This window comes from Triticum urartu, chromosome 3A (assembly GCF_056163025.1).
Source record: "Triticum urartu cultivar PI428250 chromosome 3A, HENAU_Tu73, whole genome shotgun sequence".
Taxonomy (NCBI): Eukaryota; Viridiplantae; Streptophyta; class Magnoliopsida; order Poales; family Poaceae; genus Triticum; species Triticum urartu.
In genome coordinates this window covers 611,180,166-611,252,254 of record NC_141875.1, presented here as the reverse complement: position 1 = coordinate 611,252,254, position 72,089 = coordinate 611,180,166, and the positions used below count along the sequence as shown (strand labels likewise).

The 72,089-nt window shown below is 45.1% G+C and overlaps 2 protein-coding genes across 5 annotated transcripts; one reads left to right on the top strand and one right to left on the bottom strand.

Annotated features, from left to right (window-relative positions):
- Positions 1–30,998: 30,998 nt before the first annotated feature.
- LOC125545393 (ion channel protein) lies at positions 30,999–36,014 on the top strand. 4 transcript variants are annotated; one of them, XM_087513571.1, is made up of 13 exons: positions 30,999–31,726; positions 31,816–31,884; positions 31,982–32,593; positions 33,024–33,206; positions 33,317–33,376; positions 33,469–33,672; positions 33,821–34,069; positions 34,210–34,308; positions 34,389–34,583; positions 34,760–34,852; positions 34,944–35,207; positions 35,414–35,624; positions 35,718–36,014. In XM_087513571.1, exons 1-13 carry the CDS (start codon positions 31,148–31,150, stop codon positions 35,750–35,752), a joined length of 2,853 nt encoding a protein of 950 aa, XP_087369697.1. In that variant the 5' UTR covers positions 30,999–31,147; the 3' UTR covers positions 35,753–36,014. The 4 variants fall into 4 exon arrangements, with proteins under 4 accessions (XP_087369697.1, XP_048565271.1, XP_087369698.1 ...); XM_048709314.2 differs by having other exon boundaries at positions 35,414–36,014; XM_087513572.1 differs by lacking the exons at positions 33,317–33,376; positions 33,469–33,672.
- Positions 36,015–36,676: 662 nt separating this feature from the next.
- Positions 36,677–41,175, bottom strand: LOC125545395 (serine/threonine-protein kinase SAPK4). Its single transcript, XM_048709316.2, has 9 exons — positions 40,746–41,175; positions 40,529–40,603; positions 39,942–40,043; positions 39,806–39,859; positions 39,485–39,577; positions 39,306–39,398; positions 37,558–37,662; positions 37,356–37,454; positions 36,677–37,252 (listed from the first exon to the last, which is right to left on the bottom strand). Exons 1-9 carry the CDS (start codon positions 40,863–40,865, stop codon positions 36,902–36,904), a joined length of 1,092 nt encoding a protein of 363 aa, XP_048565273.1. The 5' UTR covers positions 40,866–41,175; the 3' UTR covers positions 36,677–36,901.
- Positions 41,176–72,089: the final 30,914 nt, after the last annotated feature.

Here is a 72,089-nt window from a genome sequence, read left to right as displayed (position 1 = left end):
AAAGCACTTTTAATGTCCATTTGGTACAAGGTGATATTATGGTGATTAACATAGGCAAGTAAGATGCGAATGGACTCAAGTCTAGCAACGGGAGCATACGTCTCACCATAGTCCATACCTTCGACTTGTGTGTACCCTTGGGCGACGAGACGTGCTTTGTTGCGAACCACTTGTCCATCTTCATCTTGCTTGTTGCGAAACACCCATTTGGTACCAATGATGTTGTGGTTGTTGTCGGGCTTCTCGACCAATGTCCAAACTTGGTTTCTCTCAAAATTATGTAGCTCTTCGTGCATAGCGTTTATCCAATCCGGATCTTCCAATGCTTCTTCAACCTTCATAGGTTCAATGCTAGAGATGAATGAATAGTTTTCACAAAAGTTAGCTAAACGAGTTTTTGAGCGAGTGATTCTCCCAGTTTGTATATCATTGAGGATTTGCTCGACGGGATGATCTTTGGCAATTCTTGCTCGAACTCATGAGAGCTTTTGCTTGGGTCTTCGTTGAACATCTTCTTCATCTTGTTCTTCTTCTTGGCCTTCTTCATTGTTGACGTCGTCGTTCTCTTGTCGTGGTGGAGAAGGAGGTTGTTGATGTTCGTCTTGACGTATTTCCTCGTTTTCTTCATCTTGGTGTGTCCCACTTGTGGATGCTTCCGTGTCGATTCTTGGTTCACCTTGTCATGAAGTAGAAGCTTCCACTTGGACGGATGAAGTACTCTCCTTCACCTCCGTTGGACGAATTTTGCCAATGGACAAGTCTTGAATTGCTTCTGAAGGGTCTTTGTCTCCTACATCAATTGGCAATTGCTCTACTTGCGAGCCATTAGATTCATCAAACTTCACATCTACCGTCTCTTCAACATTTCGGGTGAAATTGTTGTAGACACGGTAAGTGTGAGAGTTTGAGCCATAACCAAGTAGAAAACCTTCATGAGATTTAGGAGCAAACTTTGAATGACGATGCTTATCAAGAATGTAGCACTTTGAGCCGAATACTCGAAAGTATCCAACTTGGGGTTTGTTACCGGTGAGAAGCTCGTATGCCGTCTTGCCGAGTAGCTTGTGAAGATATAAGTGATTTGTTGCGTGACAAGCTGTCTCAACCGCTTCTGCCCAAAAGTGCTTTGGCGTCTTGTATTCATCAAGCATCGTTCTTGCCATTTCGATGAGCGTCCGGTTCTTCCTCTCAACAACTCCATTTTGTTGAGGTGTGTACGTAGTTGAGAACTCGTGTGAAATCCCTTCTTCATCAAGAAAGGTGTCCACATTTGCGTTCTTGAACTCCGTTCCATTGTCACTCCGAACCTTCTTGATCTTCACATCAAACTGATTTTGGGCCTTCCTAGCGAAGTTTCTGAAGATCTTCTGGACCTGCGACTTGTCATTAAGAAAGAACACCCACGTAAATCTTGAAAAATCATCAACTATAACTAGACCAAAAGAATTTCCACTGAGACTCTTGTAGGCGTTGGGACCAAAAAGATCCATGTGAAGTAGCTCGAGTGGCCTCCTTGTGGTCATGATGTTCTTCACGGGATGTCTTCCTCCAACCTGTTTACCTGCTTGACAAGCACTGCAAAGTCTATCCTTATCAAATATGACATCGTTGACTCCAAGGATATGATTTCCTTTAATAAGCTTGTCAAGGTTTCTCATGCCAACGTGACCTAGTCGTCTATGCCACAACCAACCTTTTGAGGATTTAGCAACAAAGCAAGTTTTAGGTTGTGCCTTTTTAGAGAAATCGACAATGTAAAGATCACCTCTACGCATACCGGTAAAGACCATTTTATGATTGTCTCGACGAAATACTTGGCAATCTACCTCAGTAAATAGGACATTCAAACCGAAATCAGCAAGTCTAGATACTGAAAGTAAGTTGTAGCCAAGAGATTCAACAAGCATGACATTTTGAATGGAACTATCATGTGAGATGGCCACCTTACCAAGGCCAACCACTTTACCCTTTGAATTATCACCAAAGGTGACATATTTTCGAGGGCCGTCATTTTCAGCAAGCTCACGAAACATCTCTTCATCTCCGGTCATATGATCAGTACATCCACTATCAAGAACCCATTCCTTTCCTCCTGATTCATATCCCCGAAGATTTGCCATAAGACCAAGATGTCTCATTGCATTATCAAGATCGAAGTCACTATCATAATCATCATAATATTCATGTTCATCATGATCTTGTGACTCATCATTTCCTAGAGAGGGTAATTCATTAGATAAATGATCATCAAAGTGGTCACTTTTATGAATTCTTATAGCTTTGAATATGATATCATTAATGATTCCAACATCTCCTTTAGCATGCTTAAGATTGGTAAGTTCAAATAGACATTTACCAAAACTAGGATCACTAGAGTTCATCTTACTCAAGGCAATAGATTTATGGAGAATTTCATCCAAAGTTTTCAAGGAATGATCGGGAAATCGTTCCTCAAGAAATTTCCATATAGTATAGGCACAATTTTGAGTAGGCAAACTAGCAATCAAGTTTTTGGGCAATCCTCTAATGATGAGCTCAATAGTTCTAAGATTGCGAATCATGTCAATATCTTCATCTAGGGTAGGATGCAAAGGATCGATATGAGATGTACAAGGGCTAGCAATATACTTGTGCAAATGATATTGATTGAAGATTACAAGCATCTCATTTTTCCACTCATGAAAATACTCTCCATCAAGAATAGGCACTCTATGTCTAAGACTCCCTAATGTAGACACATCCATCTTCCTCCAATGGTGATTAAACCAAGGCAATGGAGACCAAAGCTCTGATACCACTTGTAGGATCTAGAAGTAGATGTGTCTAGAGGGGGGTGATTAGACACTTAATGCTAAAGTTCCAATTTTTAAGCTTTTTCGGTTTAAGTGGAGTTTAGGCACAATTTCAACACACACGATACATATCAAGCAAGCATGCAAAGAGTATATGAGCAGCGGAATGTAAAGCATGCAACTTGCAAGAATGTAAAGGGAAGGGTTTGGAGAAATCAAACGCAATGGGAGACACGGATGTTTTTCCCGTGGTTCGGATAGGTGGTGCTATCCTACATCCACGTTGATGGAGACTTCAACCCACAAAGGGTAACGGTTGCGAGAGTCCACACAGGGCTCCACCCACAAAGGGTAACGGTTGCGCGAGTCCACACAGGGCTCCACCCACGAAGGGTCCACGAAGAAGCAACCACCCACAAAGGGTCCACGAAGAAGCAACCTTGTCTATCCCACCATGGCCATCGCCCACACAGGACTTGCCTCACTAGCGGTAGACCTTCACGAAGTAGGCGATCTCCTTGCCCTTACAAACTCCTTGGTTCAACTCCACAATCTTGTCGGAGGCTCCCAAGTGACACCTAGCCAATCTAGGAGACACCACTCTCCAAGAAGTAACAAATGGTGTGTAGGTAATGAACTCCTTGCTCTTGTGCTTCAAATGATAGTCTCCCCAACACTCAACTCTCTCTCATAGGATTTGGATTTTATGGAAAGAAGATTTGAGTGGAAAGTAACTTGGAGAGGCTAGAGATCAAGATTCATATGGTAGGAATGGAATATCTTGGTCTCAACACATGAGTAGGTGGTTCTCTCTCAGAACATATGAGTTGGAATGGTGTATGTGTTCTGATGGCTCTCTCTTCGAATGAAGAGGAGGTGGAGGGGTATATATAGCCTCCACACAAAATCCAACCGTTACACACAGTTTTCCAATCTCGGTGGGACCGAATCAACAAACTCGGTCGGACCGAAAAGGTAAACCTAGTGACCCTTAGAGATTTCGGTGGGACCGACTGGATCAACTCGGTGGGACCGATGTGCTAGGGTTAGGGTAAATCCAAAACTCGGTTTGACCGATTACTCAAACTCGGTGGGACCGATTTGGGTAATAAGTGAAACTGAGATTTGGCCAAGCAAACTCGGTGGAACCGATTGCATATCTCGGTGGGACCGAGAATATTGCAATGGGTAACAGAGAGTTTGCAAGCCCATCTCGGTGAGACCGAGATCCCTATCGGTAGAACCGAATTGCTAGGGTTTGGCAGTGGCTTATGACAAGTGAAACTCGGTGGCGCCGGATAGGAAGAATCGGTAGGACCGAGTTTGGCTTAGGGTTTAGGTCATATGTGGAAGTGGGAAAGTAGCTGAGGGTTTTGGAGCATATCACTAAGCACATGAAGCAAGAGGCTCATTAAGCAACACCTCATCCCTCCTTGATAGTATTGGCTTTTCCTAAAGACTCAATGTGATCTTGGATCACTAAAATGTAAAATGAGGAGTCTTGAGCTTGAAGCTTTAGCCAATCCTTTGTCCTTAGCATCTTGAAGGAGTTCCCACAACCTTTAGTCCATGCCACTCCATTGTTGAACTTATCTGAAACATGCTAGATCGAAATGTTAGTCCAACAAGAGATATGTTGTCATCAATTATCAAAACCACCTAGGGAGCACTTGTGCTTTCAGGGGCGACGCACTTTCGCGCGTGCGTCCGCGGTGTCCTCCTGCGGCAGCGGTCGACCCAGTATCAGTCGGCTCCAGCAGTTTTCCCCCTCCCTGCGGCCCGCCGGAGCAAACGTTCCGGTCGGTCGAGGCTTCAGCGGTGGGTGAGGCATGAGGTGGCCCGCTAGTCGGCCACCCCTCAAGTCGCGGCGATCGAGCCCAACGAAACTCTCTACGGCCTATTCGATCTATCGACTGGCTTCGTAGAGACCGCATCCGAGTGCGACAGCAGCGACCCAGTGGCTGAAGTTCTGATGGTCAATGGACCACGCAGCCCTCCTGGCTTCACCTGTGAAGACGGAAGCGACGGGAACGGCGATCCATCGCGCGTTCATGAAGAGTACCGCACCAAACCCCTCTCTTCGCAGTAGAGGGAGGAACTTCGCCACCGAAACATGGATGCACTGCATACTCCTATAGTTGGAGAAACCCCTGAGGCCCAGGCCTTGGAGCAGGCGCGCTTCGCCAACTTGGCTGAGCGCACTCGACTGGAGAACCTCCAGCGCGCACTCGACGATCACGCTCGGCAGCGTGCTCCCGAATCCAGTCGACGCCAACTTTTTCCTCCTCCGACTCAGGTATACCGAACCCCGGTCCAGAATCTAGCAGCTGCTGCCCGGATAGCGGAGTCGATCCAACCTTCCCAGTCAGAAGCTGGCCGAGGTCTGGTACAGATCCGAGACTTGCTCCGGGCGGCGGGAGAACGGAATACAGTTGTATCCCAGTCACGGAATAGGATCCATAACAGATCCATGGTTGCAGACACAGTTCAGTCGGCTCATAGCCCAAGATCACCCCCGAGGCGTGAGGGACGTGGAGACCGACTAGATCAGTACAGAAACCATGAGCAGTATGATCACCGAGCCGATCGTGATGATCATCGTCGAGTGCCCACGCCTCCCCCAAGGAGTGGGTCGTATGTGCCTCGGCAACATGAAGACAGACGCCCTCACAGTGTTGGCGAGGTATTCCAGTCGACCCCAGGGAGTCAGGCTTTGATGCGAGATCTATTCTCATTCAACGCTTGGTCGACAGAAACAGACCTCACCGAGAGGGCCATGACAGGGATCTGCAAACCAGCAATAGGGTGCATGTCTCAGGTCCAGAGTGCTTCAGCAGAGCTATCAGAGCTGCAGTGATTCCCCCCAACTTCAGGTTGGCGACTGGAGTCAGTAAGTTCACTGGTGAGTCCAAGCCTGACACTTGGCTTGAAGACTACCGAGTGGCTGTCCAGATTGGTGGCGGCAATGATGAAGTGGCCATGAAACACCTTCCTCTGATGTTGGAGGGCTCGGCTAGAGCATGGCTGAATCAGTTGGCGCCTGGCAGTATTTATACTTGGGAAGATCTCGCCCGAGTGTTTGTCAGAACATTCGAGGGCACATGCAAACGACCGACAGGTTTGACAGAATTACAGTGTTGTGTTCAGAAACCGAATGAAACTTTGAGGGATTATATCCAAAGATGGATCACCCTGCACCACACGGTAGAGGATGTGTCTGATCATCAAGCAATTTGTGCCTTTAAGGAAGGTGTCAGGTATCGGGAGTTGAATCTGAAATTCGGCCGGACAGGAAATATGACTCTGACTCGGATGATGGAGATTGTCACCAAGTACGCCAATGGTGAAGAAGAAGAGCGACTCCGGAGTGGCAAGCATAAAGCAGTCGCCCATGAAGCCGGAGGAGGAAACTCCAGTCAGAAACAGAAGCGCAAGGCCGAGCCAGCTGCTCCTGGTGAAGCCTTGACTGTGGTTCAAGGAAAGTTCAAGGGGAATCCCAAAGGGCCGTGGAACCCCAAGAAAGTAAAAGATCAAGATGGAAATGACGTGTTGGATCTGCCGTGCCACATCCACACCAAAAAAGATGAAGAGGGTAATTTCATTTACCCGAAGCACACCACTCGGCAGTGTCGGCTCCTAATCTAGCAATTCCGAGAGAAACAGCCCATGGAAAAGGAGAAGGAAGCAAACAAGGCTGAGGATGAGGAAGGGGATGATGATGGTTATCCCCACGTGAATTCCACTCTGATGATTTTTGCTGACATTGAGAGCAAAAGTCGATTGAATGTCATCAACAGAGAAGTGGACATGGTCGCTCCGGTGACACCCAGTTACTTGAAGTGGTCACAGACTGCCATTACATTCGACCAGTCTGATTATCCAGCGCACATAGCCACCCCTGGGAGGCAAGCACTGGTGGTCGACCTGGTGGTCGAAGGCACTCGACTGACAAAGGTCTTTATGGACGGTGGCAGTGGCCTGAACATACTATATGCAGAGACGTTGAAGGGAATGGGCATTCCGATGTCCAGACTCAGTGAAAGCAATATGAGTTTCCATGGGGTCATTCCAGGCAAGAAGGCTGCATCCCTCGGTCAGATTGCTCTCGACGTGGTTTTCGGTGATTCCAAAAATTACCGCAAAGAAAAGTTGACATTTGAAGTTGTGAATTTCCAGAGTGCCTATCATGCCATTCTGGGCAGGCCAGTTTATGCACGTTTTATGGCTCGACCATGTTACGTGTACCTCAAATTGAAGATGCCTAGTCCCAAAGGGGTGATCACTATCTCTGGTAATCGGAAGAAGGTAGAAGAGTGCTTCCAGAAGGGCTCAAAGATCGCCGATGCTCAGATGGCCGTGGTAGAATTGCAAGAATACCAGAAAAATGCAGATCCGAGTGATTTATTGCGTGCCAAGAAGCCGGCCACAGATTCAGCATTCCAGTCGTCTGGTGAAACGAAGTCGATTCACATTCACTCGACAGACCCCAATGCTGCTCCGACTCACATTTCAACCACACTCGAGTCCAAATAGGAAGAAGCGCTCATCCAGCTCCTCCGTGAGAACTGGGACATCTTTGCATGGAAGCCTTCTGACATGCCGGGTGTTCCCAGGGGACTGGCTGAGCATCGTTTGCGAGTCGACCCAAAAGTGAAACCAGTCAAAGAACATCTTCGACGGTCCGCCGTACAGAAGAGAAAGGCAATCGGTGAAGAGGTGGCTCGGCTTTTGGCAGCTGAGTTTATCCGAGAGATTTACCACTCCGAGTGGTTAGCCAATGTTGTCATGGTCCCAAAGAAGGATGACTCACTTCGCATGTGCATTGATTTCAAGCATATCAATCGGGCCTGCCCGAAAGATCACTTTCCTCTCGACCAGATAGTCGACTCGACTGCGGGGTGCGAGCATTTGTCCTTTTTGGACGCCTACTCCGGGTACCACCAGATCCGTCTGTACGGACCCGACGAGATAAAGACGGCTTTCATCACCCCGTTTAGGTGCTTCTGTTATGTCACAATGCCATTCGGTTTGAAGAACGCTAGCCACATTCATGTGGATGATTCAGAAGTGCCTGCTCACTCAGATCAGTCGGAATGTGGAAGCATACATGGACGGCATTGTGGTCAAGTCACGTAAAGGTTCCGACCTACTGACTGACCCTGCTGAAACCTTTGCCAGCCTCAGAAGGTATGATATCAAGCTCAATCCATCAAAGTGCACGTTTGGAGTTCCGGGCGGAAAATTACTCGGTTTCCTCGTTTCCGAACGAGGGATCGATGCTAACCCAGAGAAAGTGGGCGCTATACTCCGAATGAAATGCCCTGTGCGTGTGCATGATGTCCAGAAGCTTACTGGTTGCTTGGCCGCCTTAAGTCGATTCATTTCTCGCCTCGGTGAAAAGGCGCTGCCTCTTTACCGACTGATGAAGAAATCAGATAAGTTCGAGTGGACTCCAGAAGCTGAAGCAGCATTTGCAGAGCTAAAAGCCCTGCTTTCCACCCAGCCGGTGCTTGCTGCTCCAATCAGCAAAGAGCCTTTACTGCTTTATATAGCAGCCATGGGACAAGTCGTTAGTACAGTACTTACGGTCAAGCGGGAAGAGGAAGGAAAAGCCTATAAAGTTCAGCGCCCAGTTTATTATATTTCTGAAGTCCTGACTCCGTCAAAGCAGAGATATCCGCACTATCAGAAGCTCATCTATGGGATTTACATGACCACGAAGAAGGTTGCACACTATTTCTCTGATCACTCTGTTACAGTCGTCAGCGACGCTCCATTGTCAGAGATTCTGCACAACAGAGATGCAACTGGTCGAGTGGCAAAATGGGCGATTGAACTCCTTCCCTTAGATATCAAGTTTGAGGCAAAGAAAGCTATCAAGTCCCAAGCAATAGCAGATTTCCTCGCCGAGTGGGTCGAACAGCAACTGCCGACTCAAGTTCACTCGGAGCACTGGACCATGTTCTTTGATGGATCCAAAATGCTGAATGGTTCTGGTGCTGGGGTAGTACTGGTATCCCCCCGAGGAGACAGGCTCAGATATGTCCTCCAGATTCACTTTGATTCCTCCAACAATGAAGCAGAATATGAAGTACTCCTGTATGGGTTGCGCATGGCCATCTCACTCGGCGTCCGCCGCCTCATGGTCTACGGTGACTCAGATTTGGTAGTCAATCAAGTGATGAAGGAGTGGGATGTCAGAAGCCCAGCCATGACTGGTTACTGCAACGCGGTGAGGAAGCTGGAAAAGAAGTTTGAGGGGTTAGAGCTCCATCACATACCCCGACTGAAAAATCAAGCAGCCGATGACTTGGCAAAGATAGGTTCCAAGAGAGAAGCCATTCCCAGCAATGTGTTTTTGGAGCATGTTCACACGCCGATAGTTCAGGAAGATCCTTTTACTGAAGAGCCCCCACAGCCTAAGAGCGCCATAGACCCGACTGAAGTCGAGGTCCCAGCCGTGGTCGACCTGATCATGGAGGTTCTGGCCATTACTCCCGACTAGACAGTGTCGTACATTGCGTACATCCTCAGGAAAGAACTCCCAGAGGATGAGGAAGAGGCTCGACAGATCGTCCGTCGATCCAAGACCTTTACTGTGATAAGAGGGCAACTGTTTAGGGAAAGCGTGACTGGAGTCGGTCAGAAATGCATAACACCAGAAGAAGGTCGAATGATCCTCAATGACATCCACTCGGGGACCTGTGGTCACCATGCATCCTCTCGGGCCATCGTGGCTAAAGCATACCGAGCTGGATTCTATTGGCCACGAGCAAATGAAATGGCGAAAGATATAGTCGACAGATGTGAAGGCTGCCAGTTTTACTCCGACATGTCTCACAAGCCAGCGTCAGCCCTGAAGACCATCCCCCTCATCTGGCCCTTTGCTATTTGGGGACTGGATATGGTTGGACCACTGAGAACTGGCAGGAGCGGCTTCACTCATGTGCTCGTTGCAGTCGACAAGTTTACCAAATGGATCGAAGCTAAACCTATCAAGAACCTTGAGGCCAGCACCGCTGTCAGTTTTATCAGAGAATTGACATTCAGATATGGAGTTCCACACAGCATCACCACGGACAACGGGTCAAACTTCGATTCTGATGAGTTTAGTGTTGGAAATATGCCCTAGAGGCAATAATAAAAGCATTATTATTATATTTCCTTGTTCATGATAATTGTCTTTATTCATGCTATAATTGTGTTATCCGGAAATCGTAATACATGTGTGAATAACAGACACCAACATGTCCCTAGTAAGCCTCTAGTTGACTAGCTCGTTGATCAACAGATAGTCATGGTTTCCTGACTATGGACATTGGATGTCATTGATAACGAGATCACATCATTAGGAGAATGATGTGATGGACAAGACCCAATCCTAAACATAGCACAAGATCGTATAGTTCGTTTGCTAGAGTTTTCCAATGTCAAGTATCTTTTCCTTAGACCATGAGATCGTGTAACTCCCGGATACCGTAGGAGTGCTTTGGGTATACCAAACGTCACAACGTAACTGGGTGACTATAAAGGTAGACTACGGGTATCTCTGAAAGTGTCTGTTGGGTTGACATGGATCAAGACTGGGATTTGTCACTCCGTATGACGGGGAGGTATCACTGGGCCCACTCGGTAATGCATCATCATAATGAGCTCAAAGTGACCAAGTGTCTGGTCACGGGATCATGCATTACGGTACGAGTAAAGTGACTTGCCGGTAACGAGATTGAACGAGGTATTGGGATACCGACGATCGAATCTCGGGCAAGTAAGATATTGATTGACAAAGGGAATTGCGTACGGGGTTGATTGAATCCTCGACATCGTGGTTCATCCGATGAGATCATCGTGGAGCATGTGGGAGCCAACATGGGTATCCAGATCCCGCTGTTGGTTATTGACCGGAGAGTCGTCTCGGTCATGTCTGCTTGTCTCCCGAACCCGTAGGGTCTACACACTTAAGGTTCGGTGACGCTAGGGTTGTGAAGATATGTATATGCAGTAACCCGAATGTTGTTGGAGTCCCGGATGAGATCCCGGACTTCACGAGGAGTTCCGGAATGGTCCGGAGGTAAAGAATTATATATAGGAAGTGCTGTTTCGGCCATCGGGACAAGTTTCGGGGTCACCGGTATTGTATCAGGACCATCGGAAGGGTCCCGGGGGTCCACTGGGTGGGGCCACCTATCCCGGAGGGCCCCATGGGCTGATGTGGGAGGGAACCCAGCCCATAGTGGGCTGGGGCGCCACCCCCCTAGGGCCCATGCGGCTAGGGTTGAGGGGAAACCCTAAGGGGGGCGCCCCCTTGCTTGGGGGGCAAGCCCCCCACCCTAGGCCGCCACCCCCCTAGTAGATTCCATCTACTAGGGCCGGCGCCCCCCCTAGCACCCCTATATATAGTGGGGGAGAGGAGGGACTTGATACCCCAGCCCCTGGCGCCTCCCCCTCTCCCCGTTACGTCTCTCTCTCGTAGTATAGGCGAAGCCCTGCTACTGTGACGCCCTGCATCCACCACCACGCCGTCGTGCTGCTGGATCTTCGTCAACCTCTCCTTCCCCCTTGCTGGATCAAGAAGGAGGAGACGTCTCCCGTCCCGTACGTGTGTTGAACGCGGAGGTGCCGTCCGTTCGGCGCTTGGTCATCGGTGATTTGGATCACGTCGTGTACGACTACATCATCACCGTTCTTTGAACGCTTCCGCACGCGATCTACAAAGGTATGTAGATGCATCCGATGGCTCGTTGCTAGTTGAACTCCTAGATGGATCTTGGTGAAACGAGTAGGAAAATTTTTGTTTTCTGCAACGTTCCCCAACAGTGGCATCATGAGCTAGGTCTATGCGTAGTTCTTCTTGCGCGAGTAGAACACAATTTGTTGTGGGCGTAGATTTGTCGACTTTCTTGCCGCTACTAGTCTTATCTTGCTTCAGCGGTATTGTGGGATGAAGCGGCCCGGACCAACCTTACACGTACGCTTATGTGAGACCGGTTCCACCGACTAACATGCACTAGTTGCATAAGGTGGCTGGCGGGTGTCTGTCTCTCCCACTTTAGTTGGAGCGGATTCGATGAACAGGGTCCTTATGAAGGGTAAATAGAAGTTGACAAATCACGTTGTGGCTTTAACGTAGGTAAGAAGACGTTCTTGCTAGAACCCTAATTCAGCCACGTAAAACTTGCAACAACAATTAGAGGACGTCTAACTTGTTTTTGCAGCAAGTGGTTTGTGATATGATATGGCCAAAGTTGTGATGAATGATGAATGATCTATATGTGATGTATGAGATGTTCATGTTATTGTAATAGGAATCACGACTTGCATGTCGATGAGTATGACAACCGGCAGGAGCCATAGGAGTTGTCTTTATTCTTTTATATGACCTGCGTGTCATTGAGAAACGCCATGTAAATTACTTTACTTTATTGCTAAACGCGTTAGCCATAGTAGTAGAAGTAATAGTTGGCGAGCAACTTCATGGAGACACGATGATGGAGATCATGATGATGGAGATCATGGTGTCAAGCCGGTGACAAGATGATCATGGAGCCCCAAGATGGAGATCAAAGGAGCTATGTGATATTGGCCATATCATGTCACGTTTATTATTTGATTGCATGTGATGTTTATCATGTTTTGCATCTTGTTTACTTAGAACGACGGTAGTAAATAAGATGATCCCTCATAACAATTTCAAGAAGTGTTCTCCCCTAACTGTGCACCGTTGCTAAAGTTCGTCGTTTCGAAGCACGCCGTGATGATCGGGTGTGATAGATCCTTACGTTCACATACAACGGGTGTAAGACAGTTTTACACATGCAAAACACTTAGGGTTAACTTGACGAGCCTAGCATGTACAGACATGGCCTCGGAACACAAAAGACCGAAAGGTCGAGCATGAATCATATAGAAGATACGATCAACATGAAGATGTTCACCGACGTTGACTAGTCCGTCTCACGTGATGATCGGACACGGTCTAGTTAACTCGGATCATGTAATACTTAGATGACTAGAGGGATGTCTAATCTAAGTGGGAGTTCATTAATTTGATTAGATGAACTTAATTATCATGAACTTAGTCTAAAATCTTTGCAATATGTCTTGTAGATCAAATGGCCAACGTAGTCCTCAATTTCAACGCGTTCCTAGAGAAAACCAAGCTGAAAGACGATGGCAGCAACTATACGGACTGGGTCCGGAACCTGAGGATCATCCTCATAGCTGCCAAGAAAGATTATGTCCTGCAAGCACCGCTAGGTGAAGCTCCCGAACCAAGACGTTATGAACGCTTGGCAGACACGTGTTGACGACTACTCCCTCGTTCAGTGCGGCATGCTTTACAGCTTAGAGCCGGGGCTCCAAAAACGTTTTGAGAGACATGGAGCATACGAGATGTTCGAAGAGCTAAAAATGGTTTTTCAAGCTCATGCCCAGATCGAGAGATATGAAGTCTCCGATAAGTTCTTCAGCTGTAAGATGGAGGAAAATAGTTCTGTCAGTGAGCACATACTCACTATGTCTGGGTTACATAACCGCTTGTCTCAGCTGGGAGTTAATCTCCCGGATGATGCGGTCATTGACAGAATCCTCCAGTCGCTTCCACCAAGCTACAAGAGCTTTGTGATGAACTTCAACATGCAGGGGATGCAAAAGACCATTCCTGAGTTGTTCTCAATGCTGAAATCAGCGGAGGTAGAAGTCAAGAAGGAACATCAAGTGTTGATGGTCAATAAAACCACTAAGTTCAAGAAAGGCAAGGGTAAAAAGAACTTCAAGAAGGACGGCAAGGAGGTTGCCGCGCCCGGCAAGCAAGCTGCCGGGAAGAAGCCAAAGAATGGACCCAAGCCCGAGACTGAGTGCTTTTATTGCAAGGGAAGCGGTCACTGGAAGCGGAACTGCCCGAAATACTTAGCAGACAAGAAGGCCGGCAAAACAAAAGGTATATTTGATATACATGTAATTGATGTGTACCTTACCAGTACTCGTAGTGACTCCTGGGTATTTGATACCGGTGCCGTTGCTCATATTTGTAACTCACAGCAGGAGCCGTGGAATAAACGGAGACTGGCGAAGGACGAGGTGACGATGCGCGTCAGGAATGGTTCCAAGGTCGATGTGATCGCCGTCGGCACGCTACCTCTACATTTACCTACGGGATTAGTTTTAAACCTCAATAATTGTTATTTAGTGCCAGCTTTGAGCATGAACATTGTATCGGGATCTCGTTTAATTCGAGATGGCTACTCATTTAAATCTGAGAATAATGGTTGTTCCATTTATATGAGAGATATGTTTTATGGTCATGCTCCTATGGTAAATGGTTTATTCTTAATGAATCTCGAGCGTATTACTACATATATTCATAGTGTGAGTACCAAAAGATTTAAGGTTGATAATGATAGTCCCACATACTTGTGGCACTGCCGCCTTGGTCACATAGGTGTCAAACGCATGAAGAAGCTCCATGCAGATGGACTTTTAGAGTCTCTTGATTATGAATCATTTGACACGTGCGAACCATGCCTCATGGGTAAAATGACCAAGACTCCGTTCTCAGGAACAATGGAGCGAGCAACCAACTTATTGGAAATCATACATACTGATGTGTGCGGTCCAATGAGTGTTGAGGCTCGCGGTGGCTATCGTTATGTTCTCACCCTCACTGATGACTTGAGTAGATATGGGTATGTCTACTTAATGAAACACAAGTCTGAAACCTTTGAAAAGTTCAAGGAATTTCAGAGTGAGGTTGAGAATCAACGTGACAGGAAAATCAAGTTCCTACGATTAGATCGAGGAGGAGAATACTTGAGTCACGAGTTTGGCACACACTTAAGAAAATGTGGAATAGTTTCACAACTCACGCCGCCTGGAACACCTCAGCGTAACGGTGTGTCCGAACGTCGTAATCGCACTCTATTGGATATGGTGCGGTCTATGATGTCTCTTACTGATTTACCGCTATCTTTTTGGGGCTATGCTTTAGAGACTGCCGCATTCACTTTAAATAGGGCTCCATCGAAATCCGTTGAGATGACACCGTATGAATTATGGTTTGGGAAGAAACCTAAGCTGTCGTTTCTAAAAGTTTGGGGATGCGATGCTTATGTCAAGAAACTTCAACCTGAAAAGCTCGAACCCAAGTCGGAAAAATGCGTCTTCATAGGATACCCAAAAGAAACTATTGGGTACACCTTCTACCTCAGATCCGAAGGCAAGATCTTTGTTGCCAAGAATGGGTCCTTTCTAGAGAAAGAGTTTCTCTTGAAAGAAGTGAGTGGGAGGAAAGTAGAGCTTGATGAAGTATTACCTCTTGAACCGGAAACTGGCACAACTCAAGAAAATGTTCCTGAGGTGCCTGCACCGACTAGAGAGGAAGTTAATGATAATGATCAAGATACTTCTGATCAAGCTCCTACTGAAATTCGAAGGTCCACAAGGACACGTTCCGCACCAGAGTGGTACGGCAACCCTGTCTTGGAAATCATGTTGTTAGACAACGGTGAACCTTCGAACTATGAAGAAGCGATGGCGGGCCCGGATTCTGACAAATGGCTAGAAGCCATGAAATCCGAGATAGGATCCATGTATGAAAACGAAGTATGGACTTTGACTGACTTGCCCGTTGAACGGCGAGCCATAGAAAATAAATGGATCTTTAAGAAGAAGACAGACGCGGATGGTAATGTGACCATCTATAAAGCTCGGCTTGTCGCTAAGGGTTATCGACAAGTTCAAGGGGTTGTCTACGATGAGACTTTCTCACCAGTAGCGAAGCTAAAGTCCGTCCGAATCATGTTAGCAATTGCCGCATTCTACGATTATGAGATATGGCAAATGGACGTCAAAACGGCATTCCTTAATGGTTTCCTTAAGGAAGAATTGTATATGATGCAGCCGGAAGGTTTTGTCGATCCTAAGAATGCTGACAAGGTATGCAAGCTCCAACGCTCGATTTATGGGCTGGTGCAAGCATCTCGGAGTTGGAACATTCGCTTTGATGAGATGATCAAAGCGTTTGGGTTTACGCAGACTTATGGAGAAGCCTGCGTTTACAAGAAAGTGAGTGGGAGCTCTGTAGCATTTCTCATATTATATGTAGATGACATACTTTTGATGGGAAATGATATAGAACTCTTGGACAGCATTAAGGCCTACTTGAATAAAAGTTTTTCAATGAAGGACCTTGGAGAAGCTGCTTATATATTAGGCATCAAAATCTATAGAGATAGATCGAGACGCCTCATAGGTCTTTCACAAGGCACATACCTTGATAAGATATTGAAGAAGTTCAATATGGATCAATCTAAGAAGGGGTTCTTGCCTGTGTTACAAGGTATGAAATTGAGCTCAGCTCAATGTCCGACCACGGCAGAAGATATAGATGAGCGTCATCCCCTATGCATCAGCCATAGGTTCTATTATGTATGCCATGCTGTGTACCAGACCTGATGTAAACCTTGCCGTAAGTTTGGTAGGATGGTACCAAAGTAATCCCGGCAAGGAACACTGGACAGCGGTCAAGAATATCCTGAAGTACCTGAAAAGGACTAAGGAAATGTTTCTCGTTTATGGAGGTGACGAAGAGCTCATCGTAAAGGGTTACGTCGACGCTAGCTTCGACACAGATCTGGATGACTCTAAGTCACAGAACGGATACGTGTATATTTTGAATGGTGGGGCAGTAAGCTGGTGCAGTTGCAAGCAGAGCGTCGTGGCGGGATCTACATGTGAAGCGGAGTACATGGCAGCCTCGGAGGCAGCACATGAAGCAATATGGGTGAAGGAGTTCATCACCGACCTAGGCGTCATACCCAATGCATCGGGGCCGATCAAGCTCTTCTGTGACAACACTGGAGCTATTGCTCTTGCCAAGGAGCCCAGGTTTCACAAGAAGACAAGGCACATCAAGCGTCGCTTCAACTCCATTCATGAAAATGTTCAAGATGGAGACATAGAGATTTGTAAAGTGCACACGGACCTGAATGTAGCAGATCCGTTGACTAAACCTCTCCCTAGGGCAAAACATGATCAACACCAGAATTCCATGGGTGTTCGATTCATCACGATGTAACTAGATTATTGACTCTAGTGCAAGTGGGAGACTGTTGGAAATATGCCCTAGAGGCAATAATAAAAGCATTATTATTATATTTCCTTGTTCATGATAATTGTCTTTATTCATGCTATAATTGTGTTATCCGGAAATCGTAATACATGTGTGAATAACAGACACCAACATGTCCCTAGTAAGCCTCTAGTTGACTAGCTCGTTGATCAACAGATAGTCATGGTTTCCTGACTATGGACATTGGATGTCATTGATAACGAGATCACATCATTAGGAGAATGATGTGATGGACAAGACCCAATCCTAAACATAGCACAAGATCGTATAGTTCGTTTGCTAGAGTTTTCCAATGTCAAGTATCTTTTCCTTAGACCATGAGATCGTGTAACTCCCGGATACCGTAGGAGTGCTTTGGGTATACCAAACGTCACAACGTAACTGGGTGACTATAAAGGTAGACTACGGGTATCTCCGAAAGTGTCTGTTGGGTTGACATGGATCAAGACTGGGATTTGTCACTCCGTATGACGGAGAGGTATCACTGGGCCCACTCGGTAATGCATCATCATAATGAGCTCAAAGTGACCAAGTGTCTGGTCACGGGATCATGCATTACGGTACGAGTAAAGTGACTTGCCGGTAACGAGATTGAACGAGGTATTGGGATACCGACGATCGAATCTCGAGCAAGTAACATATCGATTGACAAAGGGAATTGCGTACGGGGTTGATTGAATCCTCGACATCATGGTTCATCCGATGAGATCATCGTGGAGCATGTGGGAGCCAACATGGGTTTCCAGATCCCGCTGTTGGTTATTGACCGGAGAGTCGTCTCGGTCATGTCTGCTTGTCTCCCGAACCCGTAGGGTCTACACACTTAAGGTTCGGTGACGCTAGGGTTGTGAAGATATGTATATGCAGTAACCCGAATGTTGTTCGGAGTCCCGGATGAGATCCCGGATGTCACGAGGAGTTCCGAAATGGTCCGGAGGTAAAGAATTATATATAGGAAGTGCTGTTTCGGCCATCGGGACAAGTTTCGGGGTCACCGGTATTGTACCGGGACCACCGGAAGGGTCTCGGGGGTCCACCGGGTGGGGCCACCTATCTCAGAGGGCCCCATGGGCTGAAGTGGGAGGGAACCCAGCCCATAGTGGGCTGGGGCGCCACCCCCTAGGGCCCATGCGGCTAGGGTTGAGGGGAAACCCTAAGGGGGGCGCCCCCTTGCTTGGGGGACAAGCCCCCCACCCTAGGCCGCCGCCCCCCTAGTAGATTCCATCTACTAGGGCCGGTGCCCCCCTAGCACCCCTATATATAGTGGGGGAGAGGAGGGACTTGATACCCCAGCCCCTGGCGCCTCCCTCTCTCCCCGTTATGTCTCTCTCTCGTAGTATAGGCGAAGCCCTGCTACTGTGACGCCCTGCATCCACCACCACGCCGTCGTGCTGCTGGATCTTCTTCAACCTCTCCTTCCCCCTTGCTGGATCAAGAAGGAGGAGACATCTCCCGTCCCGTACGTGTGTTGAACGCGGAGGTGCCGTCCGTTCGGCGCTTGGTCATCGGTGATTTGGATCACGTCGTGTACGACTACATCATCACCGTTCTTTGAACGCTTCCGCACGCGATCTACAAAGGTATGTAGATGCATCCGATGGCTCGTTGCTAGTTGAACTCCTAGATGGATCTTGGTGAAACGAGTAGGAAATTTTTTGTTTTCTGCAACGTTCCCCAACATTTAGAGGTTTCTGCGCTTCTCAAGGCACACGAGTCGACTATGCTTCAGTCGCTCACCCACAGTCGAACGGACAAGCAGAAAGAGCCAATGGCCTAATTCTCAAAGGACTGAAACCCCGACTGATGGGTGATCTCAAACACGCAGCAGGCCCTTGGGTTGATGAACTTCCGTCAGTTCTGTGGGGTTTAAGGACAACTCCTAATCGGTCGACCGGACGAACTCTTTTCTTCTTAGTCTATGGAGCCGAAGCTGTTCTGCCAAGTGACCTGCTCCACAACGCACCCCGAGTCGAGCTCTTCTCCGAAGAGGAAGCAGAGCAGGCCCGGCAAGATTCAGTCGATCTCTTAGAGGAGGAAAGAGAGATGGCCTTGATCCAGTCGACCATTTATCAGCAAGACTTGCGTCGATTCCACGCTAGAAATGTGAGGGGTCGAGCCTTTCAAGAAGGAGACCTGGTTCTTCAAGTGGATCAACAGAAACCGCACAAGCTTGCCCCGGCTTGTTAAGGCCCCTTCATCATCACCAAAGTTCTTCACAACGGAGCATACCATCTTTACAGTGTTGAGCATTAGAAAGACGAGCCACGGGCTTGGAACGCGGAGCTGCTCCGCCCCTTTTATACTTAAGCACTCGTTCGAATAAAATGTAATAAGAAACACCTTTGTAATTTGTTTATGAAAGACAAGAGCTTACGGTCCTCTCGTATGATTGTTGTTGTTCTTATTTACTTCTGAAATCCCCCAGTGGGGGGGGCTTAGTCGCGAATCCGTTTCGCCTAAGTTCGAAAGAAAATCCTACCGAGTGGAGAGCAATCCTCCCACTTGGGGGCTTAGCTGCAGTCCAGTACTCGCCTAAGTTCTCTCACTCGGAGACTTAGCTGCAGTCCGATACTCGCCTAAGTTTGAAAAAATCCTACCAAGTGGAGAGCAATCCTCCCACTTGGGGGCTTAGCTGCAGTCCAGTACTCGCCTAAGTTCTCTGACTCGGAGACTTAGCTGCAGTCTGGTACTCGCCTAAGTTTGAAAAAATCCTACCGAGTGGAGAGCAATCCTCCCACTCGAGGGCTTAGCGGCAGTCCGGTACTCGCTTAGTTTGAAAAAATCCTACCGAGTGGAGAGCAATCCTCCCACTCGGGGGCTTAGCTGCACTCCAGTACTCGCCTAAGTTCTCTCACTCGGAGACTTAGCTGCAGTCCGGTACTCGCCTAAGTTTGAAAAAATCGTACCGAGTGGAGAGCAATCCTCCCACTCGGGGGCTTAGCTGCAGTCCAGTACTCGCCTAAGTTCCCTCACTCGGAGACTTAGCTGCAGTCCGGTACTCGCCTAAGTTTGAAAAAATCCTACCAAGTGGAGAGCAATCCTCCCACTTGGGGGCTTAGCTGCAGTCCAGTACTCGCCTAAGTTCTCTGACTCGGAGACTTAGCTGCAGTCCGGTACTCGCCTAAGTTTGAAAAAATCCTACCGAGTGGAGAGAAATCCTCCCACTCGGGGGCTTAGCGGCAGTCCGGTACTCGCTTAGTTTGAAAAAATCCTACCGAGTGGAGAGCAATCCTCCCACTCGGGGGCTTAGCTGCAGTCTAGTACTCGCCTAAGTTCTCTCACTCGGAGGCTTAGCTGCAGTCCAGTACTCGCCTAAGTTTGAAAAAATCCTACCGAGTGGAGAGCAATCTTCCCACTCGGGGGCTTAGCCGCGGTCCAGTACTCGCCTAAGTTCTCTCACTCGGAGGCTTAGCTGCAGTCCAGTACTCGCCTAAGTTTGAAAAAATCCTACCGAGTGGAGAGCATTCCTCCCACTCGAGGGCTTAGTTGCAGTCCAGCACTCGCCTAAGTTTGAAAAAATCCTACCGAGTGGAGAGCAATCCTCCCACTCGGGGCTTAGCTGCAGTCTAGTACTCGCCTAAGTTCGAAACATGTCCCTATCCGCAAGGACAACGAGGTGCAGGTCGACTGCAACCTTCTCCTTCGGAGCTATGGCACAAGTACAACGTGCGCTCCATCCCTATCCGCAAGGACGACGAGGTGCAGGTCGACTACAACCTTCTCCTTCGGAGCTACGACACAAGTACAATGTGCGCTCCATCCCTATCTGCAAGGACGATGAGGTGCAGGTCGACTGCAACCTTCTCCTTCGGAGCTACGGCACAAGTACAACGTGCGCTCCATCCCTATCCGCAAAGACGACGAAGCGCAAGTCGACTGGAGCCACCACTTTAGAGCTGCATCTCCAGCGCAAAGACTATACCTAGCAGTGAACAAGGTCCATTCTAAGGCAAAACGCAAGCATATTCGGAGATAAACCAAATTCGGATGAATCCTAAAGTTCCAAGTAGCAAATCAAAAGTATTCGAGCATCAAGCCCGAAGGAGTTTAACGGTTACAACAATCACTCAACATTCCGAGGCAAATTTAAAGCAGATTCAAGTCTCATAAGTTTGTTCACTCGGCAGGAGGAGGGCTGGCAGGCGCGACGAATTCGTCCAGGTCGATCCCATCCGCGATCCGAGTAGCAGCATCGATGAAAGTTTCCATGAAGGACTGGAAGTCATGCTTTTTGGTGTTAGCGACTTTGATCGCAGCCAGCTTGTCTTCACAAGCCTCCTTGCAATGGACTCGCACCAAGGACAACGCCACGTCAGCACCACACCAGGCGGAGAACTTCTTCTATTCTTGCACTCGGTCAGGGATCTCGTTCAGTCGAGCCATCAGGGATTCCAAGTCATTTTGAAGCGTCACCCTTGGCCAAACCGATGAGTCGATTCGGGGGACTACCTCCTTCAGGCGCACGAGATAGCTTGTGGCGCTGGCGATACGGGACTCCAGTCGGAGCACGTTCATTGCAGTTTCGTCGCAAACTGGAGAAGCGATAGGGTCCAGACCCGTCTCGACCTTTCCAGTTTCCTCATCGAAGTCTTGGCAGAATTCTGCAGCCAAAAATTAGTGAGTCGACCGAGCAGGATCCGTTCGCAAGCATCAACACAGTCGGTTTAAAAGAAATACCTTCCAGCGTGAGATAGAGCTTCTTGGCAAGAGTCCTCAGATAAGCTTCCATGTCATTCCTCTTGCGGATCGCGGACTCCAGCTTTTCATTCAGGGCAACCTTGTCCTTCTTCGGACTAGTCACTTCACGGTTAGATTCATTGAGGCAGGATTTCAGCCTGTTCACCTCCCCTTCCAGCGTTCCGACTGAAGCCAGCTTCTGGTCTGCGAGAGTAGTTTTATCTTGGGCTGCTTTTTGCGCGGCGGCGAGGTCCAAGTCCTCCTTCTCCAGAGCCAACTTCATTTTCTCTGCAAAAGAAGCAATCGAATCAAACAAGAGATCAAAGAAATATATTGAAAGACAATCGACAGGCAGTTACCTTCCATACCAGCAACTTCGTCTTGAGCTTTCTTCAGATTCTGCTGGGCCAATTCCAAGCCGAGGTTGAGTTGCCTCTGCTTCTCCTCAAGTTCAGCAAACTTGGAAATAAGAGTACAAGACTTCTGCAGAAGGCAAAAGACGGGTAAGTTAACAAGATCAAAGGTTGTTTACTTTCGAGTGAATAAAACCTAAAGAAGTTCGCTTAGACCCCAGCCGACTGCACGCAGTCGACCGCAGTCTCGGGGGCTACACCCAGCGGGTGCACTTGGTGTGCCCCCGCTGATTAAGACCCAACTCGACCGGTCCGCCTGGGACAAGTAAAAAAAAAGAAGGCTGTTCAGACCCCAGCCGACTGCCAGCAGTCGACTGCGGTCTCGGAGACTACACCCAGTGGGTGCACTTGGCGTGCCCCCACCGGTTCAGATCCTACTCGACCGGTCCGCCCGAGTCGAGTAGAAGAAAAGAAAGGAAGGTAGAACTCAGACCCCAGTCGACTGCCAGCAGTCGACCGCGGTCTCGGAGACTACACCCAGTGGGTGCACTTAGCATGCCCCCACCGATTCAGATCCTACTCGCCCAGACTGAGTGGAAGAACACAACTACCAAAGACAATAAAACACCCAGTGGATGCACTGATTCGACGCAAACAACAGGAGATTGTGTAGAAGAAATTTTTTCGGGTAGCATATCCTGATAGAACAAGAGCAGTCGAAAAGTCTACTTACCTGGACATTGGCCCGGAGAGCAGCGCTGGCATTGTAGGCAGCCTGGCTATTCTCATGCACCGTCTTCATCCGCTCCATCATCATGTCAGCCTATCGGATGGCTTCCGCAACCGCTTCCGACTGGTTATCCGGGACGGGGTAGCTGGTGAAGAAGAGAGCAGACGACCCAGGTGTGGCAGCTTGGAGCTCCGTGGCGTGGAGTTGGACGACTGAAGGAATCACCGGTGCAGTCGACGGCGCGGGGTGCTCACTCGACAAGGGAGTAGCAAAGGTTACAGAGGCCCTGCCCGCGTCTTCAGGTTGACGGACGGGTGGTGGTGTTGTTGGCCCTTGCCGAGACATCTTGCCAGCTGCTACCTTCTTGCTCTTCCTGGGTTTAAGAGCCACATCTTCATCTTCATCTGGAAGATCGATGACGTTGGGTGGAGCTGCAAGACAGATCATTCGACCCCAAGTGAACCGCTAGAATGCAATCGACCAAGGAATCAAGAACAAGATCATAAGAGTTTCTACCTGGGTTAGAGGTAACCGCGTCTTCCATCTCCTCGTCTCGATACTGGAGGGAAGAGGTCCCCGATGTAGCAGCTCTGCAAGTGTCCGTACTCAGTCGGTTACGTTCTGTTGCTCGAGTCGACAAAAAGAACAAGTCAGATGATTAACCGGAGATGGTAGGGACGGTCACTTTGATCCTGGGCAAAGCCTTGGGCAGTTTGGAGGAGGTGGCCTTCGGTGCTTTTGGAGCTGGAGGCAGCACAACCTTGGGCTACTTTGGGGCCTTCTCAATCGGCGCTGGAGAAGACGTCCGGGGGCGCTTCGAAGACTGCCCAGTCGGCGCGGTCGCCAGGTCCGGGGTGCTCGCCGGGTCGTGTGCGTGCTTGGATCTCCTTTCTCTGCGAGGAGGCGAGTCGACTTCTTCGTCATCGCTCGATTCGTCGCTCTCCTCGTCCTTCTCTGCATCCGAGTGCCACTCGCCGCCCTCGCCCTCGCTCGCTCCCTCCTCGGCGTCTTGCTCCTGCACTCCGTTGGGCATCGAGTACATGTCAATGAGAGCCTGAAAGAACAACGAGCAAAAGGAGTACAGTCGACCGTCAATAAGGTGTCACACAGTGAATCGGAAAGATACTTGATAAAACAAAGTCATACCTGCTCCAGTTGACGCGAGTGGTCGAATGGAATCACCCTCCTAGACCCCCGAGGGTTGTCTTTGTTGATGGTGATTCCCATCAACCACTTCTCCAAGGTGTCCTCGCTGACGTCCTCTGGGTGGATCCGAGTGGAGTCCTCGAGCCCAGAGTACATCCACATCGGATGATCACGTGCCTGAAGCGGTTGGATGCGTCGACCGAGAAAGACCTCCAGCAGGTCCATCCCAGTCACCCCGTCGCGGACGAGTTGGACGACCCTATCGACCAGCACCTTGACTTGCGCCTTCTCTTCTAGGACCACCTTCAGGGGGAGGGCTTCTCCACTCGAGCCAAAGAAAAGGGAGGAAGTCCAGTCGACTGACCCGGGGTCGGCTGGTCCTTACAGTAAAACCAAGTCGACTGCCAACCCTGGACCAAGTCGAGAAGGATCATTGCTGGGAAGGTGCTCTTGTTCCTCATCTAGATCCCCAGGCCCCCGCACATCTGGATCACGTGCGTCCTCTCATCACTCGGATTGGCCTTTTTGACCGACTGGGAGCGACAGGTGAAGATGTGTTTGAAAAGACCCCAGTGCGGTCGACAGCCCAAGAATTTTTCACACATTGACACGAAAGCAGCCAGATAGACTATGGTGTTTGGAGTAGAATGGTGGAGCTGAGCCCCAAAGAAGTTCAAAAAGGCCCAGAAGAAAGGATGGGGAGGCAGTGAGAATCCGCGATCTACGTGGGTGGCGAGGAGAACACACTCACCCTCCCTTGGCTGCGGCTCGGTCTCGTTCCCCGGGAGCCGTGCCGACTTGTGGGGGATCGGTCCCCCCCCACCAGGTCGTCGAGGTCGTCCTGGCTGATCATCGAGCGGATCCAGTCGCCCTGGATCCAGCCCGGCGGCAGGCCGGATCTCGACGAGGATCCGCCCCGGCTGGTCCGCTTGCCCTTCGCCTTGGCGGTCGCCTTCTTCGCGCGCTCCAGCGCCACCATCTTCTCTTTCCCCATGGCGACGGATTGAGTTCGAGTGAGGGTCCGGCGACGAGAGCAGAAGCGAGCGTGGCGGAGAGGTCGGAGGAAGAAGAAAAGAGAATGGGAGCGCACGGGGCAGAGGCCTGGCCCGATGCCTTTTATAAGGTCGTTCCCCGAGTGACTGACTGGTGGACCCACATGATCTAAACAAATCCCGCAACAGTCACGCGCGCAGTACGTGGCGAAAAAGGTGGCACGGAGATCGAGGAGACTTGCCTAATCCTTCCCGATTACCACGGTCTCGCCCCGTCTGGCGTGCCTCCCAAAATTCGAATCCTACGAAATCCGCGGAGAGCAGAGCAACTTGTCAGACTGAGAACGCCCTCTACATTATCATTCGGAATCCTACCGTGAAAATTCACTCGACAAAAACCAAGAATGGACCAAGGCGACTGAAAAAGGAGTCGACGTTGTCTCCTCAGTTCATTGTTCCAGAACAAGGTATACTCATAGCACAAAGAATGAGTCGGAAGTGTTCCCAACTCCTTCCTCACTCAAACCCTGATCCATTCGGGGGCTAATGATGAAGCTATGTACCTAGGGTAGGGTCATGGATCTGTCCAACATACCCTCCCCAAGGACATCTCTACAAAGAACCATAAGCAGTCAAAGAGAAATTATCACCCACTCGACCATGAAGCTATGCTCACTCGACAGCCTTGAAGACACTCGACCATACGAACAACCACTCGACCACCAGAAGATGTGAAGCCCTTCACTCCGCAACAGTCGGGGTTTAAGTCATAGCTTTATGGACATTTATAGCACTTTACTCCGGACATTACCAGTAACGCTCCTCCTTTATGGACATTGAACCCTGTGTAACGGAGGGGAGCTGGGGTCCTGGCGCACTCTATATAAGCCACCCCCTCCTCTGGGACAAGGGTTCGCACCCTCTGTAATTCACACGCATATATCCAGTCGACCGCCTCCGGGCTCCGAGACGTAGGGCTATTACTTCCTCCGAGAAGGGCCTGAACTCGTAAAACTCGCATGTACAACTCCTCCATAGCTAGGATCTTTCCTCTACATTCCTACCCCCCCTATTCTATTGTCAGTCTTAGAACCACGACACCTAGCATATAAGGATTATTAAGCAATTTACCATGCTATTTAAGACTCTCAAAATAATCTAAGTGAATCATGAGAGATCAATAGTTTCTATAAAACAAATCCACCACCGTGCTCTAAAAGATATAAGTGAAGTACTAGAGCAAAACTATATAACTCAAATGATATAAGCGAAGCACATATAGTATTCTAACAAATTCCAAATCATGTATGGCTCTCTCAAAAGGTGTGTACAGCAAGGATGATTGTGGTAAACTAGCAAATAAAGACTCCAATCATACAAGACACTCCAAGCAAAACACATATCATGTGGTGAATAAAAATATAGCTCCAAGTAAAGTTACCGATAGAATTAGGCGAAAGAGGGGATGCCTTCCAGGGCATCCCCAAGCTTTGGCTTTTAGGTGTCCTTAGATTATCTTGGGGGTGCCATGGGCATCCCCAAGCTTAGGCTCTTGCCACTCCTTGTTCCATAATCCATCAAATCTTTACCCAAAACTTGAAAACTTCACAATACAAAACTCAAAGTAGAAAATCTCGTGAACTCCGTTAGCGAAAGAAAACAAAAGACCACTTCAAGGTACTGTAATGAACTTATTATTTATTTATATTGGTGTTAAAATTACTGTATTCCAACTTCTCTATGGTTTATAAACTATTTTACTAGCCATAGATTCATAAAAAAAAGCAAACAACACACGAAAAACAGAATCTGTCAAAAGCAGAACAGTCTAGTAATCTGTAGCTAGCGCAAGATCTGGAACCCCAAAAATTCTGAAATAAATTTCTGGACGTGAGGAATTTATATATTAATCATATGCAAAAATAATTAACTAAATAGCACTTTCCAAATAAAAATGGAAGCAGTTCTCGTGAGCGCTAAAGTTTCTGTTTTTTACAGTGAGATATTAAGACTTTCCCCAAGTCTTCCCAACGGTTCTACTTGGCACAAACACTAATTAAACACAAAAAACACAACCAAAGCAGAGGCTAGGTAAATTATTTATTACTAAACATGAGCAAAAAGCAAGGAATACAAATAAAATTGGGTTGCCTCCCAACAAGCGCTATCGTTTAACGCCCTTAGCTAGGCATAAAAGGCAAGGATAGATCTAGGTATTGCCATCTTTGGTAGGCAATTCTTCAATGAGGCATCTACCATCCTTAGGAATTTCTTTCTTTTTAGTTATTATCAAACTTTTAGGCACAAGATCGAAAAATGCATTTGTAACAAATGGTTTCTTAATGATAGTAACAAGATTGGGATGAATACTTATAGATTTGAGGTCCGCAGTTTCCTTACTAGAGGATTCACCCTTATTTTTAGGAACATACATAAGCTTGGCAATTTTAGTATGGGGACTTGGAGTATTCTTTACGGAAGAAAAAGCGGTTCCCAAGTTGGTAATAATACCCTCAAGTTTATCAATTCTAGTGGAATCCTGATTTATTTTCTCATTAACTATGGGTTCCTTCTCTTTAATATTTTTCAAAGTGACTCCTACTTTAGATCCATATTGAGAGATTCGGTTGTGGATCTTTTTATCCAAATTTTCCATTGACTCTACGGTAGCAACCTTATTTTCAATAATTTCGAGCCTTTGCATTACATGCTCCAAAGTTAATACAGTTCCATTAACCAAAAGAGGTGGTGAGCCAAATAAATCTATCATAGCATTATAAGAATCAAAAGTGTGGCTACCCAAGAAATTCCCTCCGGTAATGGTGTCAAGGACATATCTGTACCAAGGAGCAACGCCTACATAAAAATTGCGAAGAAGAGCGGAAGTAGATTGCTTCATGGTAGATCTATTTTGAGTATTGCAAATTCTATACCAGGCGTCTTTTAGATTTTCTCCCTCCCTTTGCTTAAAATTTAGAACTTCATTCTCGGGAGACAACGGAGAAGATAGAGGACTCGCCATAACGACAAGTAAATGGAAAAGAGGCAAATAGAGAAAGAGAGGGAGGATAGAGAGAGAGGGCGAATAAAACGGTAAGGGTGAAGTGGGGGAGAGGAAAACGAGAGGCAAATGGCAAATAATGTAATGCGGGAGATAAGGGTTGTGATGGGTACTTGGTATATTGACTTTTGCGTAGACTCCCCGGCAACGGCGCCAGAAATGGCTCGTTGTCGGGAGTTAGATCTTGACTTGCGCGAACCTCCCCGACAACGGCGCCAGAAATTGTTCTTGCTACCTCTTGAGCACTGCGTTGGATTTCCCCGAAGAGGAAAGGATGATGCAGCAAAGTAGCGTAAGTATTTCCCTCAGTTTTTGAGAACCAAGGTATCAATCCAGTAGGAGGTTGCGCGCGCGCCCCTAGTACCTGCACAAAACAAATAACTCCCCGCAACCAACGCGATAAGGGGTTGTCAATCCCTTCACGGTCACTTACGAGAGTGAGATCTGATAGATATGATAAGATAATATTTTTGGTATTTTTGTGGTAAAGATGCAAAGTAAAATAAAAGCAAAGTAAAAAAGCAAAGGAAATAACTAAGTATTGGAAGATTAATATGATGAAGATAGACCTGGGGGCCATATGTTTCACTAGTGGCTTCTCTCAAGAGCATAAGTATTTTACGGTGGGTGAACGAATTACTGTTGAGCAATTGACAGAATTGAGCATAGTTATGAGAATATGTAGGTATGATCATGTATATAGGCATCACGTCCGAGACAAGTAGACCGACTCCTGCTTGCATCTACTACTATTACTCCACTCATCGACCGCTATTCAGCATGCATCTAGAGTATTAAGTTCATGAAAACAGAGTAACGCCTTAAGCAAGATGACATGATGTAGAGGGATAAATTCATGCAATATGATGAAAACCCCATCTTGTTATCCTCGATGACAACAATACAATACGTGCCTTGCTGCCCATACTGTCACTGGGAAAGGAAACCGCAAGATTGAACCCAAAGCTAAGCACTTCTCCCAATGCAAGAACGATCAATCTAGTAGGCCAAACCAAACTGATAATTCGAAGAGACTTGCAAAGATAACCAATTATACATAAAAGAATTCAGAGAAGATTCAAATATTGTTCATAGATAATCTTGATCATAAACCCACAATTCATCGGTCTCAACAAACACACCGCAAAAAGAAGATTACATCGAATAGATCTCCACAAGAGAGGGGGAGAACATTGTATTAAGATCCAAAAAGAGATAAGAAGCCATCTAGCTAATAACTATGGACCCGAAGGTCTGAGGTAAACTACTCACACTTCATCGGAGAGGCTATGGTGTTGATGTAGAAGCCCTCCGTGATGGATACCCCCTCTGGCGGAGCTCCGAAACAGGCCCCAAGATGGGATCTCGTGGATACAGGAAGTTACAGCGGTGGAATTATGGTTTTGGCTCCGTATCTGATCGTTTGGGGGTACGTAGGTATATAGAGTAGGAAGGAGTACGTCGGTGGAGCAACAGGGGGCCCACGAGGGTGGAGGGCGCGCCTGGGGGAGGTAGGCGCGCCCCCTACCTCGTGGCCTCCTCCTTTGTTTCTTGACGTAGGGTCCAAGTCTCCTGGATCATGTTCGGTGAGAAAATCACGTTCCCGAAGATTTCATTCCGTTTGGACTCCGTTTGATATTCCTTTTCTTCGAAACCCTAAAATAGGCAAAAAAAAACAACAATTCTAGACTGGTCCTCCGGTTAATAAGTTAATCCAAAAATAATATAAAAATGGATAATAAAGCTCAATAATGTCCAAAACAGTAAATAATATAGTATGAAGCAATCAAAAATTATAGATACGTTGAAGACGTATCATCCACCCACATGCCGTATAAAGCCTCCTGAAGGCGATTCAGGCCGGTGTAGGTTCTATGTACAAAAATGTGGTAGTTTGGATCTCACTTTATCTTTTTCTCAAAAGAAGGGTCACACTGTATTCGCTTGTATCTCGTTGTTGAGTAGTTTCTACTATTACTAGTAGACTAGCTCATTGTTCGTGCATTACTACCACAAAAAATGATTCAAATTGCATTGTAGTTGTATACAAGAAGCAATGCATCATTTAATACTAAGGAAAAGAAATTCAATTAAGTAGCCAACGCTGCACTTGCGTAAGTGTGGCAGCGATGAGAGCACCATTGCAAGATGTGATTTTATTTTTCTCTCATCAAATTGGAGGGTCTGGTGGGTTCTATATGGATGAGGAAGATTGGGGTGGCGCGGGGGAGAGAACTCACCACCAACACCGCCGACAACTCCAATTTATAAGATACTAGAGACATGTTGTTGTTTTTTTTTGGAAAAACTAGTAATTACTCTCTCCGTCACATCACAGATTGCCAAACGGTATTCTCTAAAGGGGAAAATGGACGATTGAAGGAAAAATAACTCTTTTAGGGCGAACTAAAAAGGAAAAAAAAACTTGTGTGCTCCTTGGATGCTCGCTAGGCTAGCAAGAAAGCAAGCAAACCTGAAAGAAACACGAGGACATGTGCCCTGTTGCCGTGCCATACGTGCCGCTGCAATAAACAAACGAATTACTGCTCCAATCAGGGATGGAAAGTTCTGTCCTGAAATTAACAACGCACGAGCACATGCTCTCATGCCAACACAAATTACACCGCCAGCTGAAGCAGTTAACTAAACTTCCTTTTTTCCCCCTACAATAACATGGGCCGGCAAAGTTTCGTCCGGCCCGGCGATTCGCCGACGGACGGCCGCGATCCGGCGCCCTCGCCGCCAAGTGGAGAGGCGGACGGACCGGATCACCCGAGCCCCACTGGGTCCACATGACCCAGGCCCGGTCCGGCGGTTTACGCGCGGGAATGAAAAGGAGGAGAGATCAGATCACGGCACGGGACGGGGAATCCGTCGCTGTTGGTGTTGTGCTCCGGCCTCCGGCTGCCTTTGCGGCTGCCCACGCGCGCCGCACGTGCGCTGCCTCCGCCACGGCGCCACGATCGCCGCCCCCTTCCTCTCCCGCGGTTACTGTTGCGCTGTTTATGTTTACCACCTCCGCCGAGCTAGCTACGACATGCCGCCGCTGCCCCGCCCACTCCGCAGTCACGGTCAACTAACCGCTCACGGCGGCTGACAGGTGGGGCCGGCCCACTAGCCATGGTCTGCCGATCCTGTCTCGGCCTCGCCGGGATAACTAATCACGTGGTTAAAGTGGAAGAATTCCGCGGAGTGGCTTATTACTGCCACCACCAGCTGGGCGAGCACCGGACGGGGGGAGGAGGGGAGCTCGAGCTCGGGCTCGCTAATGGCGGAGAGCGACGGCGGCGAGGCGGACCCCGGCGCCGGCCGCGCGGCAGGCGGTGGCGACGACCCGGCCCCGCGCGCGCAGCGGCCGCAGCTCGCCAAATCGCGCACCATCGCCGGCTCCGCCGCCGCGGCCGCCTCCGCCGAGATAAGGCGGGGCGGGAGGGACGGCGGCATCCTCGCCCGCCGCTCCACCACGGCGGCGGCGGCGCCCCTCCCGCAGGTGCCCAGGCGGCTCACCGTCGCCGTGGACGACCCCTCCCACGCGGCGCCCAACGCCGGCGTGCTCGACCGCGACTGGTGCTACCCGTCCTTCCTCGGCCCGCACGCCTCGCGCCCGCGCCCGCCGCGCCAGCAGCAGACGCCGCCGCCCGCCGTCGCCGCTGCCCCCGCCCGCCGGAACCCTAGCGGCAACCCGGCCACCACGCGGAGGGTGGCGGCCTCGCAGCGGGACGAGGAGAAGTCCCTGGCCTCCGTGGTCAAGCAGTCGGCGCTGCTCGGGGAGAGGAGGCCGCTCTCGCCCCCGCCGCCGCCGCCGCGCGCTCGCCGATTCGATCTCTCTCCCTACTGCCTCCTACTAGTAAGCAATGCCATTTAAAGCTCCAGCCTTGTTTGCAACAGCTGACTTACTATTCTGGTCCATTTCCCCCGTGAATTTATTGCTTGCAGTTGCTGGTCGTAACCGTCACAAGCTCCTCCCTGGCTTTCTGGCAGTGGATGAAAGTGCTGGGGCTCCAGGTTACCTATCTATTTCACCTGCCAAAATTGTGTGGTGCCAGTTGGTTTCACCATAACTGATATCTCTGACAGCTTATAAGCACTTGCATTTTTGCAGAAAAAGGTCAGATCATGCAGTGGTGGTGCTGATGCTGCGGACAGTGAGGAAACTGCCGAGACATCCTGGGTTCTTGGGGACCCTGGTTCCGGCTTTGTTAGCTCTGAGAGCTGGAAATTAGCTCCGATGCTTGCACTGGCAATACCGTTGTTCCTTTTTAAATACGCTGACCAGCTGCGGCGAAAGAAAGAAAATTCCAGCAGGACGAGAAGCACCGAGGAAGAAGTGCCTCTCGAGAAGAGGATTGCTTACAAGGTTGATGTGTTCTTCTCAGGGCATCCGTATGCTAAGTTGCTTGCCCTCCTGATCGCCACTGTAGTTCTCATTGCCTCGGGCGGCATTGCGCTGTATTCTGTCAGTGGCAGTGGGTTCCTGGAGGCTCTTTGGCTTTCCTGGACTTTTGTGGCAGATTCAGGAAACCATGCTGACCAGGTTGGCCTCGGTCCAAGGATTGTGTCCGTGTCGATTAGCGCCGGTGGCATGCTGGTGTTTGCCACGATGCTCGGGCTTGTGTCAGATGCGATATCGGAGAAGGTGGATTCTTGGCGTAAGGGGAAAAGTGAGGTGATAGAGGTCAACCATATACTAATCCTCGGATGGAGCGACAAGCTGGTAATGTTCTGGTGAAATATTGCTTGAGTATCAATACTAATAAGTAACAAATCAGTCAGGCAGCAGATAACTTAGTAAAGCGTCCTGTGATAGAACCTGACGATCCCCTAGTAGTGCGTTTCTGAAGTAGGTTTGTAAGAAATGTTAATGTATGCTGACTTGTAGGATTTCATTTTCAAGGATTCAATGCACATTATGCTTTCAAAACTTAAGTCTGTATTTTAAATTCCATTTTAGACAAACCAACTTCGGAAGTTAAATGTTGGTCTTTTTTCACCATTTTTAGTCACTTTATGCACTTCATTTTGTACATTATCCTCCAATCTTACCGAGGGAAGTTGTGCACTGAGCACTGAGGTTTATTTGCTTGCTTTGGTATTGATAAAGACTGAATCAACTGGCTTACTACTTTTTTCACTATGTGGAGCAGGGCTCTCTTCTGAAGCAGCTGGCTATAGCCAATAAAAGCATTGGTGGTGGTGTAGTTGTTGTCCTGGCAGAAAGAGACAAGGAAGAGATGGAGATGGACATAGGAAAGCTAGGATTTGATTTCATGGGAACATCTGTAATATGTAGAAGCGGCAGTCCTCTAATCCTAGCAGATCTGAAGAAGGTACCGAGCTGTTCTTCTGATCCTCCACTATGAATACACTCCTTGGATGGTTTCTTTTCATGCTATGTGTCATGTAAATATCTACCTGAAATGTCCTTTCCTCCCCACAGGTTTCTGTTTCCAAAGCGCGTGCTATTATTGTTTTAGCATCTGATGAAAATGCAGACCAAGTTAGTGTTTTCTTCTATCCACCTTTACTATTTTGGGGTTGACAGCTCATATAATTATTTGCCCAACGTTCATTTTCTCCATTCCCCCCCAGAGTGATGCACGAGCTTTGCGTGTCGTACTGAGCCTGACTGGAGTAAAAGAGGGCTTAAGGGGGCATATTGTTGTAGAGATGAGTGACCTTGACAATGAACCTTTAGTGAAATTGGTTGGAGGTGAACTAATTGAAACAGTTGTTGCCCATGATGTCATTGGACGTTTGATGATACAGTGTGCACTCCAACCTGGCTTGGCACAGGTACATTTCGATGTAACACTTGGTTCTGCAGTAAGAAAGAAAAGAAACAAAATCTTTGAGCCTAGCATACTAAACTGCAATGCTGTTTGGTCCTGTATTTTTGCCCGGGATGTATCCATGATTGCTAACCCACCATATTCTTTTGCAGATATGGGAGGATATTTTGGGATTTGAAAATGCAGAATTCTATATAAAAAGATGGCCAGAATTGGATGGCATGCGGTTTGGGGATGTGTTAATCTCATTCCCTGATGCTGTGCCCTGCGGAGTGAAGCTTGCGTCAAGATTTGGAAGTATATTAATGAATCCGGATGATGATTATGTTTTAAGAGAAGGCGATGAAATCCTTGTTATAGCAGAAGATGATGATACTTATGCACCTGCTCCTCTACCAGAGGTTAATTTTCTGAGCTATGCTTAATGTTGTATAATATTTAGTCTCTTTGTACCAACTATCATTAAGCCAGTCATACTGCCCAGATAAAAAAAAATCCTATTCACTTAGATTTTTATTTGATCTATGTTATTTCTTGCCAGGTGCATAAGGGTTTTCTACCTAACGTTCCCACCCCGCCTAAATATCCAGAGAAAATTTTGTTCTGTGGTTGGCGACGTGACATCCATGATATGATAATGGTAAGTTAACCTGTGCATTTTGCCAGGATCGATGTACGTTTACGCACATCTTGGATATGAATGTTGGTGCTGTTGTGTAGGTTCTAGAAGCATTTCTTGCTCCAGGTTCTGAATTGTGGATGTTCAATGAGGTGCCAGAGAAGGCGAGGGAGACAAAACTGACTGACGGTGGTATGGATATTCTTGGACTAACAAACATTAAACTTGTACACAAAGAAGGGAATGCTGTCATCAGGCGGCACTTAGAAAGCTTGCCTCTTGAGACCTTTGATTCTGTGAGTATATGCCCTATCATAGAGACAAATGTAGTACTCTGAACGTTTCTATTCAAACAATGATTGTTTTATGGAACCGTCAATGTTGTCCAAAATAGTTCGTCATCTTGGCTCGCATTTCTTTTACTCAGTTTACCTATGCTGAAATACACCCATTGCTAACTTTGAAACCACAGATTTTAATTCTTGCAGATGAGTCGGTGGAGGACTCCATTGTACAATCGGATTCACGGTCCTTAGCTACACTTCTTCTAATTCGTGATGTTCAGGTGAGCAACAAGCAGCCTGGCTGTAGCATATATAACTGACAGTGCATAGGTAGATGACCGCTGCATTACTGATGTGTACCTTCTTCTGTAGTCCAAACGTCTTCCGTCGAAGGAGTCAAAATCACCTCTACATCACAATGGCTTCTCTCACAGCTCCTGGATTCGGAAGATGCAGCATGCATCGGACAAATCAATAATAATCAGTGAGATACTGGACTCAAGAACTAGAAACCTTGTATCTGTCTCCAAAATCAGCGATTACGTCCTGTCAAATGAACTTGTCAGTATGGCATTAGCAATGGTAGCAGAAGACAAGCAAATCAACAGAGTTCTTGAGGAACTTTTTGCTGAGGAGGTAACTATCTAAATTGTGACATAATTTGAGTTGTGCTTTAATATTGCAATAACATGTTTTTTCCACAATCTATGTGTACAAGCCACACTTACCAGTTAACAATGACTTGAAGCATCTCTATTTAATGTCGTACCAGATGATAGTTTTTAAAAATTAACTACCCAGTGACCTGCATAAGATCTGACCGTGGTAATCCTATGGTACAGGGCAACGAGATGTGCATACGGTCTGCTGAGTTTTACCTGTATGAACAAGAGGAATTGAGTTTCCTGGACATAATGGTGAGGGCTCGTGAGCGAGACGAGATTGTGATCGGCTACCGGCTTGCCAACACCGATGAGGCAATCATTAATCCAGAGCACAAGTCGGAGATTAAGAAGTGGTCTCTAGACGACGTGTTTGTTGTGATCGCGAAAGGTGACTGACTAGTTTTACAATGTCATCTCACTTTTTTTGAAGCGCAAGTGTATACTATGATAGTAATAATAGTACAATACTAATCCATGCTAGCTGATAGAGAAGATAACCGGGCAAAGCATATGTGAAAGTACAGTTGTGATCTCATCTCACCCGAGACATTGGCACTGTACATGTCGGTTCCTGTGGTCTCCGTAGCATTCAGTTCACCTCAACGTAGGTAACTTCGGCGCCCCAGCCAGAGGTTGTTGCTGATGAGTAAATAAGCAGTACAGTGGGTCAATGCAGTAGGAATAGCTTGTGACTCATGTTGTATTTTGTAAGCTCGCAGCTAATTATTGAATCCGTGATATGCTATATGCCATGATGTGTTGATGTTCAAAGGAAAGAGGACATGCAGAGTATTCTGTGAATGCTCCTGTAGTTGTACCTAGACATAGCTAAACAGCGTGCATCTTTGTTCTTTTACTTTTGCTATGCTGCGTTGATGTTCCAAGAAAGAGGACATGCAGTATGGCCTGTGATTCTGTGAAGGCCCCTGTGATGTTATCTAACCATAGCTGTACCTCTGCATAGTGCATCTTGGTTCTTCTACTTTCTCTTGAGACTTATTAATTCAGTTGCAAATCAAGCAACTGTGAAATAGAGCACCTCCGTGCTAGAAGCATATCATCGGAGCTATGTGATGGTGCTAGCTCGTTGACTGTTGAGACAATTAAGAAGGTTTGAATCCTGGCATGCCTCTGCAAAGTTGAGAAAGAAAGACAAGTGCCTCATGATACCAGCTTAGGAGCTGTAGCTGTAGGTGGTGCTTGCGGTCATCACAGCACGTGGAGATGGCTGCACCAACTGGTAGGAGTATTTGGTATCGGTTGGATGGGTTGGTGGTGCTAACTGTTATACCAGAAGTAGCCCAGGGACATTCTGAAGAGGGTGTATCCACCACAACTCCCACTTGTAGCACAAATTGCCAGTTTTAGGGCGAACCACAGAATGCGTCGGCAATACTTCAAGCTTTAAACATGAAGCGCTGGATAGCCTGAGGAGCGCCATTTCTCCCAATCACAGGGAATACAAGCATACGCTTTATATGTACATAAGTTTCTCTGTCAAGAGCCAAATATTACAGCATTCATCAAGCCCCCTTTGTCCCATGTAAATTATGTTACAGGAACCAAAACCAAACAGAAGCAAACTTCCACAAAATTGCATATCCCACTGAGCACAGAAGTTCCACGATAGGCCGATTATCTACAGGTAACTTACTCCGCATACTTTCATGATATGCGTAGCGAGCTCATGCGGAGCTCTCCGCTTGCATGAACCTCCTTGACCCTCTTGTCGTACTCATCCTCCTCTTCCTCCTCCGCCACTTCTGGCCTCTCTTCCTCTTCCTTCTCTTCCTCGTCGTCCGAACCCTCATCGCCCCAACCATAGCTTGGCCTGGATGACTTTGGCATGGTCCTTGCCTCCTGGACGATCTTCATGATCTCTTCTGAAGTCTGCTCCGAGAAAGAAGGCACGGCGTTATCCCTCCTGAAGTACATGGCCTGCGCCGTCTCTGTGAGCTCCCTTGGCAGGTTCTTCAGGAACCATGGGTGGCTCTTTATCTCCCTCATCGTGATTCTCTGGACAGCATTCAGATTATCACGTCAACGCGATGTCACTTGCTATGAAACATGGTGACTTCCTAAAAAGAAGAAGGCGAAAGATACAGATTGAGGTCATTACCTTCGATGGGACATTAACAAAGATACGGGCCATAAGCTGTCGGCATTCCATGGATATGTGGACATGATCAGGTATAGTATATTGCACGGACATTATTCGCTGTAGATGAAGAGTGGCCATAATGAGGGTCATTTGACGTGCAAAAGGAAATACTGTGAGCCAAAATAGGATAAATCTGCGTCGCATAATTCTAGAATGTCACCTGAATGGTCTTGCGTATATTCTTGGGGTCATCCTGGTCTTCAAATGGATAGCCTCCCACAAGCATGACGTAAAGAGTCACCCCACAAGACCACACATCTGCAAGCTACATTAACAAGATCCATTGCTGCTAATTAGTATATAGCTGAAGAATAGTCTCATGTCACTAGATACTAGCTAATATCCATTAGGACGACATACAAAGTTCAGGACCGACATCTGACAATCTCTTATGTGACTATGATTAGCATGGTTTACTGTGATACTAAACTTCAGATTCAGTAACCGCACAGGAAAATTGTGTTGACTCTGCAGTGTCAAGATAAAGCATCCTAATGATGCAGTTCTAGTGCAGTTTTGTACTTCTGTTCTGTTGTTGCATTATTCATTTAGCCTAAAGGTTCTTCCTTGCGTTGTTGAAGTTTCAGTGTGCTAGCATACTGAACTTACAAATTAACCACAAGGACCATCGCCTTGATCAGCAAAACCAACTTATAAATTATACTAGCCCCGGTAGCCATGAATAATGATTAAAGCAAAATAACTGGCTTCATTTGATGGAGCATAGTCACGTGTATGAATCCACCCACCACTCCCACAGTCGCTGGGTTGATCAGGGAAGCACCAACATGGCAAAAACTAAGTGAAACAGGCATGCCAATGCTACAGTTCTCCATTCCCGTGAAAAGCTATGGAATACAGCCCAACATTTGCATAATATATGCCAATACAGTGCATCTTTGTATCAAGGAAGCCATGACATCACATTTCCTACAATGTGGACAGGAATTAGACATCCTTGCATGCATTTACCATGCTCCAAAATTTAGACTTCATAAAATACAATGGATTCAATAGAAGCAAACAGCAAGGCAGGAAAGTAGGCTGCAGAAAATTTGCCACGATAGGGGCCGAGCTGGACTTACTTCTGTTACCAGGCAAACCTACCTACCTATTTGCGATAAAATGATTTGAACAAGAAACTAGAATCCAAAAACTCCATGAATAGTTAAAAAGGTGAACCATATCTAGAAACATGTAGAATCTAGAGGATAAGAACCTATTTTGTGGATGGATGGTCTGCATTCACCAAATAGCCCACTCCACTTTTCCGATGTCAACATCCTTTGTTGTACATCTTACCTCGACAAACCAAACAGAAGATGTTCCAGCACCTCATGCTGACAATGACTCCTCATCAAACAGAAGCTTGCCAAGAGAATTTCAGATAATCTGTTTGTCCAATATTCGTGGTATTTTTAAATATAATATAATGTATTGCCCATCACAATTTAATAAATAAAGCCAAATATCAGGTATTTCCTAAAATCTTTTCCCTGCTTTTAGATAATGCAAGCTTTTGGAAGGTACTCCTTTAGCCTTGGGGTGCCCGTCATTCAACTGGCCTTTTGATTAAATTGAGGGGCCAAGCATATGTAACGTCACAATCATGACGCAAGTGCATCCACTAAATGGTTTCAATGGAGAAGTTTAAATAGTGTCAAGGCACCGACTATTTAACCAATCAGGAAGGCTTGGCAGAATGCCCAAATACTCGTAATTTCAGTGAAATCATGAGTAAAACTTGCATACTATATTTCTCATGTGAAAACCACAAGATGAAAGAGATATTTGCACATACAATGCCTAGAAAAGAGGTTTGTTCTAATGACCTAACAGATTATCTTGCAAAGGACTAACAGAAACCAGATAAGGTAAATGTAAAACAATAAAAAAATACAAACTCACCTTTCCATCATACTCACGGCGGGATAGCACCTCTGGTGCAATATATGCTGGCGTCCCCACTGCTGATTTGGGCCTTGAATGCAATACTGATGACTGATCCAGAAATGGGAAGAACAGTTTCTGTGAGAATTTACAGACATCGATAACTTGAAGGTTCAATATGTGGGTTCAGGGACAACCTTGGAGTAGCCGAAATCGCATATTTTGAGCCGTGGAGCTGCACTGCCATCCAAGAGAACGTTCTCCAGCTTCAAATCTCTATGGCATATTTGCTGGTATATGACAAGATTGTTCCGAGAATCAAGTTAATAGAAATACAGTACACTACATCTTGGCTCATACATAAGACTGCAGAAGATTAACAGTGAAACCAGCCGTGAAACATAAAAGAAACTTGAAAGGTGAAACACTAGGCACACTAGTCATTTGTGATTCAGGAAAGTGGGCTGCTGATTTGAATGTAAATTATTATAACAATACTCTTGCTTGCGTGTTCGTACCATGTGATGGCAATAGCTCACACCACAGATCAACTGCTGAAAGAAATACCTTGCCTGCGTGAAGCAAAACCAGATTAAGTATTGCTCTTCCACCCAAATCCATAAGATTATAAAATTGAGGAATAAATCACGAGACCTCATCCTCACTGAAGCGCCCACGATCACAGATTCGCTCAAACAGCTCCCCACCTGCTGCGAACTCCATGACAATCATAAGATTTGTTGGCGTCAGTACCACCTGGAGAATTGCCCCCCAGAACAACTAATTAAAATCATGTGTGTGGACGCGTGGTTGTGATAAGGAACAAGTAAATAAAGCTAAAAGCACAATCTGATTCCTTCTTCCATCAAAAGTTTGTGCTATTGCAATGCAAACAGAAAGATATGCCTTTATGTTTCAGGTGAATAATTGCCACGGAGAAGGTGCCTCTCGGCGACATGCATCTGTAACATGAGAATCCACGCCCAAACCACACAAATATACAAGGGGCTTGTGTAAAGCGAAATCAGGAAAGGGGGAAAAGGAAGGGAGGTATCAAACATTAGGTAGCAATCGAAGATTCCTCACCACATGCAGTTAGGAGAATTTTTTACAGGAAAAAAAAAATCACCCGCGCCATTCCTACCCCGTGAACACCAAACGATTTGCGTTCGGAAACGCGAAAATTTTGTTTTGAAAAACAGAGAGAGAATTGGCCCATGTGGACGAATTTTTGCACGAACCTCCTTGAAGCGGATGATGTTGGGGTGGCGCAGCGAGCGGTGGTTGATGATCTCCCTGTAGACATTCTCGTCAATCTGCAGGGCACAGATCCCCAAAACGGTAATTAATCCTCCTCCCGCCGGACAAGCAAGCCAGCCAGCCCAATTACTCCTCCTTGTATGTAGCACAAAAATAAATAAACGGAGAGGACGGGGGGAGGAAGACAAGCGAACGAACCCGGTGTCCGCGCTCGATGCACTTGACGGCGACGAGCTCGCGGGTCTCGCGGTTGCGCATCAGCCGCGCCACCCCGAAGTTGCCCGACCCGATGTCCCGCACCGCCTCGTACTTCTCCATCCCCTCCCTCCCTCCCTCCGCCCCCCGCGCGTCGCCGGCCGCGCCCCCCTGCCCCTGCCCCTCGGCCTCCTCCTCCCTCACGCGCACGATCCCCGTGGGACCCACGACGGCTTGCCTGCCGGCCGGAGCCGCGGACGGAACGGAGGGCACGGCGGCGGCGGAAGGGCGCGAGGCGAGGCTGCGGAAGGGTGCGGTGCGGTGGGGGCTCGCGCCGTGCCTCGTTCGTTGGGTCGGTAGGTTGGCTCTGGGCCGTGCCGCGGGTTGCGTCTGCGGTGGCGCGTGTGTGGGGGCGGTGCGTGGGCGTGTGTCGCGGGGAGGATTATATACCCAGGGGGGGAGGGGCGCGGCCAGCGAGGTGGAGGAGGAGCCAGGCGGGAGGGGGGGTGGGGAGGTGGAGTGGGCGGAGGGGCTGCCCGGTGGGCCACGCCGTCGGCGGGTCCGCGTCACGCAGCGTGGCGCGCGGACCCCGCCTGCCTGCCGCCTGGCTGGCTCCTGTTCGCGGCTGGATTCGTTTCGATGCGTCCAAAATGGCTCGCTACTGCTGGAGCTTTGCGCTGTTTGATCGGCGGAAAAATATCCCGGAGGGGGAAAAACGGGAAAACATCCATTTGGTATCCTGCTGCTATGAATACCTGTTTCCATCGAAGGAATGATCCCACTGGGTATAATTAATGCTGTACTAATCAGATCACAGCGTCGCATGTCGGCTTTACTTTATCGTATCTTTTTCTTTTTTGATATTCACTTTGTCGTATCTTTGTGTTATCTTAGCCGGCTGATTTTGTGAACTAGGTAGTGGAGTAATATTGTGGTTGTAGGGGGAAGAGGATGATCATGTGCTTCCAGCCCTGGAGCCCGTGGGTCGTTGGATCATGAATCCAACGGTAGGAAGAGCTCATCCAAACTTTCAAGAAAACCCCTCAAGGAGTCCTGTAGTTTTGTGTAATTTTGCCCAGGTCCAAAGACTTCGAAGCTAACCACTAAAGAATGACATCAAGTGAGGCATTACATGTTCGTAGCTGGCATCCCAAATTCACGGGCATAGTGTTAAATAGCTTTGAAATCTGATAACACTTAACACCATTGGCTCATCACATAACCATGGTTATGTAAGCTCTCATTTTCGTTCTTCTCTTTATCTCTCCCCTGTCCCCTTTCTCGTCGAGAGTCCCCAACGTTCTACCCCGACTCCTCTCCCCTTCTCCTCAGTCGTTGTCGCCAACATGAGTGGGAAAGGGAGGGGAGCTCAAGTAGACTCTTTACGTAGTAAACTGGGGTAGTAGTAGTCAACTTAAGGACATGTGGCTTTGTGCTTGTTTGAAGTTCTTCAATGTACCATGCAGATGGTGTATGATGGTTGTCATGCTTTTCCCCTAATTGTTTTCTATGGAGGAAGCTAGCAGTTGATGGTAGACCTAATGAGTGCTCCCTCGATAAGCCTGGCAATGGGCCAAATCGGACCAGCGTAGATGTCCATTCCCTCACCTTGAGCAGTCGCGGGGTTAGTAAAAAGTTGGGTGTGAATCTGTCATCAGCTTCCCCTGGTCTGGCGCTCGGAGGGGAAGGCTGGTATCGATGATCTCTTGCTTTTCTTATTGCACGGGAAGACCTCTGCCATCTGAGTCGTGGATCTAAGGACAAAAAACTCTCCAATATGCCTCTTGGAAGGCATGGATGGATCGTCGACCGCTCGTCGACTTCTCTTATTGCATGTGCCTTCATCTGCAACCTCCAATGGGAGGCCCTTGTTCCCTTGTTGTCTCTAAGCAAGGAAACGGTAGGGGACGTTGGCCAAAGTGTCTCCAACGAGGTTAACATCTACTCAAGGACTGGTTTGCTTTATATGTTTCCTATAACGGGTGCTTATCGAAAAGTTCAAGGACTTGGGTAAATTTATTTTCCTTAGGTTCCTTCAACTATTGCGTTAATTCTAATTTTGAAATACACACAAATTATTTGACTCACCCCATTAGTTAAGCAAGAAAATACTTGCCTGAATAATTAGTGAAAATTGAGCGAAATCCATTACAAACTTGACCATAAAATACCAACAAGCAACAACCGTACAATGCATGCAGACTACTGCTAAACACCAAAGTCCAACGACCACTACAACAGTCAACAAAAGCATGCAAGCCGCTACTTATGTAAACCATCGACACGTGGGTCACTACACCACAAAGGAACCTTAATCGGCTGGCTACAGCTTGAGGATAACACATCGAAAAACTAATAGACACCACCAAATCCATGTTGACAACCCCAAAAATGGGAACCATGCATTATGTAACAAAAGACACCTCCCCGTTAGCGTCACCCATATACTTTTGCTCCTAATTGTTTTCTATTTTTTGGATGCCTAATCGAGAGCTAGCGCCATCCTTTTTGCTTTTGCTCCTATTTGGTTTCTCATTTTGGATGTTGAAATACCGGATTAGGGTTAGAGCCACCCTTCTCGCTTATTGTTTTCTCCTTCACGATGCAGTCAATTATCTTGCCTAGTCGAGGGTTAGCAGCAGGCAACTTGCCAAGGAAATGACAATTTTTTTAAAGATGTGGCTTCCAATAGCAAGCACCAACATACCATTTGCATCAACCACATAAACCACCTACACAATGGACTTGGGCGAATGAATGTTAGTAAAGTCAAAACTACCACTTTCCTCATTGGCGGACGCCTTGCAGGGGCATCAAGAGGGGGAGCACTATGGGCGTCATAATTATAGTTGAGACCCCAAGTGAGACCACCTTCCACCACACAATTGATATTGGTGAAACAAGCTGACCACACAACTCCAGCAGGTTGGGCATTATCTTGAGCACCAAAGCCATGACCCCGACGATGGGCTCTTCCTCAACGAGTTTCGTAATTTTTCTCAGGTCCAAAGACTTCAAAGATAACCGTGAAAGAAACATGAAATGAGGCATTACATGATTATAGCAGACATCCCAAATTCATAGGCATAGTGTTGAATAATTTTAAAATAAGATAAAACTTAACACCATTAGTTAATCACATAATCATGGTTCCGTAAGATCTCATTTCTTTTATCCTCTTTATCTCTCCCTAATTCCCTTTCTCGTTGAGAGGCACGAACGCTCTCCCGACCCATCTCCCCTTTTCGTCTGTCATTGTCGTCAATCAGGGTGGAGGGGGAATGGGAGCTCGAGGAGCCTATGTACATAGTAGACATATGATAATACTTGCCTTAAGGGCATGCCGCTTTGTGCTTGTCTGCGGTTCTTCATTGCCATGCATATAGTGCTTGATGGTTGTTGTGCTCTTCCCCTATGGAGGAAGCTAGAAGTTGGTTGGTAGATTCTATGATTCCTCCCTCAGTAAGCTTGGCAGTGTGCCAAATCTGCCGACGAAGATCTCCATCCCCTCTTCCCGAGCCATCATGGGGGCAATAAAAGAATTGGGGGTGAATTTGTCTTCAATTTCCTTTGATGTGGCGCTCTGGGGGGGCATCAATGATCTTATTGCGCAGGAAGACCTCCACCACCTAGGTTGTGGATCTAAAAACACTCTATGATGTGCCTCTAGTGAGGCATGGGTGGATCGCCGACCACCCATCGACCTTGTCATTGGCCCTGTATGCCTTCATCTGCACCCTCCATGGGATGCCCTTATTCCCTTGTTGTGTCAAAGCAAGGAGGCAGCAGGGGACGCTGGCCAAAGTATCTCCAACAAGGCCAGCATCTACGAAGGACTGGATTTCTTTCTATGTTTCCTATATCTCGCAATGTTGCATGACCTGGCTAATTTTATTTTCCTTGGGTTTGATACGTATCCAACGTATCTATAATTTTTCATTGTTCCATGCTGTTATATTATCATTCTCAGATGTTTTATAATCATTTTATATCAACTTTATATCATTTTTGGAACTAACCTTGACATAGTGCCCAGTACTAGTTGTTGTTTTTTGCTTGTTTTGTACTTCGGAGAATATCAGTACCAAACGGAGCGAAACTTTTTGAAGAATTTTTTTGGACCAGAAGACACCCAGTGAGCCAAAGAAGTACCAGAGGGGAGGCCCGAGGTGGGCACAACCCACCAGGGCGCTCTAGGAGGCCCAGGCGCGCCTAGGGGGGTTGTGCCCCCTCAGTGACCTCCTGCACCGCCTCTTCTCCCTATAAATCCCCAAATATTCCAGAAACCCTAGGGGAGTCGACGAAATACAATTCCAGCCGCTGCAAGTTCCAGAACCACGAGATCCAATCTAGACACCATGACGGAGGGGTTCATCATCCTCATTGGTGCCTCTCCGATAATGCGTGAGTAGTTCACCATAGACCTATGAGTCCGTAGGCAGTAGCTATATGGCTTCCCCTCTCTCTTATTATTCTCAATACAATGGTCTCTTGGAGATCTATTTGATGTAACTCTGTTTGCGGTGTGTTTGTTGGGATACAATGAACTTTGAGTTTATGATCAGATCTATATCCATGAATATTATTTGAGTCTTCTTTGATCTCTTATATGCATGATTATTTATAGCCTCGTATTTCTTCTTCGAATCTTTGGTTTAGTTAGGCCAACTAGATCAATTTTTCTTGCCATGGGAAGAGGTGCTTTGTGATGGGTTCGATCTTGCGGTGTTCTTTCCCAGTGACAGAAGGGGCAGCAAGACACGCATGTATCGTTGCTATTAAGGATAACAAGATGGGGGCTATTCCTACATGAATAGATCTCGTCTACATCATGCCATCGTTCTTATTGCATTACTCAGTTTTCCATGAACTTAATACACTAGACGCATGCTGGATAGCGGTTGATGTGTGGAGTAATAGTAGTAGACGCAGGCAGGAGTCGGTCTACTAATCTTGGATGTGATGCCTATATATTGATCATTGCCTTGGATATCATCATAATTATTCGATCTTCTATCAATTGCCCAACGGTAATTTGTTTACCAACCGTATGCTATTTCTTGAGAGAAGCCACTAGTGAAATCTACGGCCCCAGGGTCTATTCTTTATTATATTTGCTTTGAGATCTATTTTAATTGCCTTTGTTTCCAGATCTATTATTCCAAAAACCCAAAAATACTTTGCTGCACTTTTTTATTACTTATTTTATTTTACGTTTTATCGAGATCTATTTATCCAATCTACAAAAAAAATCATGTCAACTTGACAATTTCTGGCGCCATTACCCGAAGAGGGATTGACAACCCCTCATACGCGTCGGGTTGCAAGTATTTGCTCTTTGTGTGCATGTACCATTTACATAGTGTTGCTTGGTTCTCCTACTGGATTGATACCTTGGTTTCATGATACGTCTCCAACTTATCTATAATTTTTTTGTTCCATGCTATTATATTATTTGTTTTGGATGTTTCATATGCATTAATATGCTATTTTATGTTATTTTTGGGACTAACCTATTAACCTAGAGCCCAGTGCCAATTTCTGTTTTTTCCTAGTTTTTTAGCTTCGCAGAAAAGGAATATCAAACGGAATAAAAATTTCACAAGGATTTTTCTTGGACCAAAAGACACCCAGGAGACTTGGAGTTCAAGTCAGAAGAGCCACTAGGCGGCGACAAAGGTGGAGGTCGTGCCCTAGGGGGGCGCCCCTACCTTGTGGGCCCCTCGTGACTCCCCTACCCTAGTTCTTACTCCTATATATTCACATATATTCCCGAACCTCCAGAACTATCCACGAAAACACTTTTCCACCGCTGAAACCTACTGTTCCCGTGAGATCCCATCTTAGGGCCTTTTCCAGCATCCTGCTGGAGGGGGATTCGATCACGGAGGGCATCTACATCAACTCTATTGCCCTTCTGATGAAGCGTGAGTAGTTTACCTCAGACCTATGGTTCCCTAGCTAGTAGCTAGATGGCTTCTTCTCTCTCTTTGATTCTCAATACCATGTTCTCCTCGATGTTCTTGGAGATCTATCCGATGTAATTTTCTTTTGCGGTGTGTTTGTCGAGATCCCATGAATTGTGGATTTATGATCAGATTATCTATGAATATTATTTAAATCGTCTCTGAATTCTTATATGCATGATTTGATATCTTTGTAATTCTCTTCAAACTATCGGTTTAGTTTGGCCAACTAGATTGGTTTTTCTTGCAATGGGAGAAGTGATTAGCTTTGGGTTCAATCTTGCGGTGTCCTCACCTAGTGGCAAACTATGGGTAGTGAGGCACATATTGTATTGTTGCTATCAAGGATAAAAAGATGAGGTTTACATCATATTGCTTGAGTTTATTCCTCTATATCATGTCATCTTACTTAAAGCGTTACTCTGCTCTTTATGAACTTAATACTCTAGATGCAGGCAGGAGTCGGTCGATGTGTGGAGTAATAGTAGTAGATGCAGGCAGGAGTTAGTCTACTTGACACGGACGTGATGCCTATATTACATAATCATTGCTTTGGATATTGTCATAACTTTGCGCTTTTCTATCAATTGCTCAACAGTAATTTGTTCACCCACTGTATTATTTGCCTTCAAGAGAGAAGCCTCTAGTGAAACCTATGGCCCCCGGGTCTATTTTCCATCATATTAGTTTTCGGTCTACTATTTTGCAATCTTTTATGTTCAGATCTATAAACCAAAAAAACCAAAAATATTTAATTATCTTTTATTTAGTTTTATTTATCTTTATCAGATCTCACTTTTGCAAGCGACCGTGAAGGGGTTGACAACCCCTTTATCGTGTTGGGTGCAAGTGTTTATTTGTTTGTGCAGGTATTGGTGATTTGCGCGTTCTTCTCCCACTGGATTGATACGTTGGTTCTTAACCGAGGAAAATACTTATCTCTACTGTGTTGCATCACCCTTTCCTCTCAAGGGAAAAAACCAACGCAAGCTCAAGAAGTACTAGAAAGAATTTCTGGCGCCATTGCCGGGGAGATCTACGCCAAGTCAAGCCCACCAAGTATCCATCATAAAATCTCATCTCTTGCATTACATTATTCGCCATTTGCCTCTCGTTTTCCTTTCCCACACTTCTAAAATGATTTTCGAAAAGATTTGCCCTTGCCTTCGCCTTTCTTTCGCTCGTCTTCTCGCTTGCTTTTCGTTCGCTCGTTCGCTAGATTGGTTTGTTGCCACCATGTCTGAGTTTGGGGAGATTATTGTTGAAAAGGATAGTTGTAATTATGAGGGAAACCTGGATAATTTTGCTAATTTTGATCCTCATGAAGAATCTACTATCTTGCACACTAAAAAACTTCGCATAGGTAGCGGCACTATTATTGGAACATGAGTTATTCAAGATTTCTTAACTTGTGCCGGTGCGTTGCCCACGTTAGGTGGATCTATTCTCCATAAAACTAATAGTCTCGTGGATGAAATAACTTTGCTTTGTAATTGAACTTGAAAGACAATTTGTTCATATGCACCCTTGCATACAATAGATTTTCCTAGAGTTCTCTAATGTTGAGCATTCTTCAGTTAAACGCGCCGCTGCCATATTTCTAGCTCATGAGTTTAGATTCATTATGAAAGAAGCTAGTGAAATTTTTGCGCATTATAAAATAGATGGTGGTCATCCTCCCATAGAGGGGATTCTCTTTTATCAAGAAGAAATAATGCGTTTACGATCTCTCCGTCATGTTGCTTATAACGAAAATTTAAGAAAAAGGGTCCCTACCGATGTTCTAGTTGAGAGAATTTCTGAACTTAATGATAATTTTGCTATACAAAACAAGGATTAGGTTTATCTCTAGAAAACAAGCTTATGACTTTTTACCAAAAGAACGCTTACAATGATGAGTTGATCATACAATATGAGGGGCCAAAGGAGGAGCCAATTCCTCCCGAACTTGATCTTAGGGATCCTTGCCCTATTAAATTTAGCCCTTTTGATTACTTTTGCTTACCACAAAGAAAACTTGCTGCTGAACGAAGGGAGTATGAGATGAGCATACGTGATATGCCTTATTTTTATTATGGTAATACCTAGATCAATGTTTTAATGCCTAGCTAAGGGCGTTAAACAATAGCGCTTGTTGGGAGGCAACCCGATTCTATTTTTGTTCTTATTTTTTGGTCCTGTTTTGCAATAAAAAGTCATCTAGCCTCTGGTTAGATGTGTTTTTGTGTTTTAATTAGTGTTTGTGCCAAGTAAGACCTTTGGGATAGCTTACGGTGATAGTTCATTTGATCTTGCTGAAAAACAGAAACTTTTGCGCTCAGGAAAACAATTCTCATTTTTAGCAGAGGCATGATAAAATACTGATTCTTTTTGCAAAAGATTAAGATACAAATTTCCTATGTTGTACTAATATTTCAGAATTTTTGGAGTTACATAAATATTCGAGAGTTACAGATTGCTACAGACTGTTCTGTTTTTGACAGATTCTGTTTTCTTTGTGTTGTTTGCTTATTTTGATGAATCTATGGGTAGTATCGGGGGGTATGAACCATGGAGAAGTTGGAATATAGTATATATTACACCAATATAAATAAAAAACGACTTCACAACAGTACCATAAGTGGTGATTTCTTGTTTTGTGTTGTGAAGTTTTCAAGTTTTGGGTAAAGATTTGAAGGGCTATGGAATAAGACGTGGCAAGACCTAAGCTTGGGGATGCCCAAGGCACCCCAAGGTAATATTCAAGGACAACCAAGAGCATAAGCAGCATCCCCTCTTTCGTTTTCGTCTATTGGTAACTTTACTTGAGGCTATATTTTTATTCACCAAATGATATGTGTTTTGCTTGGAGCATCTTGTATGATATGAGTCTTTGCTTATTAGTTTTCCACAATCATCCTTGCTGTACACACCTTTTGACAGGGACACGCATGAAGCGTGATTTATTAGAATACTCTATGTGCTTCACTTATACCTTTTGAGCAAGGCAATTTTGCTCTAGTACTTCACTTATATATTTTTAGAGCATGGTGGTGGTTTTATTTTGAAGAAATTGTTGAACTCTCATGCTTCACTTATATTATTTTGAGAGTCTCTTTAAACAACATGGTAATTTGCTTTGCTTATGAATTTAGTCCTAATATGATAGGCATCCAAGAGGGATATAATAAAAACTTTCATATAAAGTGCATTGAATACTAGGAGAAGTTTGATTCATTTTGATTGTTTTGAGATATGAGGATGGTGATATTAGAGTCATGCTAGTGAGTAATTGTGCATTGGAGAAATACTTGTGTTAAAGTTTGTGATTCACGTAGCATGCACATATGGTGAACCATTATGTAAGGAAGTTGGAGCATGATGTATTTATTGATTGTCTTCCTTATGAGTGGCGGTCGGGGACGAGAGATGGTCTTTTACTACCAATCTATCCCCTAGGAGCATGAGCGTAGTACTTTGTTTTTATGACTAATAGATTTTTGCAATAAGTATGTGAGTTCTTTATGACTAATGTTGAGTCCATGGATTATACACACCCTCACCCTTCCACCATTGCTAGCCTCTCTAGTACTATGCAACTTTCACCGGTACCTTACACCCACCATATACCTTCCTCAAAACAACCACAGACCTACCTATTATGGCATTTCCATAGCCATTCCAAGATATATTGCCATGCAACTTCCACCGTTCCGTTTATTATGACACACTTCATCATTATCATATTGCTTTGCATGATCATGTAGTTGACATCGTATTTGTGGCAAAGCCACCTTTCATCATTTTTATACATGTCACTCTTGAGTCATTGCACATCCCGGTACACCGCCGGAGGCATTCATATAGAGTCATATTTTTGTTCTAAGTATCGAGTTGTAATTCTTGAGTTGTAAGTAAATAAAGTGTGATGATCTTCATTATTAGAGCATTGCCCCATGTGAGAAAAAAAGAGAGGCCAAAGAAGCCAACAAAAAAGGAGGCCAGAGAAGCCAAACAAACAAAAAAGAGAAAATAGAGAAGGGGCAATGTTACTATCCTTTTTCCACACTTGTGCTTCAAATTAGCACCATGATCTTCATGATAGAGTCTCCTATGTTGTCACTTTCATATACTAGTGGGAATTTTCATTATAGAACTTGGCTTATATATTCCAACGATGGCCTTCCTCAAATTGCCCTAGGTCTTGGTGAGCAAGCAAGTTGGATTCACACCCACTTAGTTTCTTTTTGAGCTTTCATACACTTATAGCTCTAGTGCATCCGTTGCATGGCAGTTCATACTCACTCGCATTGATATCTATTGATGGGCATCTCCATAGCCCGTTGATACGCCTAGTTGATGTGAGACTATATCCTTTTTTTGTCTTTTCCACAACCATCATATTCTATTCCATGTATAGTGCTATGTCCATGGCTCACGCTCATGTATTGCATGAAATTTGAAAAGGTTTGAGAACACCAAAAGTATGAAACAATTGCTTGCCTTGTCATTGAGGTTGTGCATGATTTGAGTATTTTGTGTGATGAAGATGGAGCATAGCCAGACTATATGATTTTGTAGGGATAGCTTTCTTTGGCCATGTTATTTTGAGAATACATAATTGCCTTGTTAGTATGCTTGAAGCATTATTGTTTTTATGTCAATATTAAATTTTTGTTTTGAATCTTATGGATCTGAACATTCATACCACAATAAAGAAAATTACGTGGATAAATATGTTAGGTGGCATTCCACATCAAAAATTCTGTTTTTATCATTTACCTACTCGAGGACGAGTAGGAATTAAGCTTGGGGATGCTTGATACGTCTCCAACGTATCTATAATTTTTGATTATCCCATGCTATTATATTATCTGTTTTGGAAGTTTTATATGCATTAATATGCTATTTTATATTATTTTTGGGACTAACCTATCAACCTAGAGCCCAGTGCCAGTTTCTGTTTTTCCTTGTTTTTTAGCTTCGAAGAAAAGGAATATCAAACGAAGTCCAAACGGAATAAAACTTTCGCGGTGATTTTTCTTGGACCAAAAGACGCCCAGGAGACTTGGAGTTCAAGTCAGAAGAGTCACGAGGCGGCGACAAGGGTGGAGGGCGCGCCCTAGGGGGCGCCCCTACCTTGTGGGCCCCTCGTGACTCCCCTACCCTAGTTCTTCCCCCTATATATTCACATATATTCCCGAACCTCCAGAACTATCAACGAAAACACTTTCCCATCGCTGCAACCTTCTGTTCCCGTGAGATCCCATCTTGGGGCCTTTTCCGGCATCCTGCTGGAGGGGGATTCGATCACGGAGGGCATCTACATCAACTCTATTGCCCTTCTGATGAAGCGTGAGTAGTTTACCTCAGACCTACGGTTCCCTAGCTAGTAGCTAGATGGCTTCTTCTCTCTCTTTGATTCTCAATACCAAGTTCTCCTCGGTGTTCTTGGAGATCTATCTGATGTAATTTTCTTTTGCGGTGTGTTTGTCGAGATTCCATGAATTGTGGATTTATGATCAGATTATCTATGAATATTATTTGAATCGTCTCTGAATTCTTATATGCATGATTTGATATCTTTGTAATTCTCTTTGAACTATCGGTTTAGTTTGGCCAACTAGATTGGTTTTTCTTGCAATGGGAGAAGTGCTTAGCTTTGGGTTCAATCTTGCGGTGTCCTCACCCAGTGGCAAAGTAGGGGTAGCGAGGCACGTATTGTATTGTTGCCATCAAGGAAAAAAGATGGGGTTTACATCATATTGCTTGAGTTTATTCCTCTACATCATGTCATCTTACTTAAAGCATTACTCTGTTCTTTATGAACTTAACACTCTAGATGCAGGCACGAGTCGGTCGATGTGTGGAGTAATAGTAGTAGATGCAGGCAGGAGTTGGTCTACTTGACACAGACGTGATGCCTATATTACATAATCATTGCCTTGGATATCATCATAACCTCGCGCCTTTCTATCAATTGCTCAACAGTAATTTGTTCACCCACCGTATTATTTGCCTTCAAGAGAGAAGCCTCTAGTGAAACCTATGGTCCCTGGGTCTATTTTCCATCATATTAGTTTCCGATCTACTATTTTGCAATCTTTTATTTTCAGATCTATAAACCAAAAAACCCAAAAATATTTAGTCATCTTTTGTTTAGTTTTATTTATCTTTATCAGATCTCACTTTCACAAGTGATTGTGAAGGGATTGACAACCCCTTTATTGCATTGGGTGCAAGTGTTTGTTTGTTTGTGCAGGTATTGGTGATTTGCACGTTCTTCTCCTACTAGATTAATACCTTGGTTCTGAACTGAGGGAAGTACTTATCTCTACTGTGTTGCATCACTCTTTCCTCTTCAAGGAATAAACCAATGTAAGCTCAAGAAGTAGTATTTCACAACTGAGGGAAATACCTACTGTAGTTGTACTGCATCATCCCTTCCTTTTTGGGGAAATACTGCTACGTCTTGAGCTTGCGTTGGTTTTCCCCGAAGAGGAAGGGATGATGCAGTAGAGTAGCGTAAGTATTTCCCTCAGTTTTTGAGAACCAAGGTATCAATCCAATAGGAGGCCACGCTCAAGCCCCTCGTACCTGCACAAAACAATAGCTACTCCCAACCAACTCGATTAGGGGTTGTCAATCCCTTCACGGTCACTTACGAGAGTGAGATCTGATAGATATAATATTTTTGGTATTTTTGGTATAAAGATGCAAAGTAAAAAGTAAAGGCAAAGTAAAAAGCAAAGCAAGATTAAAGTGATGGAGATTGATATGACAAGAATAGACCCGGGGGCATAGGTTTCACTAGTGGCTTCTCTCAAGAGCATAAGTATTCTACGGTGGGTGAACAAATTATTGTTGAGCAATTGACAGAATTGAGCATAGTTATGAGAATATCTAGGCATGATCATGTATATAGGCATCACGTCCGTGACAAGTAGACCGAAACAATTCTGCATCTACTACTATTACTCCACTCATCGACCGCTATCCAGCATGCATCTAGAGTATTAAGTTAAAAACAGAGTAACGCCTTAAGCAAGATGACATGATGTAGAGAGATAAATTCATGCAATATGAAATAAACCCCATCTTGTTATCCTCGATGGCAATGATGCAATATGTGCCTTGCTGCCCCTTCTGTCACTGGGAAAGGACACCGCAAGATCGAACCCAAAGCTAAGCACTTCTCCCACGGCAAGAACTACCAATCTAGTTGGCCAAACGAAATGGATAATTCGAAGAGACTTGCAAAGATAACCAATCATACATAAAAGAATTCAGAGAAGATTCAAATATTATTCATAGATAGACTTGATGATAAACCCACAATTCATCGGTCTCAACAAACACACCGCAAAAATAAGATTACATCGAATCGATCTCCACGAGAGAGGGGGAGAACTTTGTATTGAGATTCAAAGAGAGAGAAGAAGCCATCTAGCTACTAACTATGGACCTGAAGGTCTGATATAAACTACTCACGCTTCATCGGAGGGGCTAGGATATTGTAGAAGCCCTCCGTGATGACGACCCTCTTCCAACGGAGCTCCGGAACAGGCCCCAAGATGAGATCTCGTGGATACAGAAAGTTGCGGCGGTGGAATTAGGTTTTTGGCTCCTGTTCTGATCGTTTGGGGGAACGTAGGTATATATAGGAGGAAGGAGTACGTCGGTGGAGCACTGAGGGGCCCACGAGGCAGGGGGCGTGCCCTAGGGGGGGCGCCCCCCACCCTCGTGACCTCCCCTTTGACTCCTTGGAGTAGGGTCCAAGTCTCCTGGATCACGTTCGGTGAGAAAATCACGTTCCCGAAGATTTTATTCCGTTTGGACTCCGTTTGATATTCTGTTTCTCTGAAACACTGAAATGGGCAAAAAACAACAATTCTGGGCTGGGCCTCCGGTTAATAGGTTAGTCCAAAAAATAATATAAAAGTGGAAAATAAAGCCCAATATAGTCCAAAACAGTAGATAATATAGCATGGAGCAATCAAAAATTATAGATACGTTGGAGACGTATCAGGCATCCCCAAGCTTAATTCCTGCTCGTCCTCGAGTAGGTAAATGATAAAAAGAGAATTTTTGATGCGGAGTGCTACTTGGCATAATTTCAATGCAAATCTTCTTAATTGTGGTATGAATATTCAGATTAGAAAGATTCAAGACAAAAGTTTATATTGACATAAAAATAATAATACTTCAAGCATACTAACAAAGCAATCATGTCTTCTCAAAATAACATGGCCAAAGAAAGTTATCCCTACAAAATCATATAGTCTGGCTATGCTCCATCTTCACCACACAAAGTATTAAATCATGCACAACCCCGATGACAAGCCAAGCAATTGTTTCATACTCTAACTTTTTCAATCTTCACGCAATACATGAGCATGAGCCATGGACATAGCACTATAGGTGGAATAGAATGGTGGTTGTGGAGAAGACAAAAAGGAGGGGAAGATATTCTCACATCAACTAGGCGTATCAACGGGCTATGGAGATGCCCATCAATAGATATCAATGTGAGTGAGTAGGGATTGCCATGCAACGGATGCACTAGAGCTATAAGTATATGAAAGCTCAAAAAGAAATTAAATGGGTGTGCATCCAACTTGCTTGCTCATGAAGACCTAGGGCAATTTGAGGAAGCCCATCATTGGAATATACAAGCCAAGTTCTATAATGTAAAATTCCCACTAGTATATGAAAGTGACAACATATGAGACTCTCTATATGAAGAACATGGTGCTACTTTGAAGCACAATATATGAGACTCACTATATCATGGTGCTACTTTGAAGCACAAGTGTGGAAAAAAAGATAGTAGCATTGCCCCTTCTCTCTTTTTCTCTCATTTTTTATTTTTATTTTTATTTGGGCCTTGTCTCTTTTTTATGGCCTTTCTTTTTTTTATTATTTATTTGGGCTTCTTTGGCCTATTTTTTTTATTTTTTGTCCGGAGTCTCATCCCAACTTGTGGGGGAATCATAGTCTCCATCATCCTTTCCTCACTGGGACAATGCTCTAATAATGATTATCATCACACTTTTATTTTTCTTACAACTCAACAATTACAACTCGATACTTAGAACAAGATATGACTCTATATGAATGCCCCCGCGGTGTACCGGGATATGCAATATGACAATGATGGAGTGTGTCATAATAAACGGAACGGTGGAAAGTTGCATGGCAATATATCTCGGAATGGCTATGGAAATGCCATAATAGGTAGGTATGGTGGCTGTTTTGAGGAAGGTATATGGTGGGTGTACGATACCGGCGAAAGGTGCGCGGTATTAGAGAGGTTAGCAAAGGTGGAAGGGTGAGGGTGTGTATGATCCATGGACTCAACATTAGTCGTAAAGAACTCATATATTTATTGCAAAAATCTAGAAGTTATCAAAGCAAAGTACTACGCGCATGCTCCTAGGGGGATAGATTGGTAGGAAAAGACCATCGCTCGTCCCCGACCGCAACTCATAAGGAAGACAATCAATAAATAAATCATGCTCCGACTTCATCACATAACTATTCACCATATGTGCATGCTACGGGAATCCCAAACTTCAACACAAGTATTATTTAAATTCACAACTACTCAACTAGCATGACTTTAATATTATCACCTCCATATCTCAAAACAATTATCATGCTTCAATCTTTTCTTAGTATTCAACACACTCAAAAGAAAGTTTCACAAATCTTGAATACCAAGCATATTATTATTAAGCAAATTTCCATGCTATTAAGAGACTCTAAAAATAATTTAAGTGAAGCATGAGAGATCAATAGTTTCTTTAAAACAAATCCACCACCGTGCTCTAAAAGATCTAAGTGAAGCACATAGAGCAAAATTATAACGCTCAAAAGATATAAGTGAAGCATATAGAGCAAAACTACTTAGCTCAAAAGATATAAGTGAAGCATATAGAGCAAAACTACTTAGCTCAAAAGATATAAGTGAAGCATATAGAGCAAAACTACTTAGCTCAAAAGATATAAGTGAAGCACATAGAGTATTCTATCAAATTTTAATTCATGGATGGCTCTCTCAAAAGGTGTGTACAGAAAGGATGATTGTGGCATACTAACAAACAAAGACACAAATAATACAAGACGCTCCAAGCAAAACACATATCATGTTGGTGAATAAAAATATAGCTCCAAGTAAATTACCGATGGAAGTGGACGAAAAGAGGGGATGCCTTCTGGGGCATCCCCAAGCTTTGACTTTTTGGTGTACTTGGATTATCTTGGGGGTGCCATGGGCATCCCCAAGCTTAGGCTCTTGCCACTCCTTGTTCCATAATCCATCACAAGAATTCACCCAAAACTTGAAAACTTCACAACACAAAACTCAAAATAGAAAACTCGTAAGCTCCATTAGCGAAAGAAAACAAAAGACCACTTCAAGGTACTGTAATGAAATCATTCTTTATTTATATTGGTGTTAAACCTACTGTATTACAACTTCTCTATGGATTATAAACTATTTTACTAGCCATAGATTCATCAAAATAAGCAAACAACACACGGAAAACAGAATCTGTCAAAAACAGAACAATCTATAATAATCTGTAGCTAGCGCAAGATATGGAACCCAGAAAATTCTAAATAAATTGCTGGACGTGAGGAATTTATCTATTAATCATCTGCAAAAAGAATTAACTAAATAGAACTCTTCAAATAAAAATGACAGCAGTTGTCGTGAGCGCTAAAGTTTCTGTTTTTTACAGCAAGTTCAGCAAGACTTTCCCCAAGTCTTCCCAACGGTTCTACTTGGCACAAACACTAATTAAACAAAAAAACACAACCAAAACAGAGGCTAGATAATTTATTTATTACTAAACAGGAGCAAAAAGCAAGGAATAAAAATAAAATTGGGTTGCCTCCCAACAAGCGCTATCGTTTAACGCCCCTAGCTAGGCATAACAAGCAAGAATAGATCTAGGTATTGTCATCTTTGGTAGGCAATCCATAAGTGGCTCTCATGATAGATTCATATGGTAATTTTATTTTATTTCTAGGAAAGTGTTCCATGCCCTTTTTTAATGTAAATTGAAATCTAATATTCCCTTCCTTCATATCAATAATCGCACCAACCGTTCTAAGGAAAGGTCTACCAAGAATAATAGGGAAAGAAGGATTGCAATCTATATCAAGAACAATGAAATCTACGGGCACATAATTCCTATTTGCAACAATAAGAACATCATTAATCCTTCCCATAGGTTTCTTAATAGTGGAATCCGCAAGATGCAAGTTTAGAGAGCAATCATCAAAATCGCGGAAATCTAGTAAATCATACAAAGTTTTGGGGATAGTGGAGACACTAGCGCCCAAATCACACAAAGCATAAAACTCATGATCTTTAATTTTAATTTTAATAGTTGGTTCCCACTCATCATAGAGTTTCCTAGGGATAGAAACTTTCAACTCAAGTTTTTCTTCATAAGATTGCATCAAGGCATCAACAATATGTTCGGTGAAGGCTTTAGTTTGATTATAAGCATGTGGAGAATTTAGCACGGATTGCAACAAGGAAATACAATCAATTAAAGAACAACTTTCATAATTAAATTCCTTGAAATCCAATATAGTGGGTTTAGCAACATTTAGATTTTTATTTCTTTCAATCCCACATTCATCAATTTCATCATTAAGATCTAAATACTCCGAATTTTTAGAACGCCTTCTAGGTAAAGGAAGATCATATTCAGTTTCATCAAGATTCATATTGCAAAACAAAGATTTAATAGGGGACACATCAATAACTTTTAGATCTTCATCTTGATTTTCATAGGTATTCGGTTCAGCGGCCATCTTATTGACTAAGGTGGCTTGCATATCCGAAATTTCAGCAGTCATCTTCTCTAGACGAGCAATCTAGGGTCTTATACCATCAAATTCTTTAGACATATCGTCAAGCTCTTTATTCATATAACTCATAAATTTTTTTTGTTCCTTAAGCTCGTTTCTAAAGAAATTATTATGCTCAAATTGCAAAACCATAAACTTCCTAACGTTGTTTTCGATCTCCTCTAACCTTTTAAGGTGAAGATCACCAAATCTCGGTTGAGCCATCACGACAAACAAGTAATCTAACACACGAGCAAACGAGAGCAAACGGGCAAAAGAGGCAAATAGATAGGGAGGATAGAGAGAGAGAGGGCGAATAAAACGGCAAGGGTGAATTGGGGGGAGAGGAAAACGAGAGGCAAATGGCAAATAATGTAATGCAAGAGATAGGGATTGTGATGGGTACTTGGTATGTTGACTTTTTGCGTAGACTCCCCGGCAACGGCGCCAGAAATCCTTCTTGCTACGTCTTGAGCTTGCGTTGGTTTTCCCCGAAGAGGAAGGGATGATGCAGCAGAGTAGCGTAAATATTTCCCTCAGTTTTTGAGAACTAAGGTATCAATCCAGTAGGAGGCCACGCTCAAGTCCCTTGTACCTGCACAAAACGATAGCTACTCGCAACCAACACGATTAGGGGTTGTCAATCCTTCACGGTCACTTACGAGAGTGAGATCTGATAGATATAATATTTTTAGTATAAAGATGCAAAGTAAAAAGTAAAGGCAAAGTAAAAAAGCAAAGCAAGATTTAAGTGATGGAGATTGATATGATGAGAATAGACCCGAGGGCCATAGGTTTCACTAGTGGCTTCTCTCAAGAGCATAAGTATTCTATGGTGGGTGAAAAAATTACTGTTGAGCAATTGACAGAATTGAACATAGTTATGAGAATATCTAGGCATGATCATGTATATAGGCATCACGTCCATGAAAAGTAGACCGAAATGATTCTGCATCTACTACTATTACTCCACTCATTGACCGCTATCCAGCATGCATCTAGAGTATTAAGTTAAAAACAGAGTAACGCCTTAAGCAAGATGACATGATGTAGAGAGATAAATTCATGCAATATGAAATAAACCCCATCTTGTTATCCTCGATGGCAACGATGCAATACGTGCCTTGCTGCCCCTTCTTTTACTGGGAAAGGACACCGCAAGATCGAACCCAAAGCTAAGCACTTCTCCCATGGCAAGAACTACCAATCTAGTTGGCCAAACCAAATGGATAATTCAAAGAGACTTGCAAAGATAACCAATCATACATAAAAGAATTCAGAGAAGATTCAAATATTATTCATAGATAGACTTGATCATAAACCCACAATTCATCGGTCTTAACAAACACACCGCAAAAAGAAGATTACATCGAATAGATCTCCACGAGAGAGGGGGAGAACTTTGTATTGAGATTCAAAGAGAGAGAAGAAGCCATCTAGCTACTAACTATGGACCCGAAGGTCTGAGGTAAACTACTCATGCTTCATCGGAGGGGCTAGGATGATGTAGAAGCCCTCCGTGATGACGGCCCTCTTCCGGCGGAGCTCCGGAACAGGCCCCAAGATGGGATCTCGTGGATACAGAAAGTTGTGGCAGTGGAATTAGGTTTTTGGCTCCTGTTCTGATTGTTTGGGGGTATGTAGGTATATATAGGAGGAAGGAGTACGTCGGTGGAGCACCGAGGGGCCCACGAGGCAGGGGGGCGCGCCCTAGGGGGGGCGCCCCCCACCCTTGTGACCTCCTCTTTGACTCCTTGGAGTAGGGTCCAAGTCTCCTGGATCACGTTCGGTGAGAAAATCACGTTCCCGAAGATTTTATTCCGTTTGGACTCCGTTTGATATTTTGTTTCTCCAAAACATTGAAATAGGCAAAAAACAGAATTCTGGGCTGGGCCTCCGGTTAATAGGTTAGTCCCAAAAATAATATAAAAGTGGAAAATAAAGCCCAATATAGTCCAAAACAGTAGATAATATAGCATGGAGCAATCAAAAATTATAGATACGTTGGAGACGTATCAAATACCGACGTAGTTTCAAGTGACATCAAGGTTTCCTCAACAATTGTGTTAATTTCGATTTTTAAATGAATACTAAATATTTGAACCATCCATTAGTTAAACAAAAAATATTTTTCCAAATAATTAGCAAAAATCAAACAACAACCGCTACAAACTTCATGATAAAATACAAACAAGCAGCAACCTTACAAGGCTTATGCTTAATACTCCCAGACACCAAACCCAACGACCACCAAGAGATCAACAAAAGTATGGAACTCGCTCTTCTATAAACCCTCAACGCATAGGTCGCTACACAATAAAGGAACCTCAATTGGTTGACTGCAACTTTTGAAAACATATCGACAGAAACAATAGACACCACCAAATCCATGTTGATGACCAAAAAATGAGGAACCATGCATTATGTAACCGCATACACCTTCAATTTATCATCATCTGTCTTACTCTTGCTCATAATTATTTTCTTCTTTTGATGCCTGGTCCAGAGCTAGCTCCATCCTTTTTTTGCTTTTGCTCCTAATTAATTTCTCTTTGTGGATGTCAGAATACTGTATTGAGGGCTAGAGCCACCCTTCTCTCTTTTGCCCCTAATTCCTTTCTCCTTCATGAGGCCACCAATCATATTGCCTAGTCGAGGGTTAGTGACATCCAAGCTGCCAAGGAAATCACAAAGTTTGTTAAAAAAAGTGGCTCCCAAGAGCAAGCGCCAACATACCATCTGCATCAACCACATAAACCAACTGCTCAATGGACTCGGGTGAATGAATGTTAATAGAGTCAAAATTATCACTTTCCTCATTGGCGGACGCCTTGCCGGGCATCCAGGGGGCATTGTGGGGGCCATACTATAGTGGTGAAACAAGTTGACCTCAGAACTCCAACAGGCCAGACATTATCCGGATACCATAACCACTACCAAAATGATGGGCTCTCCCTTGACGATGGTCGAAACACGGTGCAGGCCAGGCAAGGTCGACAAGTTGCTCCTAGCTGGAGGGAGAAATGGATTGTCCATTTGGCCCAACTAGCCTGACTAGATTGTCCATTCGGCCCAATGACAACTTAGCGACACTAAATTACTAGAAAGTGTTTGGCCCTTTAGCATCAATTAGCAATACGATTTTCATAGGAATTTTGAAGGATTTGAATCTTTAGGTGTTTTTACTATGTTGTTATTCATAGGATTGAATCATATAAAAAATCACAAGGATTCATCCGCCCTACATTTCATAAAAAATAAATGAACATTCCATAAGAATTTTTGCATCACTCAAGCCTCCTAGAAATAGTCCTTTTATTTTTTCCTTTGATGCAATCTAGCAAACCGAATTCTTGTAAAATAAGTGGCATGACATTGCAAAATCCTACATTTTCCCAATTGCATCAATTTTAGCTTTGTCTACACTGGTGCGCGTCGGCCCTAAACAAACGGTTTTTAACCCCTTTCCATGATGACATATGGAACCGTCTCCAAGTGAGTGTCGGCAATAGGGGGGTCCTTCCCACACGACCCAGAAACCGTCGGGATAGGGAGCCTTGATGCATACATTTGTCCATGTATAACCGTTTCCGATATCTCGAATATCCCAAATGCTTCATCCTTGCCACTCGTTTGTGCTCGCATTGCCATCGTAGTCGGAGTTTTGTGGTTCTGCCTAAAACCAGGCAGATTCCAGGCACGACAATTTTCTAGGCAGATTCTAGGCACAGGAGATTTACGATGCCTGGCACATCACAAACAGTTCATGATTATAAAACTGTGTATGATAGGTAGACAATCAAGTTTTCCCGCACCGTATGTGATAATGTCTGACATCACACACTCTTTACAAATGGCAACTGTGTGCATGCTTGCACACGTTTCCTCTCTGTGAACCGTCTCGGATTATGGTGTATATCACAAACGTTTGTGTTTTACCAACCGTGTGTGCCATAATGACCTACACAACGTAATTTCGCCCTAATTTAATTGTTGCTATTTAAAATTGCACCTAATTTAAACTTCAAAGTAGGCTATAGCTTTATTCATATCCATCAGGTTCAAACAACCAATGCATTATTCGATTCACAGGTACATATGTTTAAGAATTACAGAAGCACCAAATAAAGAATGATGTACCAGGGTTCTATACTTGTACTATTACAGATGGTAAATAAAGAGGCGACAGACATTCCAGTTGCTGAACAAGGTGAAGCGGAATGGCCCTGTTGTGCTCTCCTGGATGCAGAAGGCATGCAGGAATCTAGTCCAACCCCTTGTGATGGCCGGCCGCCAATCATGTAGTTTGAGAGGTAATCTTGAGTAAACTGCTTCAGGATCCACTGCAAAAGAAAAAAGATTCAGATATTGTCATCTAACACAACTCATTACGGGTAGTAAAAAGAAGGCTACAGGGTTCTTACTTACCATCCTACAGTTCACTGTTGTCTGCATAAAGTGTAAATAAATAGTTCGATTGACATCTTTTGACCCATTTTAGTAACAATCTTTATCAGTTTCCTCACTTGATGCTGGTTTATGAACATCTCATTACCCCATACGCAGATATATGTACCTAAAAAATGATGTAGTATAACACTCCATCCATCCCATTATATAAGATTTTATTACATGTATATCTAGACATCATCAGAACATTAAGGTAACACTCTTCCTTGTTGCTATGTAGCCTGGGATTGCATATTTATTCATTCAGTACAATGCATGTTGCTAAACAACAATTGAAAAACGAAAAGGCATGTTAACTGCAATATCCTTAACAACAACCAAATATCGTAATTCATAGTGGTATTGTTGAAACTGTTATTGATGAAATTGAACTGCACAACAAATAGTTGCACATTGTGAAGAACTGAAATAAACAAGTCATAAGGACACCTCTAGGCGATCCTTAAAAAGTTAAAGGACTAAAACCCTTATATATATACTCCAGTAATTTTTGGCCTTTTCTAGTCGATCCCCTAAACTTAAGGTTGTAAACTTCAATTTGATCAAGTTCAAAGCAGGTTCAACCGAAAGTAGCATGCATTTAAACAAAAACATAGATAGTTATGCATAACCAAACATAAAACATAATTTAAACTAAGCTAAACTACTTTCGGTCGAAGTAGAGGTCGAGCCAATCCTTCCTCGTCATGTACGGTGTGCCGCGAGCCGGGTCCGGGCCAGTACCATCGTCGGGGTCGTTGGGGAAGGCACTCCTCCACTCATCGACGTCGATCTCCTCGTCCTCGGGGCCCACCTCGAAGCCCTTCGCGCCGCCGATGCCGCCGCCTTCGACCTCGTCATCAGAGGAGAGCGCGATAAGCTCGCCGCCGTCCTTGCCGCCTTCGACTTCGTCATCGGAGGAGAGCACGATAACCTCGCCGCCCTCCGCGCCGGCAAAGATCGCCCCCTCGGCCTCCACGAGCTCCGGGTGCTGCCGGTGGAGCTCTTGCATGTAGGCCTCATTGGTGGCCTCGGCCTCGAGACGCTCCCACGCCTCGCAGTCCTCCCGCTCCATAGCCAAGCTCACCACCCCTGGCTCCGGCGGAATGAGGTGGACTGGACGTGTGCCGAAGGGGAAATTGAGCCTAGTCGCCGCGCCGTGGTAGCGGACCTGCCAGCGGTCGTACTCCATGGCCACGAGCTCGGTCGTGTGGAAGCTACCGAGCCACCGACGGGTGCAGGTCTCTCGATCTATAATCTCGGCGACCCACGTCCCCCACCGCCGCTGCCGGACCCCGAAGTAGGACTTCATCGGCTGCCGGGTCCGGGGGAGGACGGGGAAGTCCTCGAACCGGCGTAGGGGCGCAGCGGCGGGCGGATCGGGGGACCGACGACGGTGTATCGGGCCCGCGGAGTACGACGGGGACACCTTGCCGGCATCGGGCGAACAGGCCGCGATAAACCTCTTTTTGGCCATTGGCTACTCGAGCTCCCCGGCACATAGGCATAGGTTGAGGATGGAGGCGCCGGCGATGGCGGCGACCTACCAATGGTTTCGAGGGTTGTGTGTGTCTGTGTGAGCGGAGGTTTTGTTTGAGGAAATACTGCGGCAACTGGAAATTTTACTAGGCGGGAGTAACAAGGTGGGGCTACTGAAAATTTGAATCAAGGGTGAGCAGATATTTTTGAGATTGCGAGGGATGCAGAGGCGGGAGTAAAATGCCGGGGCTACTGAAAATTTGAATCAAGGGACTGAAGTTGAGCGGGAGTAACAGACATGGCACACGGTCCGCACATATTAATCGTGTGCTATCAAACATTAAAACCTTCGAGGAGGTAGATATTTTCGAGATTGTGAGGGATGCAGAGGCGGAAGTTTTGGGGGATCGAGCTAGTGTGCTTCACACGCCGGCTGTGGACTGTAGCCGACACACCTTCTTGCGTAAGCCATAGGCATACTATACACCGACGGTGCTCCAAGATATTTTGTACTACATCTCACACGGTTGGTGAGAATAAACTGTATGGAATCTACTTGATTTGAATTAGAAAATGGGGTCACAGCGGCAATGGACGGTGTTTGAATTGCTAGACCTTTTATCTGCAGTGAACATGCAACTGTATGTGTGTCGTAAAAGAATTGGAATTATTCAGGGTTCATTTGGACATTTCATACATTAAACTAGTTTTCTAGCCATTTCAAGTGCACAATTTAAAATTAAACTACATGCACATGCTCCGGTGCATACAAATTGGTTGAAAAATCAAATATGTGTCCTTCGGTGCATGCTTAGGTCCGATGGAAGAAATGGGAATGAATTTTTTGGGGTTCGTTTGGCCTTTTTAATACATTAACTGGGTTTTCTAGGCATTTTATGTGCATAATTCAAATTTGAACTACAAGCACATGGTCCAATGCACTAAGATTGGTTGAAAAATCACATGTGTGTCCTTGGGTGAATTTCTAGGTCCCATGCAAGAGATGGGAATGAAATTCAAACACCAGGGCACTGTTGATTGCCGACAAAATGTTGATATGCCTGGTTTTTAAATTCTAGTAAATCCAAAACTCATATGAAATTCATGAAACTTGGCATGCTATCATGGAGCGGCATCAACATGCCGTGTTAAAAAAATTGTCCCATTTGGGGCAGGTTCGGGTATATGCTTCTCACAACAAGCATGATGGTTTTGGTAGGGAACGTCCCACCTTTGGGGACGAAACGGTATCCATTGCCTCTTATTGCTTTTAATTTTTTTTTGTGTCAACATAGAACAATAGGAGTGTTGTGTCAAATTTTGGGATTTTTCGGGGTTCATTTGGACATTTTTATGCATTAACTGAGTTCTCAATGCATTTATGTGCATAATTCAAATTTGAACTACATGCACATGCTCCAATGCACTAAGGTTGGTTGAAAAATCTAATCTGTGTCCTCGGGTGAATTTCTAGGTCCCATGCAAGAGATGGGAATGAAATTCAAACACCAGGGCACTGTTGATTGCCGACCAAATGTTGAGATGCCTGATTTTTAAATTCTAGTAAATCCAAAACTCGTCTGAAATTCATGAAACTTGGCATGCTATCATGGAGCGGCATCAACATGCCGTGTTAAAAATTTTGTCCCATTTGGGGCAGGTTCGGGTATATGCTTCTCACAAACCAGAGCTTCTCACAACAAGCATGATGGTTTCGGTAGGAAATGTCCCACCTTTGGGTACGAAACGATATCCATTGCCTCTTATTGCTTTCAAAAAAATTCTCATGTCAACATAGAACAACAGGAGTGTTGTGTCAATTTTTGGGATTTTTCGGGGTTCGTTTGGACATTTTAATGCATTAACTGAGTTTTCAATGCATTTATGTGCATAATTCAAATTTGAACTACATGCACATGCTCCAGTGCATATAAATTGGTTGAAAAAATAAATTTGTGTCCTTGGGTGCATGCTTAGGTCCCATGCAAGAAATGGGAATGAATTTCAAACACTAGGGTACCGTTGATTGCCGGCAAAACATTGAGATGCCTCGTTTTTAAATTCTAGTAAATCCAAAACTCGTCTGAATTTCATGAAATTTGGCATGCTTTCATGGAGCGGCATCAACATGTCATGGTAAAAATTTTGTCCCGTTTGGGGCAGGTTTGGGTATATGCTTCTCACAAACCAAAACTTCTCACAACAAGCATCATGGTTTCGGTAGGGAACGTCCCACCTTTGGGGACGAAACCATATCTAGTGCCTCTTATTGCTTCCAAATTTTTTCTTGTGTCAACATAGAACAATAGGAGTGTTGTGTCAATTTTTTGATTTTTGGGGTTCTTTTGGGCATTTTTATGCATTAACTGAGTTTTTAATGCATTTAGGTGCATAATTCAAATTTGAACTACATGCACATGCTCCAGTGCATACAAATTGGTTGAAAAATCAAATATGTGTCCTTGGGTGCATGCTTAGGTCCTATGCAAGAAATGAGAATGAATTTCAAACACCAGGGCACCGTTGATTGCCGACAAAACATTGAGATGCTTGGTTTTTAAATTCTAGTAACCCCAAAACTCGTCTGAAATTCATGAAACTTGGCATGCTATCATGGAATGGCACCCAACATGATGTGGTATTTTTCGTGTCCATTTTGAGAGAAGGCGCACTCGAATAATGATAGCCAACAAAGGCATTTTGAAAAAATAGCTGCCACTTTAATATCTCAAACGTTTGTATAATTCAAACCGTGTGCGTTCTGTTAACCATTCACGTGATGCCACGTGTCTTGGTGTTAATGGCTGTAGGAGGTGCCGTGTGGACAACTGCTTGACCTTGACTGAACGGGAGGCATGCGAGCGTAGTCCGATGCGTAGGCTAACCGAGAGGCATGCAAGCTGTCCTCCAATGCACAGGCTCACCAGGAAGCGTGCGAGCTGTACGCTGCGCAGGCTCACTGGGAAGCGAGCCATTTGACTTCCATGGCCGCCCGCCTTCCTCTCCATTAATGGCGCTCGAGCCGCTGTTTAATACGGGCGGCCTTACTGTTCGCCTCCCATTCCCCTCCCCCGCAGACCTCCATCGCCATGGCGCAGAATGATCATTTGCTACTAGTCTTCAAGTTTGGTGAAGTCGACTCCAAACCGGAGGAGATAGAAAATAAGGAGGAATGGGGCCTCATGGACATGGCCCAGAACAATCTAGCCACGGCGGTTGCTGCCCCCGCTCCCATCCCAGCTCCCATCCCCGCGCCCGCGCTAGCGACCATCCCCGTAGCATTGACAGGCTGGTCGCCGAGCACTATCGCAGAGATGGAAGCCACGGGCGTTAGCGAGGTCTCCGCAGATCCGCGTGAGTTCGTGTACATGCCAGCGCTAGCGCCCGTGCACGTGCCCGTGCGCGCCCCTCCACCCACCGTGGCGCCGGCCCTTGTGCTTTTGGATGCACCCGCCACGCCCGTGCGCGCCCCTCCACCCATTGCGGCGCCAGTCCCCATGCGTTTGGCTGCACCCGCCGCGCCCGTGCCCGTGCGCCCCCCCCCTCAGCGGCATGGGACACTGCCGTCGACCTCTACCTCTCAGAGGTGCCAGTTGCCGTCCTCCCGCGCCCCGCCCATCGATCGCGCGATGACATGGTGTTTGATTTACAAGTGAAGAACATTTTGTGCTGCCTTGAAGACTTCAACAACGACGTCCCGGAGGACGACAACAACAACGACGGCGCGGCACGCCGCCTCCGCCGCCGCCGGAAATAGTTTTTTTGGGGTTTAATACTGTATCTTGAATTCTCGATCATATGAATATAAATTCGCAGTGCGACTGAATGAAAGATATGGTTTGAACGAACTTGCATTTTTCTCTCTTAATGTACAAACTTATCAAATGATTTTCTTTTTAAAAAAATGTCAACAATTTTTAAATATAAAACACTCAGCGTAAACGTTTTAGTTAGAACACCCGTATGCAAACCGACAGCTTCCCCAGGAAACCAAGGGAAAATGTGCTGAACAGGATTTATGCATCCCTTCAACGCAAACAGTTGTTTTGCATGACCCCTGTGCAACCATGTACAAACAATTGGGTAAGATTTGCATATTTGTCATTTTGGGTATGTTGCCATTTCTCAAACTGGAAAGATTGACATTTGTCTATCTAGTAACATTGCCATTTGTCAACCTTGTAACACTGCGATTTGTCAAAATATGCAGCTACAAATCACTAGCACTATCTAATTTTTGCAACTAAAATCACTAGCACTGTTCATATGGACACCACTAGCAGGCCTGAGTTCATGGACGCATATGCAAATGTACCATTGATTACATACAACAAGTCATCAACCCACAACGACAACGAGGATACACGTTGGATTATAGATCATTTCCAACAAAACATTCTAGTAAAGTTTTTCGCACACAACAAATAACAAAGCGATGAAATGAACTTTAGCTCAACCACTCGTCGGCATTGGAAACGCTTGCTTTGAACCAGAAGTGATTCTCTGGGAAGGGCTAGCTACTGTCAATCTTGAGACCGACGCAGGACTGATCATCCAAGCTGAAGCGGCCTATTTCAATACCCATATTGGGACGGTAGGGAAACATAGTAATGTCCGAGGTATAGATACAGTTGCTTCTCATAAATGGTAGTAACGTTGTGTCAACAGTATCTGGATCACCTTCCACCATCATTTGATAGTTTTGTCCAAGGAAGAGTGAGTTTCCTCCAAGACTTTCAATACTGAACTAGGGAGAAGGTGTTGGCGCTAGTACACTAGTATCCATCCCGAATACCCTGCAACGGATGTTGGAATAGGTCCAGAGAGTGTGACCATATGAGAAAACACTTGCTTCCTTAGTAACATCAGCAGTGCCCCGTATACAACAAGAAGAGGTGATCCATCGGAATAAGTTGCCAGGCGCCACTGAGTATATGGGTCCTACTCGTCCTCCTGCTCATCCTCATGCTCGTGAATAAAATTTTCAAGTATAGGTGGTGGAATGTTCATAGGACCTTGGAAACACAAGAAGGTTAATTAGTAAAGGGAAACTAGCTAACCCGCATGCATGTGGATGAAACAATTATAATTACGGTGGAAGACAAACGTAATGAAATCATGAGGATTCCATGCAAAAACAGTGCCACGAGTGGTGGCGGCAAACACAAGACCCTCGTATTGAATTGCATCATAGTACTCATCCGTGTATAGTAACTGATTTTTGAGCAATATCCATCGAGTCGAACCATGAAGGACGGCAAAAAGCTTGTCGAAGATAGCAACAACATAAGCATTCCTATAACCCCAAGAGCGGTTGGGAACTCGACAAATTGCTATATTCCATAGACGACAGTCAGCATGATCGTATTTGAACTCACGTAGAATTCCGGTGTACTCAACCTCTGGGCAGTCGTCTGAGATTTTTCGAAGTGGAACCCGATGATGAGTGTACACATTCACAAGTTCCCACTCGTAGTTGTACCCAATATAAACAAACCAATCTCCATTTGCGCCTGCCCAATCCTTGCCCTCAAGCGATGGCATCTTAACATCATAAATATCATTATCAAGCGGCATCAACTTACACAAGGCGAGGCTTCCCTCGTCCCCGCGCCAGTCAACAGGGTCATGGTGAAGAAGATAGGGGAGATCAAACCGCTCCTGAACCCTTGAGTTCCTTGTAATGATGTTATTAGTTGAGTCGAGAATGGTCTTGAACGAACCTGCCATGCTAGCCGATGTGATGACGTTGCAGCGATCAACGAGTTCCTCCATCGCGTCATCATTCAGATCGGGGCAAGACTAACGGGGTCGTTTCCAGCTTGTTCCCTCCATGGAGAAGATGATCAAACAATGGCAGAAGGAAGGGTGAAGGCAAATGCAGGAGGGAGGAGGAGCTAGCGTGCGACAGTAGTTCCAAATCGAGAGGGATAGGCGAAGAGTCGATGGACGGTTGCCACGGTACACAAAGAGGCGCCTGGGGAGCGAACGGTTGCCACAGAGGTCACACACTGACGACAACGGCCGAGTGAGCCGCATGCAATCCCATCGCACAACACACACGTCTTGTTAAGTTGAACCGTTTCTGTTCTCTTGTGTCAACGCAAACAGTTCATCCGAGTGAACCGCATGCCGTATATCGCACACACCTTGATCTGGCTACCCGTTTCTTTTGTGTTGCCTAATCACAAACAGTTCATCCGAGTGAACCGTATGTTGTATATCGCACAGACCTTCATCTGGCTCCCCGTTTCTTTTGTGTTTCCTAATCACAAACAGTTCATCCGAGTGAACCGTATGGTGTGTATCGCACACACCTTCATCTGGCTGCCCGTTTCTTTTGTTCCTCCTCATCGCAAATAGTTAATTGAACTAAACCGTATGCCCTTCATCGCACACGCAACTAAAATCTGAACCGTGTTTGATGCATCCTCCAACGCAAACGTTTTCACCTTTTTTGACGGTTTTCATACACCACCATTTGCGATTATTGCATCGCACACAGTTTCTCGAAGGGTCTCTGATCGAAGTGTCGCGTTAGCAGCATCCTGCAATAGTGCTACTTCAATACCTTGTTCAGAAATTTTATGCCCAAGCACTATACCTTCATACACCATAAAGTAGCACTTCCCCCAATTCAAGACAAGATTAGTTTCTTCACATCTTTGCAAAACCCGATCAAGGTTGCTTGCGCAATCATCAAAAGAAGTCCCGTAAATAGAAAAATCATCCATGAATACCTCAACAATCTTTGCACAAAAATCAGAGAATATAGCAGTTATACATCTTTGAAAGGTAGCAAGTGCATTACGTAAACCAAGAGGCATGTGTCTATAAGCATAAGTTCCAAAAGGACAAGTAAAAGTAATTTTCTCTTGATCTTCTTTTGACATAGGTATTTGAGAAAAACTAGAATATGCATCAAGGAAACATAAGTGTGTATGCTTAGATAATCTTTCTAACATTTTATCAATAAAAGGCAAGGGGTAATGATCTTTTCTAGTAGCTTTGTTTAATTTCCTAAAATCAATTACCGTCTTATAACCAGTTACAATTCTTTGTGGGATAAGTTTGTTTTTATCATTAGGAACAATAGTTATACCTCCTTTCTGAGGAACACAATGAACATGACTTACCCATCTACTATCAGATATGGGATAAATTATACCTGCTTCCAGAAGCTTTAATATTTCAGTTCTTACCACATCCTTCATTTTAGGATTCAATCATCATTGATGATCAACAACTGGCTTAACACCAGGCTCCATATTTATCTTGTGCTAACATAGAGTGGTGAAAGTGCTAGTTATCGACTAGAGGGGGGTGAATAGGCGATTTTTATGAAAGTCTTTAAGACATGAAATGTCTTCGAAGACAAGCAAGCAAATAACACCTACACGGTATGCAGCGGAAGATAAACTACTCTAGACATGCCATAGTCAAAGAAATAGTACAAGGACATCACAAAGACAAATAGCAGCTAGATAGAATAGATTGGAATAGGAAGACAGTGTGAAGCCAAATATGCAATCAGAGAGAATGTCTTCACACTATGAAGACAAACAGGACAAACAAGCAATGACTTCACGAAGCTAAACAGTAAGTA

Bases quoted from the DNA above. Each gene is read 5' to 3' on its own strand.
- LOC125545393 (XM_087513571.1), top strand. From the start codon at position 31,148: ATGGCGGAGAGCGACGGCGGCGAGGCGGACCCCGGCGCCGGCCGCGCG. The intron at 31,727-31,815 runs GTAAGCAATGCC...TATTGCTTGCAG, and splicing joins CTCCCTACTGCCTCCTACTA to TTGCTGGTCGTAACCGTCAC. The intron at 32,594-33,023 runs GTAATGTTCTGG...TATGTGGAGCAG, and splicing joins TCGGATGGAGCGACAAGCTG to GGCTCTCTTCTGAAGCAGCT.
- LOC125545395 (XM_048709316.2), bottom strand. From the start codon at position 40,865: ATGGAGAAGTACGAGGCGGTGCGGGACATCGGGTCGGGCAACTTCGGG. The intron at 40,044-40,528 runs GTTCGTGCAAAA...GCAATTCTCCAG, and splicing joins ACATCATCCGCTTCAAGGAG to GTGGTACTGACGCCAACAAA. The intron at 39,860-39,941 runs GTCTCGTGATTT...TGCTTCACGCAG, and splicing joins GGCGCTTCAGTGAGGATGAG to GCAAGGTATTTCTTTCAGCA.